Genomic DNA, 50,576 nt, shown 5'->3' on the forward strand with positions numbered 1-50,576 from the left:
TGGAAATGTATCATGGTTTGATATCCAATTATATCTCCTAAATTGGAAATGTATCATGATTTGATATCCAATTATATCTCCTAAATTGGAAATGTATCATGATTTCATATCCAATATATCTCTCCTAAATTGGAAATGTATCATGGTTTGAAATCCAATTATATCTCCTAAATTGGAAATGTATCATGATTTGATATCCAATGTATATCTCCTAAATTGGAAATGTATCATGATTTGAAATCCAATTATATCTCCTAAATTGGAAATGTATCATGATTTGATATCCAATTATATCTCCTAAATTGGAAATGTATCATGATTTGATATCCAATATATCTTCCCTTAAAAAAAAAAACAATAATGTTCTAAGATATCTTCATTATACTTTAGAGGATGAAACCAAGCTGGATAATGTTCAAGGGCAAATAGGATAGTGTAATTATGTTGATGACTAGTCAACATTTTAATATATCATACTTGTATATAGTACGGAGTAATTGAAATTTTTACAAAATAAATATGGAATAATTTCTCAAAAAAAATTGATATATGGACTTGTTAAAAATATACGAAGTAATTTTAATTCTTTAATTTTAATATAATAGACACAAATGTGTAGGTCGTTTCCTATAAAAAAAAAAAGAAGAATTGTGTAGGACATTTATATGTCATACTACCACATTGTAGTCCATTTGTACGTGTGTTGCTCGTACTAGCACCAATTAGTTTTAGTATGCAACCTCTTTTGGACTAGTAAGTGGACCAAACTGTTGTTTTTGTTGCCCAAACCCATTTCTTGGCCTGGGTGTTAGTGTTATTCATGTTAAGAGCAAGGCCATTATGAACTCAATTGACAATGTTATTAATGTCAAGACTCAAGAGCATGTTTCATTCTAAAATCAATTGATAATCTGAAAGATAACTCCTTAAGCCTATAATATTATAGCAAGTTCTTCAATGTGGAACAACTCACAAAATCCATTTTAACACCAGGTTGTTAGCATATTTGATGTCTTTTGATTGTTTGCACACAAAAATAAAAGTCTTTTGATTGTTTTAAGCTGCATGACTGTTAATATAATCAAGCAGCCATGTCATATGAAGTATATTTTTGTCTAATTTTGCCATCTTTGCAGGACATACTAGATAATATTCCAAATGCTATGATCACATTGTTTTCTGTTACACAACATGTTGGTCAATCTATATAACAAGGAATCTGTCTTTCACCTCAAACAAGTACTCGTATCGAATACTCAATAGTCCAACACAAAGTAAGGGCACTTAACAATAGCACAAAACAATAATACATAGCTTTAGTACATAAATACCATTGTTGCAAGTCTTAACTGAAGAAAGATAAATTAAGAGTCACAGACGCTGATACAGGTATACAGACATTACTCTGATCTATTGTCCAAAACACTAGACTGAATGACTGATCAACTAAAAACTATCCTCTATCCTGCAGTTCCTCTAACTCTAATGAAAACAAACAGAAAACTGAAATGACATAAGAAATTAAAGTTTCTGAACAAGCTTAAAAAAAAACATGACAGTTACTAATTTGCTGCTCAATCCAAGTTCAGGTTAATGAAGCCGTCAAGTTTGATCCTGGGCTTTATGGCCATTTTCACCAACTTATTAACAGCTTTCCTCAGTCTTACAGTTGCAGGGAGCATCAGGGTGTTCAAGGCTGTTAACTTTTCTGCTATCGCGTCTTCCAGAGGTGCAAACCCAAGAGACTGCCAATACTCCACCATGTCAGCTGAAGATTGTATAACCATATGTTCCACCCCCATGTGGTTTAAGGCCTGAGAGAAATAAAAGTTGTAGTTGGTCCAATGCACTTAAACAACATTAATAGTATTAGACTTTGAATCGTATAAAAATAGCTGCAACTTAAACTTACTGCATCAATGACTTCCAGCAAAATGTTCCTCAGTCCTTTTCCTCTCCATTGCTCACTAGTAGCAATGTAGGGTATTTCTGCAATCTCCGGAGATGGCAATCTGATGAACACATACACAACAAAATGAGCAACCATATTAGACAGATGTTTAATTCTACAAAATTTGTTTAAAGGAGATTAATACCTTAGTATTGCCGCGGAAATAACCTCCCCCTCACTCTCCAATATAGCAGTGTAGCTGAAGTTGGTCCTTGCATAGTTTGACCTAAATAAACAAGAAAATTTAACCTATTAGTTCATTTTGTTTGGATGGTTTTGAGTCTTCGAACAAGCTTATAAGACATGGAGCGGGACTTACCCGCAACCATATAGCACACTCTGGAGCATGTTCTTCTGAGCTTGCCTGTCCAAATGCTTAAAACTGTCTTCCATCAGCTTACTTGCTAAAACAAGATTTGAATTGCAGTTGACTTTCATATACAGGTCTTCCTGATTTTGTCCTGCCAAGTCTACATCCATCTTTCGGACTAAGGTCCATGTAATTTCTTTTTCATCAACCATCTTTTCAGTTGGCATGATTTCTCCTAAAATTCCCTCGAGTGTATGAAACACCTAGTAGAACATAAAAGAAAGAAATGCAGAAAACAGAACAAAATCATTTATTTTAAGCAGCAACTTTATCAACCATTTATTGATATGAACACAAAAGGCTAGGTTATCAGAGAATCCTACTTTCCAGCAGTTCATTCCACAGAAAGGGAGGTTTTGTTTGCTGTCAAAACATTCTGAGCACGACGAATGACCTATATAGCATTATAGCAACAGAAAACAATCAGATCAGCTGATGTTCTGCCTAATGTATTTGAACATGTATATTTAGAAACATAACAAAAGTGGGAACAGATTCACTTACATTTTTTCAAGCACTGAAGACAAGTTACAAGAATATCCTTCGGTTTTTCCTCATCACAATATTTGCAATGACAGTAAGAACACAGCCACTTCTCTTTAGGAACATCCTGCAGTTGGAGGAAAATCACACAGTACATGTTTCATTTTTAGATTGCAGATTTAACCAAGTTAATTAATATTTGTCAAGTTTTCATCAATTATAACGAAAAATCAGTAAAGTAGAATGGACAAGCTAAGTAGTAAGTACTTACTTTTAAGCCCAAACATGCAGGATGGTATGTAGAAGGGCAATTGTCACAGCAAATAAGAGCACCTCCAACAGCACAAATCACACAAGTATCATGGACCTTAGGCTGCCACACAACATGATTATAGCCACTTCGAGCAGGCACTGAGTGTCTGTTCCATGCCTCAAGCTGGCAAGTCAACAACGAAACATTCGTTTTTTCAATAAATATGTTCTCATAAGTTCTTGTATTCGAGTCATCTTTTCTATGTTTACGGAATTGAGAGACAGGAAACACGTTCAAACAGCACAGACATAAAATCCCTTTTTCAGAAATCATCCCACCGCCAACGACTTCCTTATTTGTCCCGTGCACATATCTTACCACTGTATTCTCATTCACCACTTTGGTTTCTATAATCCATGCTAGGATACTATAGGTGATGAATGCTTCCTTTGTCATCGGCTTTTCTTGTTCTTCATTAACTGTTGCACTAGCCGGCTCTACAATAGAACCTTGTTCTATTGTAATAGGATGCTTATCAACTGTTGCACTAGCCAGTTCCATAATAGGATCTTGTTCTGTTATCATAGGGAGTTCTTCCTCTTCAACTGCTGTACTAGCCGGTTTCTCAACTGTTGTGCTAGCCAGTTCCACAATAAGATGTTTGTCAACCATTGTACTAGCCGGGTTTTCAACTGTTGTGCTAGCCAGTTCCATAACAGGATGTTTGTCAACTGTTGTACTAGCCGGGTTTTGAACTGTTCTGCTAGCCAGTTTCACAATAGGAAGCTTGTGAACTAGCCGGGTTTTCAATGGTTTGGTGCTCTTAGAAGATGCCAATATTGATCCCTTCTTCTTGGGTTCAGGTTCTACTTGATAAACCTCTTCATCATCATCATAGATGTCAACCGCGTAAAATGGTTTAATCGTCTTACACTTCCTATGCAAAGTCTGCCTAGTAGGAACACTAGGAGTATAATTCATCTTTTCAAAGTCTCGTTTGTTAACTTTTTTTGTTCTCCTTTGTGGTGCCATTTGATATTTCTAGGCTGCATTGCCAAAAAAAACAATTAAATAGATTTTCAATGTTTAGAACAGAATAATTACATAATGTAAAGGTGATCATGTTGATCATTTAGCAAATATCAAGCATATTATTTTGGATTTAAGTTGTGTTAATTTATTTCCCCTAGCATTTTTGATATTTTCTGTAATAATGTGTAAGTTAATTTAGGCCAGCTACTGTTTCTAACATCCGATTTGCAGCCTAAGATCATATAATATGTGTAGTAGACATTACAATTTATAAAGTTACATCTATATTATTTCAATGTTACATACTCATGATTGATGATCACTCAATGATTATATTTGTAAATTATAAAACATGTATCAATATCACCATTAGTAGTTTTGGGATCTAAACACAAGGTCAACTTTATTGTGATGTAAAAATAACACAAGATAGTTATTGAAAATTATTGAAAAACACTAGATAGTTATTGAAATATTGGAAGTTTTTCAAAATAAAACTTTTTTTCTTATAAGAAAACTAGCATCATAGATTCATAGGTCTCATACTAATGCGTATTTGTCGTTTATGTAGTGTCAAATTGTCAATTATTGTTGTATCGTCACCTAGATAATTATTGTATAGCTTTATATATTAGTTATACACATAGATTTGCTTTAAGAAAAAAAAAATTTATGTAATGATCTATAATGCCCCTTTTGATAGATAAATAAAAAAAAAAAAAAGAGAGAGAGAGAGAGAGAAAAAGAAATTTTAGATAAAAAAGAAATTATTTTTTCACATTTTTGCCTGAAATAAACAAATAATAAATATGTAATAATTTATATATCGTATCTAATATATTTTTATTAGATGAATCAAATTTTATATTTTCGCTGATTAAAAAAAATCAAAAACTTTTTATATGCTTATTTGGTAATATAAATTATAATGTTGGGCCAATTTTAAATCTTTTTTTTTTTTTTGCAATTAAAGCGCAATAACTAAGAGGACCATTATTTCTTTCAAAAAAAAAAAAAATTAAAACTAAGAGGACCGTTATTCGTAAAAAAAACACAAAGTATAAATTTAAAAGGTTTTTAAAACAATTTTTACTTTGTCTAGATCCGTATGTATATTTTTGTATGTAAAATCTTTTTGTGTGAAAAAACAATTTTCACATCGAATTTTTGTCACTAAAATAAAAAATTCCGAAATTTTAAATAAAAATAAAGAATGATTATTGTGTCATTTGATCGAATTTTTGTACAAAGAAAATTATATTTTATATTCGCAAAAAATTACCACACTCGTTCTAAATGTGATGTCTATCTAACTAACATTTGTCATGAAATATATATATATATATATATATATATATATATATATATATATATGGAGTATACAAAAATGAGCATACAAAAATCTATGAGAAATAACATTTGTCATGAAACTCATTTTGTGACAAACCATAAATTAGGATCATCTATTTGCACCTAAAAAAATATATTTAGATCATCTATTTGCACCAAAAAAAATAAATTGGATCATCTATTTGCACCAAAAAAAATTGGATCATCTATTTGTAAACAAGGTCAATCAAGTCAACCAATTTTATTTTTTTTACTATCACATGTATAGATCTATCAAGTAGAAAATCAATTTTGAGATCAAAATATAATTCAGTAACGGCGAAAGATTATTTAAGAATAATATATCACGAAAAAATAATTATTGTACAAAATTGTTTCTCACATAAATCTTTAATAGAATTGGTAACCATAACCTTCATTTATGATTCATAAGCAAGGTAAAGCGCAAAAAATGGGATCGGATCAAATTTTACCTTAAACTTTGATGGTGATCAGTTGAGAATCCCGAGAAACCTCACACAGAGACAGACAATTTGGCAAGTGGCGATGGTTCACTGGTAAATTTTTGAGAATTCTGAGATGACTCACAGATTAAAAAATTGAAAACGGCGTCTGAAAATTAGGTTTAAGAGGATGCTAATATATAATATGTTATAAATGTATGAGGTTTATATAGACAAGTCATTTTTCAACTTTTTGGCTAGAGGAAACAGTGTCATATTATCCAAAAATTTAAACACATGCCGGTACTTATTGATAGAAGTTTATGTTGTATTAAAGATTAAAAATACCTTTATTTTAAATATTATTTACAACGATTAGATATTTTATACTCACACTATGTGAAAAATCATTGCAAATAATATAAAAGGGAGGTGGTATATTATTACTTCCTCCGTCCCTTAATTATATGTCTACTTCTTTCTATTATGTGAGTAATAAATGAAAGAAATAGGCAAATAATTAAGGGACGGAGGAAGTATTGTCATATTTATATTTATGTAGACAAGACATAATTTTTTTTCTATATTACTCCATCTTTCTTATAAAGTTGAATACATTTATCACCTTTATATACTCAATCTCACTGCATTAAAGGTTATTTGGTTGTAACAATTTACAAAAGAGCAACACTATTTATACAAATACTTTCTCTGTTTTATTTTAAATGCAACAATTCTCATAATAGGCTTGTTGCTTCCTTTTATTACCAATATGTGCATTGTATAAAAATTTTAAAATTAATAATAGATCGAGACGAATTTATCAAAATCCCTAATGATTATATTTTTCCTTAACTATAAACTAATAAAATTAGTCAAAATTTAAAATATATAAATAGTGTAAAAGTCAAAAGGAAAATGAAGGAAGTATACCACAATTGTAAGGATATGTGAATTTGTGATTTTACCACCCTCCACCAATATTATCAGTTCATACTCGATTGCTCGTGATTGTAAGAAGGAAATTGAAACTTATGCTTGTAAGAAGGACATTGAAGACCGTAAACTTACATTTTTGAGGAATCTCAAATCATCCTTGTTAGAGGACCAACTCAACCAAAAGCTTAAGCTAATTGTTAAGGCTCAGGAATATGTTTTATACTCTATCACTCCCCCTCACATGAAAAGCCCTTTGGGCTTGAAATGTGGCTGCAACACAGGCCCACCCATACCTGATGCGAATAATTTCAATTTGAAGGAGGGGTGGATGAGATTTGAACCCGTGACCTTTGTGTCATGCTGGCTCCGATACCATGTTATAGGACCAACTCAACTAAAAGCTTAAACTGATGGTTGAAGCCCAGGAATATGTTTTATACTCTATCACTCCCCTTCACATGAAAGGCCCTTTGGGCTTGAAATGTGGATGCAACACAGACCCACCCATACCTGATGCGAATAATTCCAATTTGAAGAAGGGGCGAATGAGATTCAAACCCGTGACCTTTGTGTTGAAAAAAGGAATTCTCTGCCTCAAATAACTTAGAGGCATAGAAAATGTAACAGCATTAAAAAAAAATGTAGCTAATAATTTCTCCTTATTTTATTACTTTTTTACTTGCTCTACTTTTTTCTTTTTCTTTTTTTCCGACCTTATTTTATTGCTTAATTTTTTTTTCTTTTTTTTTTGAAATTGTTCATAATATTTTACTACTGTGTAATACGGAGTATTTAACTTGAGTTATGACTATTAAAAAAAAAAAATTGAGTTATGAGAGCTAATAAATAAATACACCCCACAGGCCCCACACAAAATAAAAATGACTGTTGCACGAATTAGTGTTTTTTTTTTTTTTTTTTTTTTTTTTTTTTTTTTTTTTTTGTATTTGTATTTGTATTTGTATTTGTATTTGTATTTTTCCTTGGTGTTTGAAAGAGCTACAAGGAACGGGTGATGAGAATCGATCTCAAAATTTCATGAAATCAAGAGTGAAACTCTAACCGCATGAGTTATCTCTCAAACTCATATATATGCCGTATGTGATGTGTAACCAACTAATACACATTTGTCAGTGGGCACAACTACCATTATTGTTAGTTTACCATTATAAAAGGTTAATTTTTAAATTACCATCCAAAAAAGTTTCCATTTTCAAAATAACCACCCATTAAATTTTTATTTTTATTTTACCACCCTTTAAATTCAAAAACTACTCAACTTACCATCCATTTCAAAATTCCGGTGGATTTCATTTATGTGGGTCCCACCTAACGACTCTTAGTGGTAACAGGAAGAAGATGATCAGTAGTAGTGACAATTCAGATAACAAGCTCTTGGTTTTTTTACTTGTTTTCTTTTGGTTTTAGGTTGTCTTGTACTTAATAAACTGGTTTAAAGGGGAGGTGGAGTGAAGACATGGTTGATTGTAATGCTTAAACATAGCCGTTACTAGCCATTGGGTAGGTCCACATGCCAGAAATCCACCAAAATTTTGCAATGGGTGATAATGTGAGTAGTTTTTTAATTTAAGAGGTGGCAAAATAAAATAAAAAATTAAACGGGTGGTTATTTTAGAAATGGATACATAATTGGGTGGTAATTTAAAAAATTTCCTTATTAAAATTATTTTGATAAAATACTTGTAACGCATCTATCTATCTATATATTATACTAAAAGACAAGCGCCTCAATGTGAGACTGACAAATGTCTCTCTATGATTCGCTGCCTTTTTTTAATTTTTTATATATTATACATTTATGTTTCCATATTAAAAAAATATTCTTAATATTTTATTTTAAATAACTACATAAACTATTATAGTAAAGTATAGCAATATTATTTCTAAAATAGTTTTAGGATTATATTTTGGGAAATTGCCTTTATTAATAGCATAGAGTGATATTTCTTTGCTCATGATGTAATCAATTATTATAATAGGTGGTCGTGAAAATGGTTAGAACGTTTATTATAATAAAGTTTGGCAATATTATTGCAACATAATGAGCGAAGGAAAGAATTATACAAGTATTTCGGATTACATAATATGATTTTAATGGTCAGAGAATCTATTATAGTAAAGACTACAAATATAATGACAGCATGATACGGTAAAAATAAAATATTCAAAAAATACAGTAAAAATAAAATATTTTAATTAAAAATATTTAATTCAAATCATAGTATTAAAATAATAAAATAAGATACAATTTTTTTCTGTATTTTCGTCTATATAAATAGTAGCCATAGCCATAACATATATGTCTTTATAATTATCATTTTAAGGTCATATTATATATCTATATTATATAAAGATTAATATATTGTTCTTCAACATGACATTTACTATGATATTTGACCTTACCCCTCTTAAAAAAGCATGGTGAATATATTAAATTAACTTTGATTAAAAATATATATAACTAATGTAATTTTAGATTAATATAGAATCTATGAATTGTTAATATACAAATTATTGAAATTAGATTAACTTAGATTAAAAAATATATATCTAATGTAACCTTTTCCTAAAAAAGAGTCAAACAACATTTTCCTAACAATAATTATGCCAAAAATTTATGCATAGATAATAATTAAAATTTTCGTACAATTTTAAAATATTATTTTTAATTAACATAGATTTGTAATGAAATTTGTATTATAATCTATATAAATAATCGTCATAGTCATAATTGTCTTTATAATTTTTATTTTAAGGTCATATTATATATCTATATTATGTAAAGATTAATATATTGTTCTTCAATATGACATTCACTATGATATTTGACCTTACCCCTCTTAAAAAATCATGGTGAATAAATTAAATTAACTTTGATTATATATATATATATAATGTAATTTTAGATTAATATAGAGTCTATGAATTGTTAATATACAAATTATTGAAATTAAATTAACTTAGATTAAAAAATATATATCTTATGTAACTTTTTCCTAAAAAAGAGTCAAACAACATTTACCTAACAATAATTATGCCAAAAATTTATGCATATATAATAATTAAAGATTTCGTACAATTTTAAAATATTATTTTTAATTAACATAGATTGGTAATGAAATTTATATGAAGAATATTCTCATTTCTATAACCATTAAATTTTCATATTCCTTACTAATTTAATGCTAATATTCAAATTTTAATATTACAGTATAAGAATACATATCCATAAAAAAAATACTACATACATGATTGGGTACTTGATGAAATTTGTCTTTTATTCTTAAAAATCTTAATAAATATCTTTCATTCGTATAAAAATTAACCAATATCCGTATCTATATATTTGTGTTGTATTCTATCAGTTGTTGATTGGTTGTATGGATATTATGTACTCCGTAATTGTTTTTGACACAATGTTTTGCTTAGGAAAAATGTATATAGTGGTGGGTCAAATATAAGGTAAGTCATTATTGAGTCTAAAATTTTAGTAAATACGACGAGTAAATCAAATATTCGATTTGTATAGCTGCTGAAAGTGAATAGTATAGTAAGAAAATTTTAGTTTTTATGTACGGGGGGTAGGAAAGATTTACTCATTTAGTCTATATCTCTTATAGTTATGTGGATTATTATTCATTTATTTTTCAAATAAACAAATAACATTATATATAAAAAAAGGAAATAAAATAAAATAAATCCAAATGACATATTTAATTTGTTAGTGAAAATGAACCCTTTGAATTATGTTAGTTTTTTTTTCTTTTCCTACGGGATTAATAATGTTTTTTACAAAAAATTAATAAATTGATTTATAAATCATGCATCGCACGGGCCCGCTAGTTTACCAACTCTAATCAACTCCTTATAAAACATGCCTTGAAAATATGTTCCAAAATCCAAATTTGCAATCAAAAGAATAGGGAGGAGATATTTTTATTTTGGTCAAGGGTCTAAACAAAGATTTTTTATTATTGGATAGTCAAAATCAGTCAAGAAGAAGAAATAGAAGTTGAATTTATTCCATAGTTCAAAATTCAAAATATTTCTATGTTTGGCTGTACATATTCACGGCAACACCTGAAAACAGAAACAAAAAAAATGAAATAGAAAAAAAAAAGCCTCTCATATTCTCTCATCCACCATTAAAACTACCTTAGATGAAATTTCTACGAAATTACTTCAATTCACCTTTAAATAAAAACCCCATTTTCTTCACAAGTTAATTAGAAACCCTTAACCCTTAAACTATTCAAATACTCATCATAATTTCCTTTGCATTGTTCACGTTAATTTCACCTTATTATTTATACCTCTTTAATCTCAACTACTCCAATAATAAGCCCATCGAAGGAGAGTCTGATCGCATACAAGTTAAGCCCGACAACAAAATTCTTAACCATGGAGAGCCGTGAGTCGAAATTTAACAACAATGTCGCATCTGGGTCAGGAACATCAACCCATAACACCAAATATATTGAGTATGTTACGGGTTTTCCTCCCGGGTTCGACTCAAATCTAGTAGGTTCCAACCCGGTTGAGAGGTGTCGATATCATTGGTGGCGAAAGGTTGGAGCCGTGAAGAGTAATCCGGGAAAAAGAGGTGAATATGATAGAATCAAAGTGAAGAAATCATCTATAAATCAGAATGATAACAATGGAGATGAGAGAGCTAAGATTGAGGTTGAGAATATGTTGAAATTGTTTAGGAAGAAGTTTGAGGAAATTTACGAAAATAGAAATAATTTGGGTGATAAAAAGGGGAGAATTGATTTAATGGCGTTGAATGAATTGACTAATGAAGGTAAAATTATAAAAGTGTGTTAATCTATAATTGGTCATGTACCTGGGGTTGTTGTTGGTGATAGGTTTCAATATCGAGTCGAGTTAGTGCTAGTTGGGTTGCACAGACATCTTGAGCGTGGGATTGATACGATGGATTGGGGTGGTACAAAAATAGCTACATGTGTTGTTGCAAATGAAGGGCATTTGGACAATATGAATGATCCTAATGTATTGACTTATATTGGAGAAGGTGGGAATTCCAAGGCGAAAGAGCTCGAAAAACGGCCTAGTGATCAAGAGTTGAAGTGTGGAAATCTTGCTCTATGGGAGAGCAAGAAGTGTAATAGTCCTGTTAGGGTGGTGAAGGGGTTTAAGGTTAACCGGCATTGTCGCGGTCATGTGGTTCAACGGACCGAGTATGTCTATGATGGTTTGTATGAGGTGCGAAGTTGTGAGAAGAAGCAAGGAATTGGATATTTGAGTTTAAGCTGATAAGGTGTCCTGGACAACCTGTTGTTTCTCATGGATGTTTGGAAAATGAGGCTTTAGCCTAATTAAGCTAGATGATTATGTTTAATGGTTATTGTATATATAATAATTGAACGTTGTGTAATGGTCTTTAGGATCATACTAGTTTAGTACTCCGTAGTAAGAGTATATATGATTGTATGAAACCTTGTCTATACTCTAGATTGGGATCAAGCATGGATAGTGTTACCGTATTACACACTCAATATATATGAAAATGAATTGAATTTGGGAATAGGGGCTTTATTTGGTTGATCTACTTGATCATAAAAAATTGAAGGCTAACAAAGTACTCCGTAAGTAAGTCCGTAGTATGGACATAATGAAGGCTATGTTCTCTCTAGGTTAGCCGGTTAAGAGATATTATTGGCTTAGCAATGTAGCATCACATAATGGAGATATGAACATAATGTAGATGTGAACATACTCCGTACTAAAGCTATGTTTTTTATATAACTTACGTAGTATATAAAATAAGTAATACTATGAGTAGTACTATTATCCGTCTCTAAATGATCTATCCTTATTTAATTTTAGGTGGTCTTCAATGATATACCCATTTTAATTTTTTTTACAAGGTCATAAAATCACGCTTTTGCCTTATTTTTTATTGATTAAACTACTCATTATTCTGCAAAATAGCTGTGCAAAAATTAGTTTTCCAATGTATTCCATATTTTTTTTTTGTAGGAGTAAAATTTTACTGTACTATTTTCTCTCTCTACTTTTTTGGTTTTTCTATGTAAATTTATATTTCCAATGTACTTGTATTACTTCCTTATTTTCTTTCTTAATTCTTGTGAAATTTGATTGAATTTTGACTAAATATAGTCAAATATAAATCCTCCATATAAATGCAACATGAAGGATTTATTTTTATCTTAAAAAAAAAAGTCTACTGTAGTAGATAGGGTCATAGCCTTCATAGGGAACAACAAAGAAATATTTACTCCATAGCTCATTAACAACTTCTCACATTCTCAATCGTACAATTACTTCTGTTTTTTCAAATTGACACCGTTTGACTTTTATATTATTTACACATTATATTTTAACTTGAATTTGTGATTTATAGGTACGGTAAAATACATTATGTGGAATTTTGTTTAAATTGTCTCGATGCATATTTTACTAATATACATCCACTTTTTTATAATTTTACAATGTTTATAATTAGATATATTAAATGTCAAAAACATATACCAATGTGATAATAAAAAGATGTCACGTAAACGAAGGTAATATACAAGTATGGGGGGTAACTATTGAAGAATGGAGATGTAAATACATGCAATTGAGTGGGATTTTGTCATTTTCATGTCTTGTTAAAATAAAGTGGGGGGTATTTCACCATGTCTTGTTACTATCGTAGAACTATGAACCTTGCCAGTATTTCACTGTCATCACTGGAATAAAACTTTAGAGGCAAAACCGCAAGACAAAGTATCATTTGTCATTATCATCCATTCATGGAATTGCATTGACCAATGATTATTTTTAGGAATATTTTTTAAGCAAAGGTCATTACATGTTGCAATCAATTTTACGGTACGACTCACCTATGCTATTTTGTTTGCTTCTTTGTTCAATTTTTGCCAAGTTCAAGCGAATAAATGACCAAAAAAAAAAAAAAAAAATATACTCCCTCCATCGCATATTATTATTTCTGTAATTAATTTGTTTTGGAGATCTATAATATTGTTCTTATTACTATTTTTAAATACGGAGTAGTATGTAAGGATTATTATATTCTCTTTTTTTTTCACCAAAAAAAATATTCTCATTTTTTTTAACTTTATTTATTTTACTTTCTAAATTATCCTTGAATTTTATAGGAACTTATGTGTTTTTTTATTTTAATGTACTTTATCCACTTTTTTCTCCCTTTTCTTAAATATCATGAGGAAAACAAACAAGAACTCTAAATCGGGACAAAAGGAGTAGTCAATTTAATCGTGAACCAATGTGAATGGGTATGATATGGGGTGTGGCTATTTAATTGAAATATGTGATATATTAATCATTAGTGTGTATTGTACATTGTCGATGGTGATAAAATATTGTCATTCGAAATCTTGTTTGAATTGTCTCATTGTAAATTATGTAATTGTAAACCATAAAAATTCAAACTTGCAATATGTAATTAAAGAGGCGGAATATAGAAAAATATACGGGAACAATTTTTTTCATTGATAATTTGTGGGTTACAACTCTCGTAGATCTCTTGATTCCTCTCTCCAAAGGGCTAGGGTTTGATATTTGTTTATAGTACGGGGCCTTGTCGGCTTATTCCATACTATGGACCTACAATGTTTGGTAGTAGGGAGGAGATGAGGTCTTTGTGACTTATTCCATCTGAGCCTAATTAAACCCTAGATTCGGTCCTCTTTATATAGAGAGTCGTAGAGTAAAAGATAATAATCTATGAGATTCAGAAGATAAATATCTTATAATTTTTGATATTATCTCCTTATTTACATATATCTGACACCTAATAATTAACAAAATTTCGGTGTCAACAAATGCCCCCTCGAGACCTGTTGTGGAGATTTGATGTCGGATGCAACTTGGTCTCGAAATTTTCTTGTAGAATTTGAAAGCAAATTTGGTATGCCCATTAAATCTACAGGTTTTGATACTTGAAGAGTGGAGATGAAGAGCGAAAATTGTCCCACCGAGCGTGCCAATTTGTAAACCATAAAAATTTAAACCCCTGCAATATGTAATTAAAGAGGTAGAAAATATACGGGAATAATTATTTTATTAATAATTTGTGAGTTACAACTCTCGCAGATCTCTTGATTCCTCTCTTCAAAGGGCTAGAGTTTGATATTTGTTTATAGTACGGGGCCTTGTCGGCTTAATCCATACTATAGACCTACAATGTTTGGTAGTAGGGAAGAAATGGGTTTTTGTAACTTATTCCATCTGAGCCTCATTTAAACCTATAAACGACGACTGGGAGAAGATGGGGTCTTTGTGACTTGTTCCATCTGAGCCTCGTTTAAAACTTAGATTCGACCCTCTTTATATAGAGATTCGTAGAGTAAAAGATAATAATCTATAAGAAATCTATGAGATTCAGAAGATAAATATCTTATAATTTTTGACATTATCTCCTTATTTACATATATCCGACACCTAATAATAAACAAAATTTCGGTGTCAACAGTAATTATTCACTTTTTTTTATTTATAATTTTACAATGATGATAATTATTAATTAGGGGGCGTTTGGTTCAAACAATGGTATGGATTTGGAATGAGGAATGAAAACTGGGTGGTATAGGGTTGAACTTGATACTTGATTTCATGTGTTCAATAAGTTCAGTTAGTTTTCTTAAAGAAGAATGATAATAGAAAATCAGTATAAATAATTTAAGTTCAATAAAATTAATTTAAGTTCAGTAAAAATAATTTAAGTTCAGCAAATATAATTTTATTTCAGTAAAAATAATTTCAGTTCAGCAAAAATAAGGTGAAGAGAACGGGGCTTACATTAGCATATATGCTTATAGGGGTTATTGTTATTTCCTAATAAGATTGGGATGTCCTATTTATTGGTATCTATTATTTCTTGTATGACCAAGATATCAAATTCATTTCTATTTATTACCAAGATATGACATATGTATCATTAAAATTATTTTTTCCTAGTTATTACCTACTTATTTTTTGCTCTAATTTCATACGATTAAGATATTATATGCTTTTATTAAATAAAGATATCATATTAATATTTCCTATTATTTCTGATTTTCTTTTCATAATTAAAGATATTTTATATATTATCCATTGGCATGGACATCTATATCATTTTCAAGAGATATTAGAGCATCACATGGGATGCTAATACATTCAAGCCAATAAAAAAATAAAGCATTACAATTTAATTTATTTAATTTTAAAATTAAATAAATCCAATCGCCACGTATACAAAATTAACGAATGAGATTTAAGAAATTATAAATTAATTTTAAAAAATAAAATATCTTGTGATATTTATCGAAACACGAATTTTAATATGTGGAGGTCTACACTGTGTGGCCAGGGTCATGTATTAAGAGATTACATATTCATGTGTTACTAATTAATGAGTTACTTGGTTGCTCAGGGGTTACTCTTATGGATGCTTATGAGACTAGACAACTCACGAGCCACTCGAGTTCGACTCGGTCAAAACTCAGTCAATACTAGAGTGAACTCGACTTGAACTTGAGATAGACTTGAAATGTTAATGAGTCGAGTCGAGTTGTTCATTACTCGACTCGAAAGCTCGTAAGAAACTCGAATTTCTTCATATTATATTATATTTACTAAAAATTGAAATACCTTGATAAAAAAATTTATTTTTCCATTAATAATTAATAAATAATCATTATTTATGTACTCATATCATCATATGTATTTCTCATATGACAAAATTAAAGAGAATGAATAGATGTTACACTGAAAAAAAGAGTTCAGCTAAAACGAATCAAATTGCAAGCTACTCGAGATCGACTCAGTCAAAACCCAAAAAAAAAACTTATATAGTAATTACTTTTTGTTGAGGGAGATTGGAGAGATTTATTATCAAAATATTTGTTTGTATTCGTCCAAAAAATAAATAAATCAAAATACAAGTTTATTTTCATGATAAACAAAAAAGTATTTTGCTAGTGTCATTTTTGTAAACAAGTCAACAACTTATATTAAATGTAGGTTATACTAATTTTGATTTATTTACGAACATGTTATGCTGATTGAGATATTTTGTTAATAAATACTTTCTTTTTAGTTGACATGTAATTTTTAGGAAGTTTTTTTTAGTTGACACATTTCCTTTTTGGGGTAAATGTTTTACCCAATTCACATTAATTTATTGTGAACCACTAATATTAGGACATTATGATCGTTTTATCAATACAAAAAAGTCACTATATTAAAATTAAAGGTTATTATGTTAAAATAAAAAGTCATTGTATTATTATAAAGGAAAAATGAAAAAGAAAAATCCAACCTTTTTGCAGTTTGACATTAAAAATTCAATCTTCATTAATCTCATAAAAAATCAACCTTTATACCCAACCTTTTTTAACAGGTTCATTTGACCTTTAACCTGTTAAACATATATATATATATTTTTTTTTTAAATTCTCACTTTCCTTCTCACTCCTCTTTACACCACCATCAGTTCACCACCTTTGCCACCACTTCCCTTAATCACTTTCCTTCTCTCTCCTCTTCTTCCTTCTCCTCCTCCTCCACTCTCCCTCATTCCAAACCAACGCCCAACCACAAGTCCCGCAGCCTCCTCTCATACACAACCTCCTCTTACCTCCCCATTCCTTTTCTATGCCCACCATAACCACCACCCACCATCTCCCTCACCCAACCCCGACAACTTCATCTAAAGGGTTTCGAAATTGGGGCCGAAAATATGAAAACTGGGGCCGAAAATAGGTGGTGCGACAGTGGAGCAGCACCGCCGAATGGAGTGTGCAAGAGAGGAGTTGCGACGGTGGAGTTGTTTGGTATGGGTTGAGTGAGGAGGTGGCTGCAACAACGGCTAATTTGGGTGGAGATGGAGTAGGGAGTAGCAATTGGTGTGCGGTGGAAGTATATTTGGTGGTTGGTTTGGGATTTCGGGCTGTCGAGGCTGGGCGGTTTGGAGTCAGTGGTTGCTGTTGTCTCTAGGTTACGGTGAGCGGTGGGGATGGGGTGGTCAGGTACGATGGGGATGGGATTTCAGGCTGGGCGGTTTGGAGTCGGTGGTTGCTTTTGTCTTTGTGTTACGGTGGGCGGTGGGGATAGGGAGGTTAGGTACGGTGGGGATGGGGTGGTCAGGGAAGGAGGTGTGGTTGGCTTTTCTAATTTTTTATTTTTTTTTGTTTTTTAATGATTAAAAAAATAATCGACCAATTAATGAATATGACACATAACTTACAAAAATCGGTCATCAACAGGTAATGGATCTGTTAGAGAAGGTGGGTTATAAAGGTTGGATTTTTATGAGATTAATGGAAGGTTGAATTTTTATTGTCTGCAAAAAGGTTGGATTTTTAGTTTCCATTTTTCCTATTATAAAGGTCATAAAATGTTATTTTTGACAAATTTAATACTCCCTCCGTTTTTCAATAATTGTTCCATTTCTCCATGCGCGGAGTTTTAGGAGAAATTGGAGAAAGTTATAAAATATAGAGGTAGTGGGGTTGGTAGAAGAATAAAGAATTGTAAAAAGCATAGTAGTGGAGAAATTAGAGGAGAGAGAATATGAATTAATAAAATATGATATTTGTTGGGTCTACTGGTGAGAGAAATGAGTTAAATATTGTAAAAACTTTCCAAATAAGAAAATGGAGCAAGTCTTTAAAAACGGCCGAAAAAGAAAGTGGAGCAAGTATTTAAAAACGGAGGGAGTAATGTACAAATCAATATGAATGATAAAGGTCCTTATGTTAAAATGAGTCGCTATGTTCAACATAACATAGTACTTTGGGTTCGTATAATATTAAAGGTTACACAAATTTTAATAAAGGTTACTATTTATTAACTTTATTAAAATTAAGGTTACTGTGGTTAAAATTAGGATCACTATATTTAATATAATATCAGTTTTACATTTATAGACCTCGGGTCCATAATAATTTACTGTTAACAAGGTTCACTCAAGTTTTTCCTCCCCGATTGTCCTCTTACTCTCTCTCTCTTTAATATATTATATGTGGCTAAATCAAATGCGTCAACTAAATAGGATCAAATGAAATAATTTTTTTTGTTAATCAGGGTGATGGTCACTCAAAATAAAAACTTCTGAATTGCGGAAAAAGAGAAAAGTACGAGTGAAAAATATGAAGGGGCAGTACAACTATACAAGACAAATTTGGAAATATTCACTACAACTCCTGCACTTCTTCTCCATATTTGCCTTCTTGCTTTCAAAATTCTCGTCAATGGAGGTCACTTTCTCCATAACCCCATCAAATACTTCTGCAACAACCTAAACTTTTCAAACTCTAAACCCCACTAAATTAGAACTTCCAAAATCCCAGAAAACTTCAGCATTTATTCTCTCAATGCAACCCTCACATTTCCAATTTACTGGTAAGTTTAATTTTCAAGTTATTCGTCGTTTTTTTTGCCGGAATTCTTCAATTTTAGCCAATTTCTCTCTCCACTAACTCTAAATTTGTCAAAATTTTCCTACATTTTACTTTGAAGAGATACCCATTTTGTCAATTTCATTCTTCCCCTGTTTTTGATACGTGAAAACCTAACCATGGAAATTGTAAATTATGGAAGTAAACATAGTAATAATCATAATTCTAGGGTTACATTTTCTCGTGATTTCCCACCTGGGTGTGGGTGTGTAAATGCAAATTCACCCTTTATGATTTTGTCTGATAAGAAATCAGTTCATCATTATGCAAGAGATTTCCCTCTTGGGTGTTGTCCAAATGGGCCTAAAATCACTCAATTTGGTGGAGATTTAAGTGATTGGAGGCGTGTTGTTGGGGCTGTGAGAAGTAAACAAGTAATGGGTGACAAAGAAGTTTCCAGAAATGTCCAGAATTTGATGGGAAAGGGGAAAAAACCTGTGTTGAGTAGTTTTAGTGAAGTGAAGTCAAAGGAGAGAGAAAAAGGGGTTGACTTGAAGAAACCTGTGTTGAGTAGTTTTAGTGAGGGGAGGTCAAAGGAGAGAGAAAAAGGGGTTGACTTGAAGAAAGCCGAGAAGGTTAAGGGGAAGGGGATAGTTATGAACAATTCTGGGGGGAGTGAGAGGGAGAAAGTGGTTGGAATGTTGAGTTTGTTTAGGAAGAGGTGTAAAGATATTTCAATGAGTGGGAGGGGGGTTAAGAGGGTTGATATAACAGCATATAATGAGTTGAAAAATGAAGGGAAGATTGTGAATAGGTCAGCTGTGATGATTGGGAATGTGCCCTGTGTAGACGTTGGGGATAAGTTTCAGTATAGGATTGAGTTGTTGATTGTTGGATTACATAAGCAGACTCAAGGAGGGATTGATAGTATGGAGTGGCGTGGGGGTAGAATATCGACGAGTATTGTTGCGAATGAGAGGCATTTAGACAAGATGAATGATCCTAATGCCTTGACTTATATTGGGGAAGGAGGGGTTCTTAAGCGCCATGAAGTTGGGGTTCCTCCTGATCAGGAACTTAAGGGTGGGAATCGCGCCTTGTGGACTAGCTGGAAGGAGAAAAGGCCTGTTAGAGTGATTAGAGGGCTTGTTTCTGAGAAGAGTAATAGTCAGAAGTTGTATGTTTATGATGGTTTGTATGAAGTGGGGAAATGGGAGAAAAAGAAAGGACCACAAGGGAATATGATCTTCGAGTTTCAGCTGGCACGTTGTGATGGACAACCTGCAGTTCCATGGCAAGAGTGTAGGAGGTCTCTCTTTTGAGGTTTTGGGTTGTGCCTTTTTGACTGTGCAGATCGAGGGTGTGCACTGCTTGTGTATTTTCGGATTAGTATTGCTTCATTTTGAAAGGTGTTAGTTACTCTAAGTCTCTAATTATTAGCCTAGAATGTTTGTGATTAAGAATCATGTGATTATTTTGATATATTGTCACACTTGTTAAGGCTAATATAGTTTGTAGGAGTCTATACTGGTCTGTTAAAGCTATTAGATTATGCAGATACTGAACATGTGACCCTTCATGGTTTATCTAGTGATAAAAGACACGGTGCTCCTTCATTTTCTTATTGCAGTCTTCATTCTCAAGGTCTTCTGTTTCTAAGATCAAAATCTTTGCATCCATTTCTGTACTTCATTTTATTGTATTTCTTCCGATTATTGTCTGGGAGGGTAAGGGTTAGGAAGGGGAGGCAGAAATGGTTCTGCAAGGTAGCTGTTGCTTGTCTAAATTCACAGGTAATGAAGGTCTTGGAAGCATAGGGCCAAACGCGAGCTATGCATTAGCAGAAATTATGCAGTCCGTGATCTTTTATGCTGATCTAGACGGAAGGTAAAATTACTCTTGTTTTTTTATGAGAGATAATGAGTGATGGTTTCGAATAGAGTGGTGATGTAAAACATCTACTGTGGCAATTTTGAATGTCTTACTCTGTAGAATATGTCTCATCTATGTTTATGTTAAAACTTAGCATTGGTGAACATTTGGTTGCATCTGTACTTGAATAGGCACATGGAACTAAATAAAGCTAATATAAGAGAAACTTACGAATTTTTGCCATACAAACTTTTGCTGGTCCTCAGAAAATTAGCCTAATTCTTCTCATGTGCACTTACAAACTCTGTTTAAGAGGATGAGTGTTTCTACTTTATAAACATGATAGAAGGCTTGATTCTTTCTTAACTGGTTAGTCGTGCATACTTTCTTTTTGGACAATTTCTTTGCAAAAACATCCTGTGCAGTATTAGAATGCTCTTATTTCTAGTATGTACCTAGATGGTTAGATCATTATGAAGATGCGTAGATCATGTTTTCAGTGGGTCAGATCTCTATTTGTTAAGAAGGTTCTCAAGGTTTATTTATGAATTGAGGATTTTGCAGATGGTACTTGGATTTGACGAGAATATAATAAGATATCTTATTTATTAAACGCCACATATGCAAGTAAGTCATGTCGCCATGATGAGAACAACTCTTCCTGCATTAACTCGAGTAGTTGCATTAAACTGTAATGATGAAGAAGCAATAAAAAATATTAGATACAAATAAAACATAAAGCAAACCAGTTTTTCTGTTAACAACTATCCATGTTTATGTCTGTCACATCCTCTGTTGTATATTTTGTTGTGTGAAATGCTATATTGCTATGCATGAGCTTCATGGTACACCATAGCCTATCTTTACCCCTGTGACCCGTCTTTAGCTGAGATTTAATGATGTGGGATAGTTATGTAAAATGCTTTTTAAATGCTTGAATAAAGCTTAATAAATTCAGCTTTTGTAGTAGAATCGAAACATAACAATGTGGATCATGGAAACCAGTTGATGTACTTGAGTTGACTTAGCTTGTGATTTAATGTGATGTGCCATGACTCATGAGTATGTAAAAGATAATTTCTGGAGCCTATTTCTGAATACTGGCTGAATGTGGCTTCTGATCAAGAATTGTTAAGGGTGCATACAGTTGGACTTCTCAAGACCTGATAGATTGTGTACTGATTCTTCTTTGTGTTCATGCTCATGTTCTTCTGCTATTTATCACATAATATGAATGTTTGTTTTAGACAGAAAGGGGAAATGATTTATTTGTTTCTTGTATGATTTTGGCAGGAAGCTTGTCAGTGGATGACATTGCTGGCTTAACAGAAATGTTTATGTCAATAGATACTGGTAATTGTAATGCTATCACATTCAAAGAGCTCAAAGCTGGTTTGAGAAGATGGTTCAAACCTCAAAGATTAGAGATGTGTGATCTGAAAAGTGCGGTAAGAATTTAGCTATTATGAAATGGAATGTCACTTTTGCAATTCCTCAACTGCTACACCATTAACTAAACCTTCTTGTTTGTTTCTGTTTGATAATCTTCTTTGCTGCAATTGTTTCTTTACTTTCATATTTGGCAATAATGGATTTGGTAACATAGTGTTAGGCAGCTTATTTACTTGACTGATGACCTCTTTTTGCTAGTTTTTCTTTGGATGATCAGACAAATTGAAGTAGGATTGCAAGAATATAATAGGATTTGTATATAGTTAAGACTGAGCCTGAAAGTAATGGTGATTTTATGTATTATAAGCATTATTACTTGTATTAATTAATTTTCTAATTTACCCTTAATGCATGTGTTGCTTACCTGAGGCATGTCCATAAGAAGGTACACCTTGCATGTATTCACCTTGTACTCTAACCAAGTTCTACTTGGTAAGTGTTAAGCTTTGTTATTTTGTGGTCAAAACTCAAAAGGTCAAGTTTCAGGGGTGTGATTTCCTTCCCTCAACCCTCAAGGTGCCTAGGCTTCTATGATAGGGGCTCACTCCTAAGATAGAAGGCCCGACTCAAGCCCCGTACTTGTAAAATCCAAATCGAGCACCTTGTCCATATGAATTTATTATTCTTTTAGTTATTATACTTTGTTTCAAATTTTATTTGACTATCCATTAGGTTTCCCACACAAATTAGGTATTAGTTGTTAGATCATTTGTAACAAGAATAAACTATAGAAATCCAATGTTCTGCTTCTACAGCCTATAATGCATTTTTCATTTTTCAGTAGTGTATCTTTGCAATGTTATCAACTCTTCGGCGCTCCTTTGATCATGTAAAAATCTTGGATAGGACCGTATAATCACTATGATTTGTTACCTTAATTAAAGATCTCTAATTGTGTGGTACTTGACTACGTGTAGAGCGGATCTTTGTATGTAACCTAAGAAACAGCAAATATGTAGCTGTAAGCTGTAAAGTCCCAAAACTCACTCTAGCCTTATGTCTTAATAGTGGGAGCCTATAATTTTAACTGCAGAAATTCTTCAGTCTTTTTCTATCTCTTACTCTTAGCCTTGTAAATCTCCCTTAATCACATTAAGTTTCTCAGCGAGAATTATTTGATTTTATTTTCCCCAGCATCAGTCATGGAAGGGGAATTGAAAAGATTGAGAGGAGTTGTTCCAACGTACACTGGAAAATGGGGTGCTCTGACCAGTGTGAGAAGGAAGAGATTTTGGCTCGGAACTTATGAAAAAGAAATCGATGCAGCTGTTGCGTATGACAGAGCGTGTCTGAAGCTTTGTAGACATAAGTTACTCAATTTTTCATTTGATACTAATGAGTGTGAGTTTCAAAGCAACTACTCTTTTGAAACCATAGTATCCATGATAAAAGATGGAACTTATCCTGAGAATTATGCTCAGTTTTTGGCCAAAAGACAAAATCTTGGTGGTGGTGTTGGGAGCGGGGAAACTGGAAGTGCTTGTATCCCCAAGCCACATGAACCAGTTATGGTCTTTGGCGTGCGAATTGGCTAAAGACCTTAAACCCTAGTCCTGTTTAGATCCTTTGATGAATCTTTGTTTCTGGTTATTTGATAAACTGAAAGTGCTTGTATCCCCAAGTTGCATGAACCAGTTATGTTGTTTGGCATGCAAATTGGCTTAAGACCTTAAACCCTAGTCCTGTTAGATCCTTTGATAAATCTTTGTTTCTGATTATTTTCTCAGAATTAGATCATTCTTTTGATGCTTTATGTAGAAGATTGTCATTTAAAGTTTATCCTATGAATGTTTTAAGACTTAATTTTATATAGCATGCTTTATTTGTTCTTGATCTGTTATTCACATCAATAATTAGCCTATTGGCTGTTGAACTTCTCCCTGCATCGCTGCAGATGCGGGGAGAGTAGTTCGACAAATGTATGAGCTGCAGGTTGTGCAATCAAATGTGAGGGTATATGTGAAGTCCACACAATTACAGATACTGCTGGTGGATTTTTACAGGCCCTTAACCATCAATGTTGTTTCAATTGATCATCCAGTAATGTAGGTTTTTTTTTTTTTTTTAGACATTCTTATATTCTCCATTACAATAGACGAAAATTTCAATGCCTGCCTATTAGTTGTGACCTTATCTGGGACACTGCATTTTAATATTAAATTTTTGTGCAGTATTGTGACTATTGTCTTATTTATATCAATACTTCTGGAAATGTTTTGAGAATCATATCAAGTGACCCGTATATCTTTCTGCAATACTTTGATTTTGTGTTTTGCTGTTTTATAGGATAAAAATTGATTGGAGCAAACATCTTAATTCACAAGATAAAACTAAATAAATTTATACACGTTTATATCCTCAAACAAAAATAGACGTTTACAAATAACATTATAGAAAAATTATAACTAAAATTTAGCTTGTATATATAATGTAATTCTGAATAACTGAACCTATCCACAAGTTGTTGTGAAACTCAGTTACGTCGCTAGCATCAACAATGATATCTGTATTTAAACTTTCTAGGATCGTTCCGGACTCGTTAATTTTGATTGGTTTAGTCGGGTTTTGAGAAATCCAAAAATCACCATTTGAGTTCCTGTTGATGTTATCTGGTCGTCCTGAAAGTTGGATAAATAGCTCGGCAGTTCCAGCTTTAGTACCGGTAAGCCAATACTTTTGCACTTGATATGTTGATGTTTCCGTAACAAGAATAAAATCTTTCTTCTTGCTCAACGCAACCCCATTTGCGAAGGAAAGACCTCGCATTAGAACAGTTACGCGTCTTGACTTGGGATCATATCTTAGCAGTCTTCCACTTCGATCACTTCTAGTAATCGCCCGAAATTCCCTATACATACAAAAAAGAGTTAGCCCCTACACAACTAGAAAATAGTACTCTGATATGCGTGAATTGAAATAAATTGAATCAATTATATACCATGACCGGTCTCAGAGTCAAATTCTAAAGCGTTTAAAAAATGAAATGGAACCTCTTTGGCACTGGTCGCGATAGAAGTTGCAACACCACCATTTCGACCAACCTTAACTAATCCAACACTTGAATCAGTCACATACAGTTCGCACGTTGCTGTGTTGAACTTCAAGCCCAATGGCCTACCACAATATTGTTCTGCCGGGGAATCATTTAATCTATCACATGCATCTGACCTGGAAAATACAAAATTTATTCCTTTAGAGTAAAATTTAAGATATAAATTGACAACAATAAAAATCATTTTACTAATATTAGTTACCGATTTGTTTATGATAATTAAGCATGCGTTAAAATAATAATAAAATAAAAAAACCTACTCAAACTTTTTTATTTTTTTTTTTTAATAAAAACGCCATTTTTTTTTTAATTATTTTTTTTTGCTTTTGCTTAAACGATACTACATTATATTAGTTAATCATAGGATTAGGACATAAAAAAATATGAATACCTCTCAGGATAGGTTATTGCAAAAACAGTCCATCCAACGGAATGACCTTGCCACTTAAGTATTCTACCATCTGAAACTCCAACGTACGGACCATTGCCCTCACAATCAAATGCAATAGATTCGGCTCCAGTCGCACCAAATCCCAGTGGAAGACGATGATATTGTCTTCCCTGTGGATGACGTTCAATTCTTGGTATTTGATTTCTAGGCGTATGTCCTCTTGGAATAAATGGAAATTGGGATTGACATTGTACTATAAAATTATTCAAGAAAAAAAACAAAAAACTAAAGATTGCGAGTTTTTGCATGGTTTAGGGATTTTCGGCTTGAAAAGTTTTATTAGAAACAATGGTAAATATTACGAACTAGTGTTTCCCTTAGCTCGTCAAGTGAAGAGGGAAAACTAAGGTAGACTGTAAACAGTTTTAGAAAAACTCTATAGTTGGAGGGTGTAATATTGATCCATATATACTACTACAAGTCTTATAATCCTAGTCCTAATCATATTAGAAAACCTAAAACCATGAGTATAAAAGTATACAAAATATATTCTAAACCTATGACAAATATTATCTTTATGTAATATCTATCACGTGTAGATTTATATGAGTAGCTTTTTCCTACCGCCTCTATACTACTAGCTTTGTTCTTATTTTTTTTTCTTTTTTTTTGTTATAGAAAAATTCCATAATTCTTAAAGAAAGGCAATGATTTTTTTTTTATAATTTTTTTTTAATGGATATGATTTTCTATAACTTTCTTGTCATTTAATCTTATATTGAAATTGTTTAATTTTTATTTTTTGCACTAATAAAACTAAAAAGCTCGTAACATGCTCTATATGTTGACTATTTTTCCAAATTTAGGTGTTACACAGACGATCTCCGTGCCTTTTAAATTATCTATAAATTTTAGGAAAATTTGCGAGGAAGGTCCTTTTATGAGGTCGACCTTGTGTGGAAGGTCTTTTTATGAAAAAGGTGGCACGAAAGGTCCTTATATGAACATTGGGTTGCGAGGAGGGTCCTTTGACCGTTCTCCGGCGTTGACCAAAATTTTCCGGCCATTTAAAATCACGTGCAAATCACGTGACCCCTTAAGTTCCCTTTTTTTTCCCCTCTTTTCTCACGATTTTCCCTCTATCCCCCATTTCTCCCTTATGAAACCCTAATTTTAGAGCAAAATTAATCCTTAATCTTCAATTCTTATCCCTGAAATTACAATTGAAGGCCAATTAAAGACATTCAACCATAGCCGGTGTTGCGTGCTCTTCTTTCCTCCTCACCTTAGTGTTATTGCTTGAACTTTTCCCCATCGTCTTCTTCGTTCTTTAATTTTCGCCAATTATTGGCCTGGTGGGTGGGTGTTCGTGGGGGTCGTGGGTTTGGGTTCTAGTGGGGTGGATGTTCGAGGTGTGGGTTTTAATGGGTGGTTTTCGTAGGTGGCCGGTTCTCAATGAGTATAGGTGGTTGTGGGTAGATCTAGGGTGGTTGGTTAGTTTGGATCGGTGGTTCCGGTGAAATTAAACACTATAACAACCACAATTCTAATTCTAATTGTTGTTTCCAAGCTTAATTTAAAGGGGAAACAGGGAAATTAAGGGAAAATAGGGGAAAAAATTAATTTTTGGCTGAGAAAAATTGGTCAAACGGCCGAAGGGCCTGTTCACATTTACTTAACTGAGCTGAACTGAACTGATTGGAGCTGAACTGAACTGAACTGATAAGAGCTGAACAGAACTGAACTGAATTTAATTGAGCTGAAATAAATATTTTATGAGAGAGGGAAATTAAGAGTTGAACTGAACTGATTGGAGCTGAACTGAACTGAACTGAACTAATTGGAGCTAAACTGAAATTAAGTAAATGTGAACAGACTCGAAATTTGGTCAACGGACCCTCCTCGTAACCCAATGTTCATATAAGGACCTTTCGTGCCAGTTTTTTCATAAAAAAACCTTTCACACAAAGTCGACCTCATAAAAGGACCTTCCTCGCAAATTTTCCTAAATTTTATAAATAATGATTTTTAATATTGACCAACTTATCCTCTTAACAAATTTAATATTCCTTGCTTAATAAGTTAATATGGAGTACAAGAACAAATTACAAGCAGGAGTAAAAAAAGAAATAAATAAATAAATAAATAAATAAATTTTCTAAAAATAAATGAGAACGCAACAAAGCAAAAATAAAAGAACCGCCTTCTACTAATGCCAAATTTTTGCTTTCATCCATTTTTCGCTTTCTCTCTCTTCAACTTCCTCACACCAGTCAATTGCTGAGTATTTTCTCACTTGATTCTTCAAGCTTTCTCTCTCTTCAAACTTCGTCTTCTCACCATTTTTAACTCTCTCTTTTCTTTACGCAACACAATTTCTTCCATTTTTTTTCTGGGTTTTCCCCTCCTCTGTTTTCATCTCTCTGTTTTATTTCTTAACAATGCAATTTCATCAAGATTTTCCAGATGGTTGTGACTCTGCAACCTCCTCAGTGAAGAAACCCTTCTTTGAAACGTCGTCGTTTCCTTCTCCTGAATCTTTCAAATGGTGGCGCAAAGCTTCTGCAACGAAGAGCAAGCCAAACTCCTCTGAAAAAGTTAAGAAAACCCCATTTCTAGTAAGGGAAATTAGTGGTGAAGATTTGAAGATTAAAGGGAATGTGTATGATGGAAAGAAACCCAGATGTAATCCGTATTTTGATGAGAAATCGAAGAATACCCACTTTCCAAAAATGGAAACTAAATCTGGGAATTCGAAGGTGAAGGAAAATGTTGATGATTCTGAGGTTCAACCCAAATGTGATGAAAAATCGAAGAAATCGCCATTGTTAGGGAAGGAAGATGAAGGAGAGAGAACGAGGGTTTTAGCAACTCTTAAGATATTTAGAGAAAAATGCAAGGAAATTTCACAATCAAAAGATGCAATTTCGAAGAAGAGAAATAGGATTGATTTTAGGGCTAAAGAAGAGTTAAGAAAAGAAGGGAAACTCAGAATTTGTTCTAGCAAAATTCTGGGTTCTGTACCTGGTGTTAAGGTAGGAGATCGATTCGAGTATCGAGTTGAAATCAATGTTGTTGGACTTCATGGTAGAGTTCAACATGGAATTGATTACATGGAGTATTTGAATAGGTCACTTGCTACTTGTATAGTGGCTAAAGAAGGGTATTCAGATAAAATGAGTGATTATGAGGTGATTACTTATATGGGTGAAGGTGGCATTGTTAAGAATAAGGAGGGTGTTTTCTTTACTGATCAGAAGCTTACTAGGGGTAATCTTGCATTGAAGAACAGTATGATTGCGAAAACCGAGGTTCGTGTCATTAGGGGGCTTAAGATTGCAGCTAAGTTTGGGAATTGGAGGAATGAAACGTTTACTTATGTCTATGATGGGTTGTATAGAGTTGTGAGCTATCAGAAGAAGGTCGGACCGAGTAAGAATATGGTTTTCGAGTTCAAGCTGAAGAGGTGCCCTGGACAGGCTATTGTTCCTTGGTTTAAGTTCAAGAATTCTTGAAATTTATGAAGTTTTGAGATGATTTTTACCGGCCAAGTATGATTGGTATATAATTTTCTTACTCCTAGTTGAATAGCTATATAGAACTGTTGAGAATGGATACTAATATGCAATGTGTAAATGTGTAGGGATTTTGCTGATAATACATGTTATAGGGTATTTTGAGTAGTACTTGAATTGCAAGGAGGTTTTAGGCTCAATGTAATAAATTTTGTTCTTGAAAGCTATCTTACACAATTTTCATTCTTATTATGAGTTGTGAGTGGTTTTTTCGACGATTTTGATTTGTTGTGCATGTTCTATACAGCTATACTGATTCTATGACTATGATTAGTGCTGTAAATTGCAGCTTGATTTATAATCTTTGAAAGAGAGGCTTAATTGGTATTACTACAAAGTATCATAGACGGTTATGGTTAGTGTTCAGCTTCTCTGGTTAACAATATTGCTGAGAGTGTGAGCCTATAAACATGTAATGGTACTCTTTGCTATTCTGTTTGGATGGATGATCGATTGAATGTTGGGTTGAAAAGCATTAAAAAAGTGTGATTGATTGTTTGATGCTCCAGTTCTCCACCCACATACTGTCATATGTGGATGCAGCTTTATTTGCTGTGCTTGTAGAGAGGTTGTTTACTTAAGACCTGTAATTCTGAAGGCGATTGATCTAAACATAGCCTAACCCTTTATTCTTCACCATGACTCGTGTAAAAGCATTAACAAGACTTGTGATTCAGCCCATGATTTGCAGTGCTAAAGAGTTGTGATTCATTAGTGTACCTCTTAATTTCTTCCTACATATCCCCCCTATATCACTTCCACACATTCTTGCCTACACAGACATATCGACTGATAAATGTTTTGAATGCACTAATATGAACTTTCAGCTGTCTGTCAGAGTCTGCATAAGGGATGACTGATTCTTAACAAGTACTGAGACAGATGATGCTAAACTTTTCAGTAATCATGCATTATACCTTTATATAGAACTCTGCATATTGCATACAGCATACTAGAATTACCACTATTCCACTAAATGACTAAATCAGTGCATGTTTCATGTTTGTACGCATTGGTAATTGGGTGGTGAGAGAGTACATAACTTCAAACATATGCATTCTGTAGTGGAGATAGCATAGCCAAATTTGTAATGTACATTTGGACGAGAAACAGCCATAGTGATAACACCACCTTCCTTGTGTCGAGTGTACATGGTACAATCGATTGTATCATGAATATGGTAGAATAATTATTTTCTTTTCTTATACCTTCTTAAAATTTACATACTTTTTTCTCAGGAAAATCATTGAATTTATTGTTTGCTTGGTACTACTCTGTATAAAACTTTCTTCATTACTAGGAAAATAAAAATTACAAATATTATAACAAATTCCGAAAATAAATCATTTTAAAAAAAATCTGTTAAATTTCGTTTTTTTTTTTTTCTTTTCATGGCTCCATTTTTCTCTCCTCACACCAGTAGCAAACTCATACAGTTCAGTACATTCTCAGTACATTTTTCCCTCTTTAAATTTCAGTCTAATCACTCCACCCCACAGTAACTAGCTAAAATATTCCCAAAATTAACTTTGGCCTTCTCCTCTGTTTTTTTTTCCCTCTCTGTTTTTCTCTGAAATTTTCAGCCATGAAATCTAACTTTGACCTCAGCTGTGGTTCCTCAAAGAGCCGACACTTTGTCAGATCGACATCGTTTGAAAATCCTGAATCATATAAATGGTGGCGCAAAGTCTCTGCCATCAAAACCAAACCAAATTCTACAGTAAGTGTTAAGAAAACCATTCAATCTTCAACAATGAAATACAGAGATAATAATATTATTATTCATAAAAATTCTTCTGGCAGCTTTAAACGCAAGGCATTCCTTTTTTCTGATGAGAATTTTAAGAAAACCCCGTTAAATAGGAAGGAAGATGGAGGAGAAAGGGTGAGGGTTTTGAGAACTCTTTCAATGTTCAGAGCGAAATGCAAGGAAATCTCAAGATCCCGAGTTTCGGTTTCAGTAAAGGATATAAGAAGGATTGATTTCAAAGCTAAGGAAGAGCTAATAAAACAGGGGGAAATCCAAATTTCTTCAAGCAAAGTCATAGGTCCTGTACCAGGTGTTGAGGTTGGGGATCGATTCGAGTACCGGGTTGAACTGACTATTGTAGGACTACACGGAAGAATTCAACATGGGATTGATTACATGGAGTATAAAGGGAAGTCTCTTGTTACTTGTGTAGTGGCTAAAGAAGGGTATTTTGATAAAATGGATGATTCTCAGGTGATCACTTATACCGGGGAAGGCGGCATTGCTAGGAACAAGGAGGGAGTTTTTCCTAAGGATCAGAAGCTTGTTAGTGGTAATCTTGCTATGAAGAATAGCATGATCGCCAAGAACGATGTTCGTGTCGTGAGGGGGCTTAGGGTTGGAGCTAAGTTTAAGGATGGGAGATACGATCCGATTGCTTACATCTATGATGGATTGTATAAGGTTGTGAGCTATGAAAAGAAGATAGGACCTTACAAGAATTTTATTTTTGAGTTTAAGCTAAAGAGGTGTCCTGGGCAGCCTTCTGTTCCTTGGTATAAGTTCAAAGCTGCTTGAAATTTACAGCATGATATGGGATGTACATTTTGGACTGAATTATGCTGGTACAAAATATGGTGATCTATATACAGTTTTTGTCTTATGCTTTTGATACTTTGTATTGCATACCCCAAATTAATTATGTGTATAACCTAAGTGTAGGATCTTGGTACATTGGTAAGATTATATATGTAATGAGTTATAGGCTAATGTGATAGTATTATATAAGGACATTTGGTTAGTTTTGTATCATCTATGGACATATGCTTAACTAGTGTGGATAATTTCAATTGTATGCTTGTGTGATTTTATTTGCTTGTGACTTTGTAACGCAATATTGTTCATTGGAGCCTATTTTTCTAACCATTCAATGTGTTTAATGCTTCTTTATCACATTAAGAAGCCTGTGAAGGTAACCCACTCTAGCAATTTCTAGGCCTCATCATGCTTAGATTTATTGCAAATTTTATGTAGGAGGATGATTCATTAATTGTTCGTTCTAAAATTAAAAGAAGTGAAAGTGACTATTCATTACCTATCATAACAACTTTGATCCTTGTCTATTATACAAGTACGCGTTACGTGTGTCTATTAGCTTGTACTCCGTATTATTAGACCAAATACTACAGAATAGTTAAATACAATTACGTAAATCTTGAAAAACGGAGGCAGTACTCCACAGCTAGTTTTACGTATTCCCTTTGGTTTCCTCTGGTTAATGAAGCATTGTTATTTCAAGGAACATCTCCCCAACTATCTACTCATTCCATTCTTTACTTTGACTCGTTGAATTCTCCATTTTATCCTCAAATTCCAATCAAAACAAAAATGGTTGCTCTTCCAACAATCGCAAGATCAATCAATCAACAATGTCGTCGATTTTCGAATCCATCAATTTTACGTCGTCAATGGCAGTTTCTCAGCTTCCGTTGTCTCTTACTTGACTCCGTCTCTGATTCCGTCAAGCTCCGACGACTCTCCGATTCCGATTCCGGTAATTTTATCATCCTTAACTTCAGAAAGAAACCCTAATTTTATTTTTTAATTGCAACCCTAATTACCTGTAATTGTGTGACTACGACAGAAATTTCCATGTTTATTGAAAGAAATGAAAATTAAATGCATGTGTATTAACAAGTTTTGTAATTCATAATTTGTGCTGCTTTGTTCTGGTTTATATTGAACTCTATCTGCTACTGAGGAATTATGAGACTGAGTTTTTCTTAGGCCTTCAGATACTGCATTAGCTGTTACTGAGAACTGTTTGCTGGATTAGTCGTAAATTTTTTGGTATTCGGAGTTTTTAAATCAGTGTTATCCATGGATTTTATCGTTCTGTTTCGAGTTTTAAGGCCGAAATAGCTTACAGCTACAAGAAATAGGATTGAAATATGTACTGAGAAACTAAATTTAGTAATGTATCCAAATGATCGAACCAGGTTTTCTAGCATCCAAGAAATGTAGACACCATTAGCAGCTGCAATTGCTGCAAGTGATTGTCTCAATTTTTCACACTACTGACACATTAAAATATGAGTTGCCGTAATTTGTGACCGTGTTTTAGAGGCCTTTTGCAACAAAAAAGTTGCCATACTTATAGTAGTTGCTGTAATTTGTTGTTGAGAATGCACTGTGGAATGTTTTTGATGCTGCCTCTACAACTTCCCTTTTCCTATCTTCCCGTTGAGAGTAGATCTGCCCCTAGTTGGTTCCACAAAGTTTAAGACAATGTACCCCAAATCCTTCCTCTTATGTAGTTTATGAATATTAAGAGAACAGTGTTACCTAATTCTCTATCTAATTTGCCTTTTGAATTCATTCGTCATCAAAGTGGGTTAAAAATAGCCCAAAGTTACCATATTTCGCTTATTGCATGGAGTTAGCGAATTATGTAACTCTGTTAGAGACTATTTCAAAGGACTTTCAAGTATTTATTGATAACAAGTGAGATATAAGTATGGGAAAGTAGAAATTTGCTAATTTCCAAATATTTTTATTTGACGATAATCGTAGTAACAACAGCAGTGATTATAACCGAAAGTTGTGTTTGCTTTATTATCAGGAAAACAAAATCTCTTATCTCTGGAGATTATTTTGTGAATTCTACTGTTTTTATTATAACTTGATTGCTTTGTTTTTCAGGGATTGTTGAGCTTACCTTAGATAGACCAGGATCAAAAAATGCCATTGGGAAGGATATGCTTACTGGCTTAGAACATAGTCTAGAAACTATAAGCAGAGACTTCTCTTCCAAAGTCATGATGATTTGCAGTTCAGTTCCTAAAGTCTTTTGTGCTGGTGCCGATTTGAAGGTATACTTAAACATTATGTTGGTAGTTATGCTCTTCCATCAATCCCATAACCAGCTGGTGGTCTTTTTTTTTCTTAATTGCCTCTATGCCTCTCTATCACCACATTCATTTGGTGCTATCTTGAGCTTAGTTTTGTTCTGCTATATGTGTGTGCAGGAACGAAGAGCAATGTCACCAATTGAGGTCCAAACCTTTGTAAATACTCTTCGATCTACGTTTTCACTGTTGGAGGTTTGTACTTTATTAATATTCACTATTGGCATATGGCATGTGCTAATACTTGTGCAAGGAGAATTGTGTTATCTTTCATCAGTAATTTGTGCAGCTGTGTTGCAATTCTCCTTGCATTTTAACTTTACTCTTCTTGTGTTGGGTAAAAGGCAAATTCTTTGTTTGAAAATATGACATTTCAAGAACAGCACTGGCAGTACTTCTTACTAACACTTTGTTTGGACAGAAGGAAATGGAAGGAAAAGAAGGGAAGAGAAAGGGAGGGGGGACAAACACTCTTGTTTGGGTAAAGGATTGGGGGAAGGAATGGAAAGGACAGGGAGGGATCCATTTTCTCTCTCTCTTTAATAAGCATAATCCCTCCAAATTTGGAGAGATTTGGAGGGAAAATGGAGCTCACCTCCCCCTCCCTTTCTTTTCCCTTCCCTTCCTCCTTTTTCCCTCCCCTTCCTTTCCTTTCTTCTTTGTTATCCAAACAAAGCGTAAAAGTTGTGTGTTAATCAAAATATATTCTTTGGAGAATCTGTGCTGTTGGTTATTAATATTCCATCATGTAATCAGGAGTGACACTTGCTAAACATTCTCAGGCACTTAATATTCCCACTATTGCTGTCATGGAAGGAGTAGCTCTAGGTGGAGGACTGGAAATGGCCTTGTCGTGCGATCTCCGGATATGTGGTAAATAAGTGAGCTTCCTAGTTTTGGTGATTAGAAGTTTAAAAAGAATCAACCTTTATGATGCTGTGAAGTCTTCATCTTGATGTTTGTACTTGTTTGGCTAGGTGAAGATACTGTAATGGGATTGCCAGAGACTGGACTTGCTATAATTCCTGGGTATGTGCAGTTTTCACTTTAAAATGAAACCTTCAGCTGTGCTGTTTTTCAAATACAATAGATGCTAAGGCAGCTTGTTACATATCTGTTTGCTATTTTTCAAATACAATAGCTGCCTTAGCTTGTTACATATCTGTTTGCTGTTTTTCAAATACAATAGATGCTAAGGCAGCTTGTTACATATCTGTTTGCTGTTTTTCCAACTGTGCTGGATACGTCTTGATATTTACTTGTCTTCTAGGCCTCTAGGGCTATGTATATAGTGGAGTTAGAAGTTGAATACCACAGTATGGTATTGTTGGACACTTCAGGTAGATATTAGCATTACATGGTGCTCACAGAAGATAAGATTTCAGTTGCTGATTCCTCAATTGGTTGTCCCACAGAGCAGGTGGCACTCAGCGGCTTGCTAGATTGGTAGGAAAATCTGGAGCTAAGGAACTTATATTTACTGGCCGTAAAATTTCTGGCACAGAGGCATTATCTATGGGTTTGTTGACTTCAACTAAACTCCTGTCTGTTTGATAGAATAAAATCAGCTGAATTATCTTAGCGGTTAAAGAGGGTTGTGATGCAGGTCTCGTGAACTACTGTGTCTCTCCTGGTTCAGCTTATTCCAAGGGTCTTGAAATTGCACGGGAGATAAATCAGAAGGTTCTTTATATATGCCCTAAAAATTTATTCTTTGCTTTCTTTTGCTTTTGATTAGACATTGTAGTGTAAATCATGACATGATTATAGTAAATGACATGATTTCTTCTGCCTTGATCGGGCACTGTCTTGAATTATCATGCTTCTTTTTATCCTCTTCTAGAATATAAATAAAACTGGTTGCTTTTGTTTAGCTTATAACATGTTTGATTCATGCTACTTGAGGTCTTCTGAGTGTTAAGTTGTTTTATTAGTTGCTTGACTTGCTTCCCAGGTTTTGAATGTGGATGAGAGTTGATTTGTATGTTTCATTAAGCCCCATAAATGATGTTCCCTCTAACTTTTGGTGTTCATTTTTTTATTTCTCTTATTGACAGGGTCCAGTGTCTGTGAGAATGGCAAAACGAGCTATTAATGAAGGACTTGATATGGATATGACATCGGCTTTAAGATTGGAAGAAGAGTGCTATCAGAAAGTTTTAAATACTAAAGATCGATTAGAAGGCTTAGCAGCATTTGCTGAGAAGCGAAAGCCTAGATACACAGGCGAATGATTATTGGTAAATTCAGTGAGCCGCTTCTGTTGTAATTTTTAATTCTGTTCTGTTTGATGTTCTGGTTTCTTCCGCAGTTGAAGCATATTTGTACATGCCATGCCCCTTTTCCTCCAATGTACACTACTGTAAATAACTAAATAATTCTATAGATGCGTGTAGGTTCTCTTCAATTCTTCAAAATTGCTTGAAAACCTACCCTCCATTGTTGCAACATTTCTGTGTAGGATCCGGGTTAATAATATTTTAAGAAAAACTTTTGGGCTTAAAGGTTAAATTTTATCTTATACTCCGTAGGAGTTATCTAAAAAATGCATATAATCTCTCTTGATAAAGAGCATGAAATTATAGAGATTTAAATAAAATAGAGTATACTTCGTATAATACATGTAATTATTTATTGTTATCCTAATTTCATCCACTATTATCAAACTTTTTTTTTTTTGGCCTATGTTGTAATCCTGATGTCTGATAAGTTACTCTAATAACATCCGTGTTTCGTTTGTAACAATATTTTAGTATAGCTAGTCGTCTGGTCAGTGGTCAACTTGCCACACACAACTTACATACGAAGTACTTAGGTAGTCTAAAAAAGATGTGTTGGATGGTTACATACACTTACACCTAATAATAATAATAATAATAACTAGTATTTAGGCCCGGGCTGCCCGGCATAATAGAAATCCTTATTAATATTTAATTTTGATAGAATGTCAAGTAATAAACTAATAGCTAAGTGGTTAATGTGTTGGAGTGTAAGCTTATAATTGTGTGTTGTAATCTTGTAAGATTCATATTTTAGAACCAATTGTTGGTTCTTACAGGCGCCTGTACGGTGCAACGTACAGTCGTTTTGTAGAAAAGAACATGATATATAAAAGTAATGAACATATAGTTATAGTGAAAAGAACATACTATTAAAATGTAATGAACATATACCTAAAGTAAAAATAACATACTATTAAAATATAATGAACATATACCTAGAGTGAAAAAAAAAAATACTTGCACCAAAAAAATAAATAAAAAGAACATATGTTTATGTTAGAACATATGTTTATGTTCATTGATCAGTCAATGTAATGTACTTTATTTGCAACATAATGATCATTGTTTAATGTGAAATGTTTATTAAATTTTGTCTTCAAATTAGGGTGGTTATATATAGATAAAATTTATTACATAATATTATCATGTTTTTTATTAATCCTGCAGATGTTCTTTAGATATGAAAAAATATATAAAATTGGATGTTCGTTACAAAACAACTATATGTTCTTTACAAAATAACTGTATGCTCTTTACTTTTTTGCTGTACCAAGGTATAGCCGCCTGCACCTTAAAATTTTCATTTAACATATTGTAAAACCAAGTGACTACAATATGTACTTGTATCAAAAGAATAACAAGAGCAATATTCAGAAGAATCTGCAAATTAGAAGAATAGAAGCAGTGCGGAGATTAATGTAGCAAAAATTGGTCTATAATCTCTGTATCATTCGGCCTCTGTTGTACCATTCATTCATTCTTGTAGTAGTGGCAGATTGATGAAGACGACAGTTTGCGAATCAGAGGTAATGTGAATATTGTAGCCAAAATTGGCATCAATGTCTCTGTATCATTAAACCAAGTATAAGGATAATCAGTATATATAAATAATATAAGTTGTATAAACAAGTAACAAGGACGGTGTAAAATAGATACCTAAGATCGCTTTATAAATTTTGTATGTCTGTACATCCTCATTATAAAAAACCTGCACAAAAATAATGTATACTGAGTCTAACTATTATGGCTCGACATTTGATCAATAAAAGAAAAGAAAAGCTTGGAAATTACTCTTACCTTTGATAGTTTATCGTCTGTCGTTACAAAACGAATGGACATTGATATTATCGTCAAGATCAAGTATATCTTCAAGTAAAGTGTTCGATTTTGACTAGAACCTTCAAAACATCACATTATTCATAATAAACCAAACATGAATTAAGCAATCAATCAAATTATTTATAATCAACCACTGATTATATAATTTATATTGCATAGAAACAAGTCCAAAAAAAAAGGTCAGGTTCACTAAGCATACTCACCTATATGTCCAAGAACCACAGCAAGAACACCGAGAATGGTGATGAATAAAGTAAAAACGCATCAGCACAATAACCATGTCGTTGGATTAATTTTATAGCATCTACATTAATCGGCGCTAGAAGGCCAATCTGCAAGATCATATCAAAATTCATATTAGGAAACAATAAACCCTTGTTCTCATTGACTAAACTGAGGTGAATTGAATTGAATATTTTATAAGAGAAGGAAATTAGGAGCTGAAATGAAATGAACTGAATTGAACTTAACTTATTAAAGCTGAAATGAACTGAACTGAAAATAATCGTATCAGAATTGAATTGAACAGACCCATAATACATAAAATTATAAAACAAAATCATTTTTTTTTCACCTAAACCTAACACAAGCGGACATGACATAAGAATACAATACAAACCGGAACGAAAAAATCAAGTTAGTGTCATTAATACTTCTTCAGACAAAACAACACAACCCGGACACGAAAAATTGCGGGTTAATGTCAAGGATTTCTAACAAGCTTAATCAAATTGAAAATAGTATAGTGCACCCGGGTGCACTCGAAAAGAACATTAGACATATTTTAAAGAACATAGGCAAAAAAAAAAAAGAATATGCTAGTGTTAGAAAAAGAACATACCTATGTTTGACAAAAGAACATGTTTGTGTTTGACAAGAACATGACATTACAATGAACATAAAGTCTTTACAAAAAGAACATATTATTTTTCACGGTTATTTAGGTGTTGAACGTGTTTTAAAAAGAACATTATATTTGACAAAAAAGAACATGTTCGTGTTTGACAAAGATGTAGATGATCATTGGGTGGGTCGGGCCAAGGTTAAAAAACCAGCTCACTTCTCAGGTCGGGCCAAATTTTGGGCCGAAGTTTTTGGCCCAAAATTGTCTGGCCGTGCAGTGCGGGCTTTTCAGGCCGAGTAAAAAAATCAACTAAAATGCATAAAACGCATTCCCAAACCCGCCCAAAAAATTAAATTTAAGGGCTAGGTCCAACCCGATTTTGGGGGCGAAATTTTTTTTGCCCAAAACCCGTCTAAAATCGGGTCGGGCCGTTCTAACTTTGATCACCTCTAGCCAAAGAACATGAAGTCTTTACAAAAAGAACATGATAATACACTAAAGAACATGTTCTTTTTTCTGGTTACTCGAGTGATTGATTTTTTTTTTTTTAATGTACATTCATTAAAGAATATGTTGTATAATATAATGAACATATAGTTCAAACTCAAAGAACATAATCATCAAACTTAAAGAACATATTATGCTCATGTTCTTTATTAATATATATAATGTTCTTTTTTTGCCCATGTTCTTTTAAATATACCTTATGTTCTTTCCGGGTACACCATGCGCATGATGCACCCGAGTGCACCAACCATACATTATAATCAAATGGGTCAACAAGCCCATTGAGTGAGTCGGGTTAGTTTTGAGGTTAACTAATTTAATTTTCGACACGAACACGACACGATTGCCAACTCTAATTTCACCTAACTATATTTCATTTGAACTATTGATCATAAAATCTAGATAAAGAGTAAAAATCAAAGTTTGTCAACTAAGAAAACAAATGAATTATAAGGTCAGATCATATTAGTATACATAGGATTTACAATATTATTGTACGGGTATTGTTTGTTTGACTCAACTAAAACAATGTATGATACTTATTATGGCCGCTGTAATAATAGTGTTGTTTAATGTAATTCGTTGTTGAAATAAAATTCAAGATAAAAGAGGGATTTATGTTTATACCTGGACTAAGAAAACCCGAAACAATATTGATTTATATTTGGCCACTTTATTGGTGTCACCTTCTTCATTAGTGTCGCTTTCTTTTTTTTTTGAACGGAGTGTCGCTTTCTGAAAATAAAAAAAGAAAGTTATCAACAATAACACGAAAAGTAAGAAGAAATTCAACAAAAAAAATAGAGAGAAAAAGGGTTATTTATACTACTACTATTAATCTTTGTAATGTGTAACCCTAATTGTATTGTACTATATAATTTTCATAATGAATCACTGATTATATAATTTATATTACATAGAAAAATGAAAAAAAAAAGTCAAATTCACAATAAAAAAAAAAAAAAAAGCATACTCACCTTTTTCTCCAAGAACCATAGCAAGAACTCCGAGAATGCTGATAGATAAAAGTGAAAACACATCAGCACCATAACGTTGGGTTTTTCTTTTTTTTTTTGGACAAGACACGTTGTTTAATAACTACAGCAATCGTCGCTCGAATGAATCTCTGCAAGACCATATCAAAATTCATATTCGGAATTAATAACCCTACGTACAAATTGGAAGACACAAATAAATAAAATTATCAAGATTTTGCAAAAGATGACATGACAATATACAATACGAACCGAAAAAAATTGAGTTTGTGTAATTATAATTTTTTCATACAACACGAAAAAAGATTGTTAATGTCAAAGATTTCTACTACGCTTAATTAAGTGGGTCAACACGCAAATCGAATGGGTCTTCGGGTTAGTTTGGAGGTTAACTTTTGAAACGATTGCACCGAAACTATAAATCATAAAAGCTCTAATTTTACCTAACTATATAGCACCAGAACTATAAATCATAAAAGCTATATGGTACATCCGTGGTATTGACTTTTATCAATGATACACCTGTGTTTTTATTATTTATCAACGGTACACCTGTCGTTTGGACTTTTCTCACTAATACACCTATTCCGTTTGAAAAGTTAAAAAACCGTTAAAATTTTTAATTTTTTTTTTAAAATCTAAATTATTCTAAAATCTTTAAAAAAAAATAAATAACCCAGCCTCCCTCCCCACCCCATTGCCACCCCCTCCTCCCCGTCACCATCGGCCCCCCTTTCCCCCATTAAGGCAGCCTACCACCCTCCATTTCCCCCTTTTCGTTTCCCGACCCCAATCCCAAAACCACCCCTAACCACCGTTCTCCCGTCGAAAACGCCCCCTTCCTCTCCCCCCTCCCCCGGAAACCTCCCCTCACCTTTCCCCCTCCCTTAATTGACCCCCTATGGGTCCTAACCCTAAACCACCACCTTATTGAAACCCTAAAACCGCCGGCGAATTAAGGGAGGGTTAGGGCGTTAGAGTCCTTAAGGGGTCGATTAAGGGGGGGTTTCCGGGGGAGGGGCGGTTTCCGGGGGGAGGTGAAGAGGAGGGGGGCGGTTTTGAGGGGAGGACGGCGTTTAGGGGTGGTTTTGGGATGGGGTTCGGGAAACAAAAAGGGGGAAAAAGAGGGTGGTGGGTTGCCTTGGTGGGGGAAAGGGGGGTGTGGGTGGGGTCGTCGGCTCTGGGCGCTGGCCGCCGGCTGGGTGGGGGAGGAGGGACTGGTGGCGACGGGGAGCAGGGGTGGGGGACGGGTGGCAGTAGGGTGAGGACTGGTTTTTTTTTTTTTTTTAAAAAAGTTTTTATAATAATTTTTTATTAATCTTAAATTATTATAAAAGCTTTTCCCTTAAAAAAAAAATTTAACACTTTTTTAACGGAATTAACGGAAGAGGTGTATGAGTGAGACAAAGTCGAAACCACAGGTGCATCTCTGATAATTATTAAAAACACGAGTGTATCATTGATAAAAGTAAAAACTACGGGTGTACTATTGATAATTTCCCTATAATTTATAAATAGTGCAAAAATCAAATTAAAGTGTGTCAACTAAGAAACCGAATGAAATATAAGATCGGGTCATGTTAGTATATACTTCGACACTTCAACGGGTGTTTGTTTGACTCAACCAAAACAATATATGATACAGAGTACTTTTTATCAAGTTATAATAATAGTGTTGTTTAATGCAATTCGTTGTTGAAATAAATTTCAAGATAAAAGAGAGATTTATGTTTATACCTTGAGAATAAAAAACCAAAATAATTTGGATTTACATACAGCCTCTTCATTGGTGTTACCTTCTTCATTAGTGTCTATTTCTGATAATAAAAGAAAATATTCAACAATAACACGAAAAAGTAAGAAGAAATTCAACAATACAATACAGAAAATATAGTTAAAAAAGGAGAGACAAAAAGACATACTTGGTAATATCTCCTTGACATGTGAACTCATCTTGATCAACTAAAAAATAATGGAGAAAAAAATTCAAAGCTATTTGGTGAAATTCTAGTTCTTCATGGTGTTGAGAGTATATATTTATATTGTTGTAATGTGCAGTACTAATTGTATTGTACTACGACTACGCATAAATATTGATATATTTGGGATTTTTAAAAATCTTTTATTTTAAGAAGATAAATATTACGAGTATGATATCAGTTCAAATTTCAAAGATATTTTAACCTAAAAAAATCCTTCATAGATTCTCTATCCGTTTTCTAATGTTAATTCCATATAAAATCAATCACATAAAATAAGAAAACAAATATATTTGGAATATAAACATTAAAGTGCAACAAAATTCATAATTAATTTACCTTATTTAACTTTTTTGATTTTTTATTAGGAAAACAAAAGTCATAATTGCAAAATTTAAGATAAAAATTTCCTTACTTAGAGTCATCAATCCACAATAAATTAATTTAGGAAAAAATCAAGTTATAAATGAAATATATTTAGGTAAATCTTTTTTAAACGCCCAAAATAGTATACAGGATTAACATTATAAAACGGGTAGTAATTTTTTTATAAAATCCATAATCTATCCCTACCCTATAAAAGTCGGGGATCACTGATAGAGTATATAACATATTCCTGGGCCTTAACCATCAGTTTAAGCTTTTGGTTGAGTTGGTCTTTTAACATGGTATTAGAGACAACGTGACATAGAGGCCACGGGTTCGAATCTCATCCACCCCTCATTTAAAGTGGAATTAATTCGCGCCGGGTATGAGAGGGTCTGTGCTGCATCCACATTTCAAGCCCAAAGGGCCTTTCATGTGAGGGTAAAGTAGGTTGATTTTTCTAGAGACAATTACACCCTAACATCGCATTCGATTGAGCGGGTTGATTCTGTTACCGGAGAGATCGAGTGTGGCGACGGCGCGTGAGGAGGAATCGCCGGTAAGATTATCGCCCCTGCATTTGGTTTATTTGATTTGTTTTATATTTTGTGAAATTAGAATTGTTTTTGAATGTGTTAGGTTGCTTTAAGGTCATTAGTTAGCTTTTGATGACAGTGAAAATTATACATATTGGTGATTGTTGGTGGAGTGGACTGGACTGGTTGGCGGGGTTTGATTTTGCAATACTCTATTTTTAATTCATTTGATGCATCATGTTGGGTTTGCCACGATGTTTATTAAGTAACTAGTTTTTGGGCCCGGGCTATGCCTCAAATTATTACATATAATTGAATATTTTGGGGGTGGGGGTGTCTAGGAAGATTTTGGGGTTTTTTTTTTTTAATTTTTTGTTTTTTTTATAATCTTTATGAATTAAGATAAATTGACCAATTATATCATGCCATGTGTCATGATTGACCCCTATTGACTAACGGATTTAACGGTCGTTGGTCATTAATTGCACTCGGTGAATTTTTAAAAACCTAGGTTGCATTTTGGTGAATTCTGAAAAGTCTGATGGTATTTGATGAATTTTTAAAGTGCTCAATGGCATTTGGTGAAATAGCCGTTACCATTATTAAGATAAAATAATCACAAATAATACCCATTAATATAAATAATAAGAAATGGAGGTGATAATGTGAAAATAAAAAACACAATTAAAAATAAAGAAATAAAATAATATATCTATTGTTTCTTTTACTTAGTATTTATAATGATATTGTTAACGAACACCCCAAGGCGTTAGATAAGCATTTATTATATGAGCCTAATCTGATTTACTGAAATGAACTGAATTGAACTAGATATTTTATGAGAGAAGGAAATTATGAAACGAAATTGAACTAATTGGAGCTGAACTGAACTGAAATTAAGCTGAAGAGAACATACCCTACTTCCTAAAATAGTAGAGTATAAATTTGGAAATGTATGCCAAAATCATACGTCGATCGGTGTTATTAGTGTTTATATTAATTTAATATTTCTACTTTTAATTATTTTGTCTAACGCCCTCTAAATTGTCGTTAGCTTTTGCCTATTTATAATAAAAAAACCCTATAATTCACTTCATAAGTATTTACGGATGACTCATTTGACTTATTTATTAGAAACCGTAAAAAGTTAAATGGAGCAATCTCAAACCAACCCGTAAAAGGTGTAAACCACAACCAAACAAACAAATCCAGAGATTCTCCAATTTTTTTAAAAAACAAAATGAAAATTTTGACATTTGCTACCACTAAAAACACACCGGTTCACATTTATTATCGGTTTAATATTTTTTTTATTTTACTACCACCTAAATCAGACTTTACTAAAAATCACTATGGTTTTGGTATTGTACTAATGTTGTTGTGGATAAATGTGTTATGTTGATGTGATGCAATAATTAAGATTTTTTTTAATGAAAAGTGCATATTTGCCTGAAATAAGGTGTATGTACAAAAAAAAATTATTAATATTCAAAAGAGGTAAATACCTTTTACGGAAAGTTTTAGTTTCGTTTTGTGTTTCTTAGAAAGAGGAAGTTTTTAGTCTTCGTACGCCGTGATGTTAGGTCTTGAGGAGTAATTATTGGATAAAATTTGTTTTGTGTTCACTTGTTAGAGGTTAAGGGCTTTATGGTGCCTTCTTATTATTCTTAAATGCACCCTTTTGGTTTGTGATTTTCTTGATTTTATTTAGTTGTTTGTATATGGTAAAAACTCTGAAATCGTGTATTTGAGAGAAATTAATACCAACTATGTTGCTCGGACTCTTCATTTCACATCAAGTGCCCGTGTCAGACCTCGACTTTCGAACTTAATGACACTTGTACACTTCACTTTTTGCTCAAAATTATGGATTTTTTCCACAAATAGCCGAGTCGGATGCTTGGCTACGTACCCATGTCGGACATGGGTACCCGACTCCCATTAACATACTCCCTCCATCCCCTTTTGATAGTCAATTATGCCATTTTTGGTGATCCAGAATGTTAGTCACTTGTTTTTTTCAAGTAGCATTTATATTATTTTCTTACCAAAATTCTCTCTCATTTGCAAAAATATTTGTGCAAATTTAACTTTTCTTTGTAATTTAATTACTTTTTCTCTTCACTTTTTTGCATATCCAATTTAAATTTTTAAATTTACTTTTTCAATGTAAAAAGTGACTATCAAAAGGGAAATGAGGGAGTAATAAACCAAAAGTGTATCATCATCCTTGTGCCAGAGATTGTGAAAATGGGTTTTCCATTGGCTGTGCAGATTGTTCCGCTTATTTTCCGGCTTGTTGTGCCACTCATTGTACAGATCGTGGTCGATATAATTGTACAAGTGGTGGTGCAAATTACTGTGCCGTTGATCGTGCAATATTTGGGTTTTGATTGAACTTCCTGCTTCCCTGGACAGGTTGTTATTCCTTGGTTTAAGTCCAAGAATGCTTGAAATTTGTGAAGTTTTGAGATGATTTTTACCGGGCAAGTATGATTGGTATATAATTTTCTTACTCCTAGTTGAATAGCTATATAGAACTGTTGAGAATGGATACTAATATGCAATGTGTAAATGTGTAGGGATTTTGCTGATAATACATGTTATAGGGTATTTTGAGTAGTACTTGAATTGCAAGGAGGTTTTTAGGCTCAATGTAATAAATTTTGTTCTTGAAAGCTATCTTACACAATTTTCATTCTTGTTTCGGTTGAAAACAATGGGACCTTGCCGAAGGTCCGCTGAAATGGAGAAGATTGGATTCGGTCCAAGTTGTGTTGGGCCGAAGGTTTCCTGCACAGTGAACACACGTAAACTAGCCTCGGGGGTGTTTCCGAGGAAGGCCCCTCCGATGCTAAAGTCAGTACAATGTGTAAAAGGAAGACACTATGCAAGAGAGTTTGTAGCTTGAGGCTTTTGTGGAATATTTCTGAATGTAAGAGTGAGCATATGAATTGGAATATCAGTGTATAATGTGTGATGTCCTTTTGAATGTGTTAATATGATGGCTTTTATACCTCATCATACTTGGAGAGGTTGGGCTTTAGCCCAATTGCTTACTTTGTGGGCTGACTTTTGACTTTTGAGCAATTGGAGAGTTGAACCTTGACCTTGGGCTTTTAATTGGATCATTTAGTGCTCAGGCCCAATTTTGACTAAATTGGACCCAAACAACTTGCCCCCCAGACCCGATTTGGAAGAATGACGGGTCGGGTTTGATTTAACTCAGAAAAGGAGGGAAGTAAATGATTTAATTGATCCAAAAATTTGAATTTAAACCGTAATTAATGAGATAACAACGGTTAATGATTTGCGGAAGTTGGACGGATAATGGGCAGTTTAATCACAAGACATGTGTTTAATGGTTACTTAGTGGGTACTTAAGAGAAATTAAAGCACAGACTCTTCGTATCCCGTACCTGGAGATATAAACAGAGGCGCGTCATTCTCCTCACTTATTCACCAACACAAACCCAGAATTCTTCGAGAGAGAGACCAAGAACCCGCATCAAAACTTCGCAAATTCCCCGAGCATTGAGCTTAGAAACTGAGACTTGCCACTACGAACTCGTAAATCGGCAACTTTCGCTTCAGATTAAGGTAAATTCCTTTGATTTCAGTTTATTTTTGTTCGAATTCGAACTCCTTCCCCTTTTCTTTCGACTTTTCTCTTCGAAATAATCCATGGCAAGAGGAGTTAGAGGTAGAGCCCGTGCTCCAAGAAGAGCAAGGCCGATTCCCGATCCTAGGAACAGGATTGGGACCTGGAATGGCCAAAGGCCGGAGTCTGACCCTGCTGAAGGGATTAGGGCGACTCCCCTTTCCTCGGCTCCTCCTCAAAGAACGGATGAGCCGAGTGCTTCTGGACGGGATGATGAAATTCCCGCTGTCCTTTGGGATATCCTCCCTGGGTTTTCAGAGTGGGAGAATGCCGAAGTCGCTTCGGCCATGATAAAGAACCGCCCCTACTCATGGTGGGTAGAGAACGCCGATCAATATCGATTTGCCGAGCAAATTGAATTGCATTACGGCATTTTTGAAGCTGATGGATATTGGTGCCGAATGCCCTCAGCATCCGATAGAATCCATCGTCCACCCCCGGGGTATGTGGGGGTGTACACGAGACAGCTTCAGTATGGGCTGAGGTTCCCTTTGGACGTTTTCGTCCGAGACTTGCTGATCCATTACAACATTTCCCTATGTCAGCTAACCCCCACCAGCATCCGAAGGGTGATGACATACTTATGGGTCTGCAAGTTCTTCAAATACGTGCCGAACCTGCACTGCTTCAGAAAGCTCCATCGGCTAGTGCCAAATATTCAAAGTGGGCACGGAAGCCATGGTTCTGGGTGGTATCGGATTGAGTCCCGGCCCCAATACTTGACCATGTGGCCAAATGACTCTTCAGACAAGGACTGGAGAGGTCAATGGATTTGGGTTAGGGCACCCACAGATCCGGGCCACCCTTGCGTCTTCAGCGCTCCCCGGTACTTAGCTGAGCCTGATCCCGAAATGGGAAGTCTAGGTCCCCCCGCAGATAACGGGGCGGATCCGAACCTGGATCAGCAACATATCTTCGGCAAGCTGCCGAACCCGGGGGGGAGTGGTCGAATGCAGCATATCCCGGAGACTTGGCTCCCCGATACGCATTACGTTTTCCAAGAGAATATGCTAGCAGCTGTTGGCCTCAGCCGAAAGTTTAAGGATGGTAAGCTTCTTCGGCTGGGGCCGAGGCTTTTAACTACCTCTTTTTCTTCTCTCGCTTTGCTTTTTTATGCTGTGCCAACATATCTGAGCTAAACTTTTTCCCTTTCCTTTTTTCAGAGCGGGACGAGACCAACGTTGGTATTAACTACGCTCGTCTTGGTGTTAACCGAGAGCGAGTTGTAACTGAACGGGCCCCGTCTATCACTGAGCCGAGGCATAGGGAAGTTCATCTGGACTCTTCCCACTTCCAAATTGAGGCTGTTGCTCTGTATCAGAGGCAGAAGCCTTGGTGGAAGAAGAGAGACCCTTGGTTTCAGCTGTTGAACGAAGAAGCTGAAGCTGCCCGCACAGCCGAAGAGGTTGCACGGGTACTTGAGGCTTGCGAAGGAGGAGAGGGGTCCTCCAGAGCTGCTGAGGCCGAAGCTGCAGCTAGAGCAGCTGAAGAAGACGAGGCTTTGCTGAAAACCTCGGTGAGCTTTCAGACAACTTTTATTATTATTATTATTTTTTTTTTTTTTTTTTTTTTTTTTTTTTTTTTTTTTTTATTACTCACTCTTCTTCCCCCCTGTCTGTTACAGTCTGAAGAGAGTAACAGACACAGAGAAGGCAAAGCTCCTGTTCGTCCCGAAGATCAAATACAAGAGTCTTCAGACTCAGATATGGACGAGCAGCCCCTTCTGAAAAGGCGCCGAAGGATGGCCATCATCGGCCCTCATGACTTTCAGCAGAGGCCGATGACCATCGGCGTCGCAATAAGGGAACCTGAGGAAGGCAATGGATCGCCGAGGGTTCCCCAGCCAACACCCCAATCTCCTCAAAAGACCCCTCCGCCACCTCCTGAGATGGAGGTGGATCAGAGAACTCCCGAACCTAAGGGAGGGGTCCAAGAAGAAATCAAGAAGAGTGCTGCTGAGCACGAAAATAAAGATGCCGTGATGTCCAGTGCTGAGGGCTTCACGGCAGATATCGCAAGAGAGGTTGAGGCTTTCGTCCTCACCCCTGAAGAAGAGGAGGTCATAGTAATTGACTCCTCTGAGAAGGACGATGCTGAGGCAACCAAAGCTAATCAAGCTCCATCGTCGTCCTTCCCTTCTTTCCAGACTCTGCATTCTGGAGAAATGGGTTTCTCGGCCCCCCGAATTCCAATCCCAGATCACATCTGGGACCTCATATGGGGTCAAAACCGAGAAGGAGCTGCAGCCTACTTCGGCAATTTTGCTGGCATGTCCGAAGTAGACAGGGCAAGGATCTGGTCGCTGAAGGCCACTGCTGGGATGGGCGAATCCAGCAGATCAGTTCCTGACCCAGCCAGGTCTAACCAACTGCTGATGATGCAGGTAATTTTCCTTCATTTCCTCCGAAATTCAGCTCTTCATGTATATATATTTTTTCTTTTATTTTATATATTTTTTTTTGTCTTCCTGTTTTCAGTTCGTGCACAATCAGACTCTCACTGTAGAGCTGATTGATACCCTACAAGATAGGGTAGACGCTGCTGTGCACGAAAAGAAGGTGGCTGAAGAGGAAGTTAAGCTTGCTAAGCTGAAGCAAGCAGCAGCTGAAGAGAAGCAGCAGGAGGTTGAGGAGTACGGTAAAAAAGCTGCCGAAGCCCTGAAAACCTTCTGCGATGCTATGGAGAAGGAGGTTTTTCCCCCACTGATGGAAGGGGAAAAATTCCTCCAGGAGCAAATGGGAGTGGACGTCTCCAAATTCAAGGCTGCCATTGAGAGCCGAATTCAAGAAGGAACTGCTGCACAAGCTGAAGTGCAGCAGCGTCTAGAGGCTCTTGAGGCCAGCCGAATGGCTGCTGAAGAATTGCTCCTGGCCAAAGACGTCCAACTCTCAGAGGCTGCTGCTGCTGCTGAAGCTCAAAGAGCTAAATTCCAAAAGGCTGAGGATCAATTGCTGATCCAGAAAGTTGAAGTGGCCCAGGCCCAGACAAAGGCTTTCCAAATTCAGCAAGAGCTGAATGAGCTGAAGGGTTCCTCCTCCAAAGTCGCTGATGAGCTGAAGAAATCCAAGGAAGACTTGGAGGAGACCCAGAAGAAGCTGGCTAATGCTGAG

General features: G+C 34.3%; 4 protein-coding genes, 1 long non-coding RNA gene and 1 pseudogene across 6 annotated transcripts; 4 read left to right on the plus strand and 2 right to left on the minus strand.

Annotated features, from left to right (window-relative positions):
• The first annotated feature begins 17,129 nt into the window (after positions 1-17,129).
• LOC110730327 (histone-lysine N-methyltransferase, H3 lysine-9 specific SUVH6-like) lies at positions 17,130-24,886 on the plus strand. Its single transcript, XM_021910125.1, has 3 exons — positions 17,130-21,124; positions 22,403-22,557; positions 23,696-24,886. The coding sequence occupies exon 1, from the start codon at positions 19,417-19,419 to the stop codon at positions 20,557-20,559; it is 1,143 nt and encodes a 380-aa protein (XP_021765817.1). The 5' UTR covers positions 17,130-19,416; the 3' UTR covers positions 20,560-21,124; positions 22,403-22,557; positions 23,696-24,886.
• An 87-nt stretch (positions 24,887-24,973) lies between these two features.
• Positions 24,974-28,241, minus strand: LOC110730060 (annotated as a pseudogene).
• Positions 28,242-28,445: 204 nt separating this feature from the next.
• Positions 28,446-29,519, plus strand: LOC110730061 (histone-lysine N-methyltransferase, H3 lysine-9 specific SUVH5-like). The gene has a single exon (XM_021909836.1). It carries the CDS (start codon positions 28,446-28,448, stop codon positions 29,517-29,519), a length of 1,074 nt encoding a protein of 357 aa, XP_021765528.1.
• Positions 29,520-31,164: 1,645 nt separating this feature from the next.
• Positions 31,165-32,127, plus strand: LOC110730062 (histone-lysine N-methyltransferase, H3 lysine-9 specific SUVH5-like). Its single transcript, XM_021909837.1, has one exon. The coding sequence runs from the start codon at positions 31,165-31,167 to the stop codon at positions 32,125-32,127; it is 963 nt and encodes a 320-aa protein (XP_021765529.1).
• Positions 32,128-32,757: 630 nt separating this feature from the next.
• Positions 32,758-36,864, plus strand: LOC110730328 (probable enoyl-CoA hydratase 2, mitochondrial). The gene is made up of 8 exons (XM_021910127.1): positions 32,758-33,103; positions 34,252-34,421; positions 34,578-34,652; positions 35,240-35,330; positions 35,435-35,486; positions 35,873-35,976; positions 36,064-36,140; positions 36,515-36,864. Exons 1-8 carry the CDS (start codon positions 32,938-32,940, stop codon positions 36,689-36,691), a joined length of 912 nt encoding a protein of 303 aa, XP_021765819.1. The 5' UTR covers positions 32,758-32,937; the 3' UTR covers positions 36,692-36,864.
• Positions 36,865-37,982: 1,118 nt separating this feature from the next.
• LOC110730008 lies at positions 37,983-42,377 on the minus strand. Of its 2 annotated transcripts, XR_002512986.1 has the most exons (7): positions 41,368-42,377; positions 40,907-41,055; positions 40,557-40,664; positions 38,782-38,910; positions 38,537-38,637; positions 38,396-38,447; positions 37,983-38,304 (listed from the first exon to the last, which is right to left on the minus strand). It is a non-coding gene; the product is annotated as an uncharacterized LOC110730008 (long non-coding RNA). The 2 variants fall into 2 exon arrangements; XR_002512985.1 differs by lacking the exon at positions 41,368-42,377 and having other exon boundaries at positions 40,907-41,353.
• Positions 42,378-50,576: the final 8,199 nt, after the last annotated feature.

This window comes from Chenopodium quinoa, unplaced genomic scaffold (genome assembly GCF_001683475.1).
Source record: "Chenopodium quinoa cultivar QQ74 unplaced genomic scaffold, ASM168347v1, whole genome shotgun sequence".
Classification (NCBI taxonomy): Eukaryota; Viridiplantae; Streptophyta; class Magnoliopsida; order Caryophyllales; family Amaranthaceae; genus Chenopodium; species Chenopodium quinoa.

Coding starts and splice junctions, on each gene's coding strand:
- LOC110730328 (XM_021910127.1), top strand. CDS start 32,938: ATGGTTGCTCTTCCAACAATCGCAAGATCAATCAATCAACAATGTCGT. Junction 35,331..35,434: donor GTGCGATCTCCGGATATGTG/GTAAATAAGTGA, acceptor TTGTTTGGCTAG/GTGAAGATACTGTAATGGGA. Junction 35,977..36,063: donor CACAGAGGCATTATCTATGG/GTTTGTTGACTT, acceptor GTTGTGATGCAG/GTCTCGTGAACTACTGTGTC.
- LOC110730062 (XM_021909837.1), top strand. CDS start 31,165: ATGAAATCTAACTTTGACCTCAGCTGTGGTTCCTCAAAGAGCCGACAC.
- LOC110730061 (XM_021909836.1), top strand. CDS start 28,446: ATGCAATTTCATCAAGATTTTCCAGATGGTTGTGACTCTGCAACCTCC.
- LOC110730327 (XM_021910125.1), top strand. CDS start 19,417: ATGGAAATTGTAAATTATGGAAGTAAACATAGTAATAATCATAATTCT.